Source organism: Sapajus apella, unplaced genomic scaffold (assembly GCF_009761245.1).
Source record: "Sapajus apella isolate SASKATOON/1434 unplaced genomic scaffold, GSC_monkey_1.0 scaffold25, whole genome shotgun sequence".
Lineage (NCBI taxonomy): Eukaryota > Metazoa > Chordata > Mammalia > Primates > Cebidae > Sapajus > Sapajus apella.
The window spans coordinates 3,186,379-3,258,467 of NW_022436965.1; positions in this window are offsets into that span (position 1 = coordinate 3,186,379).

Sequence of the window (72,089 nt, forward strand, 5' to 3'; positions counted from 1 at the left end):
AGATTATTCCCCAGCTTTAAGAGCTGAGGTTTGCCCTAATAGATTTCAGACTTGCTTAAGGTCTTTCACTCTTTTTTATTTGGCTTGTTTTTCCTCCTGTGGAATGAGAGTGTTTTTTTTCCCCATTATATACTCCCATTATATCTGGGAAACTGATAACTTATTTTGATTTCACAGAGTCACAGATGAGACTCTGCATTTTGAACTCTTCATTTATTGCTGGAACAAGTTGAGACTTTGGAGTTATGAGATTGGATTGAATGTATCAGCATACAAGAAGGACATGAGTTTTGAAGTCATGGGCAGAATGTCAGGTTTGAATATTTGTCTCCTCCAACCTCATGTTGAAATGTAACCCCCACTGTGGCAGCACAGAGAGGTGGGGTGTTTAAGAGGTGGTCCACTTAGGGTCTCTGCAGGCTCTACCCAGAGGCACTCCCTTTACCTGGAATTTCTCAGCCTCCATAATTGTAAAAATAAATAACTTTTCTTTATGTTACGCAGATACAACTATTTTATGAGCAACAGAAAATTAAGACACGTCTTCAACTACCGCTATGATTCCCCTTTCTGCATCTCCAATCCTCATAACTCTTTAAAATTGCAAACAAACATTTCTGACAACCCCTTGAACATATCTAATTCTTCTAAATCTGAAGTCTCTTAAGGAAAATACAGTATTTTAAATATGTAAGTAGCAAACTTTCTGCCCTGAAAGCAGTTGGCCTTTTGCCAGAGACTGGTAGAGCCGGCCTCTCTTGTTTCAAGGGAAACCTGCATATTTCAATCGTGGGTCAAGATCAGTATGCCTTTTTATGGTTTATAACCAAACACAAGAATTATGTCCCAATAAAGGGTACAAAAATTCAGTCCCTTTAAGATCTAAATTTTTTTCCAAAGATATCCTAAGAAAGCAGAGATTTCTTTATTAGCAAGGCAATGAAGTTTGAGACAATTAAGACAAATTCACTTGAGAGCTGGCACATTCAAGTGAGCAGACATTTCAAACCCAACAGCCAATTGACTGTCTGTCCTGATATAAGCCCAACTATGTCTTCTTGGGTGTCAAAAACCAGAAAATAATTTTACTGCTTATAAAACCAAGCTTCTTGAAATAGTTTGGATTTGTGTCCCCTCCAAACTCTCAAGTAGAGGTGTATTTCCCAATGTTGAAGGAGGGGCCTGGTGGGAGGTGACTGACAGGAGGCAGTTACAGGTTGGTTAGGCAGCTTGAGAGGGAGGGTCTTTGGAGTGGAAAAATACCTGTGGGACTGCACTTTCACAGCCCCTATAGCTAACAGAAAGAAATGCAGTTAAAAAGTTCCTTTTATGCCAGGACGTCTGCTCAGAAAGGACTGTCCCAACTTAGGTGGAGGTGCAATAAATCAACCTAAATGTCCTTAAGATGATCCAATTCATTATAGTGTCATTAACATGACATTAGCATTGTGGTTTTAACACCTCCCTCCATTTCACTTAGGCATTCATGGATAATAACCAAAATGGAATCACTATGGCCAACCCCAGGCATGAGCAGATCCAACACCCTAAAGAGGAAAGTTTACCCCTTCCATTTTGATGGAACTCACAGAAGCCTTCCTTGTCTTTGCCACATAAGAGACCCACAACTCAGCTCCATTTCTGGCAACATGCTTTTAGATTCTCTTACTTTACTGAGAGCTTTCCTTTTGCTTAATATATCCTACTCCATTCACTCTCCTGTGTCCACATGCCTTATTCTTCTTGGTGTGGGACAGGAACTTGGACCTAGCTGAACTTGGGACTAAGAAGACTGCAACAACTGGATCACAGGGGTAGACTCGTACTTGCTGCTCTCATGATAGTGAGTTCTCACAAGATCTGGTTGTTTAAAAGTGTGTAGCACCTCCCCCTTTGCTGCCTCTTCCTCCTGCTCTGGTCATGTAAGACATACCTGCTTTCCCTTCTGCCATGATTGAAAGCTTCCTCAGGCCTCCCCACTTATGTTTTCTGTGTAGCCTGTGAAATCATGAGCAAATTAAACCTCTTTTCTTTATACCTGAAACTACCCAGTTTCAGGTATTTCTTCATACCAGTTTAATAATAGACTAATTCACTTCTCAAGACCTAAAAACAAGCTGAAAGTAAAAGCTTATCATGATTTTGCTCCTTATGACAAACCAGACAAAAGATGGAGACGAGAAAGACAGAGATCATTTCTGGGATTCTAAAGATCAATAATCAACTGACACCTGAAACAAATCCACAACTGTCACAAATTCAAAGAAGTAATTTCTTTATAAATGTTCTCCCCCTGATAGCCTGAGACTGCAAAATAAAGGAACAAGGAAAAAGATTTACCTTTTTCTGTCAACAAGATACCACAGATAGAAATCTGGGAGAAACTGACATTGGTAGGAAATCTTACATTCTTCTGGTGGCTCCTCTTAAGCCTCTGGGAATCCCATCTTTAGGTCCTAGAGCAAGGGGAGTCCTATAATCTTCTGGCTGTCTCACCAAACTGAAGAAAAAATATATATAATATCTTTTCTCAACCCTCATATATTCTTACCTGTGGTACCTCTATACTAAAAGACAGATTAACAAGAAATAAAGGTGTACAAATTTAATGTGTATGTGGACATGGGAATCATACACAAAACATGAGGCTTAAAGGAGGGACAGATGACTCAAGTTTTTCACCACCCTCAGATAACAGAAAGAATAAGATCCCTGGGATTCTAGGAGTGGGGAACAGAGGTGATGTCAAAGGTCATGGGAGAGTGAAGGGAGGAAAACATGTCAGGCAAAAACGGCATTATTTTGCAGATGAAAGTATCTCTCACAGCTGCCCTCAGAAAGAACAGATGGTAGGTAGCCTGTGGTGAAGTTTCTCTTTCAGATCTTTAGTCTCTTTTCCTGTGAATTAATCTTACCTAGATCTGGCCAAGAGGAGCCTCAGAGTAAGCCTATTTGCTTCTCTTACTTCGTGTTACTAACGTAGATTTGTGCTACAGATGCAAAGCTCCCCCACAGAAGACAGCTTTTCAGGGCTATTCTTGTGTTTGCAGCCCTTCTGAATAGTCATTTCAAAATGTGCCAAAGAAGCATATTTAGGAGTAAAATTTTCTGGCTTCCTTCACAGCAAGAAAACATCCCTAACCTTGTATTCATAATCTCAGTTAAAGAAACCAAGATCAACATATTTGTCCAAGTGAGAAATCAAAGTTTAGTAAAAATATTTTGCATTTCATGCTTATCACACATCAAAACTTGCTCTCAATGTCTTGTTGATGTTATTTACTAAATATTCCTTGTCAGCTGTTTGTTTACATTCAGGAATTTTTTTTTTTCAAATAACTGAGATGAAAGAAAAATTTACTCAAAACTAAAGTGCCCAATTCAAGATTGATACCTATTCCTCAATCTTCAATATGAACAATGAACAATTTATTGTGTCATTTCATCATTATTGTTTACACAAACATACGAACTTATGGAATTTTTTCACTCCATCTTATTACTGTTACTAATTAGTATCTAATAATTTTTCCTTTAATCTGCAGTGTAACATTCAAGCAGAAAGTTCCCCTTTGTCCTCTGAAGGTTAGTTGATAAATTAACTCACAAAAGGCAAGTTAATTAGTGTAAAGACATACGAATTTATTTAATGTGTTTGTAATAGCCTTTAGAATAAAGACACAAAGACACAGGGGAAACTGTCTATTTTTATGCTTAGCTTCAACAAAATATGGACAGCTGTGTATAACTAAGATTGGAGTATGGTCTAATCTTAGTAGACTAAGTGGGGAAACTCAACAAAGCTCATCTAGATCTTTCGTGCCCTCTCTGAGCGTGCAGCCCCGTCCTCCCTTCTGGCTTTCAGGTAGGACTGTCTCTGGAACAGGGTTCTTATTACCTAGAGTCAAGCAAGGTAGGTTATGTTACTTTTTATGGCCAGTTTTTACACAGAGAGGCAGAGGGAAAGTTAAAACAAGTATTTTTAGTCTTGTGGCTGGCTTTAGGGAAATGGAGTTCTGGTTCCTTTGACATGACTTGAGGAAGAAGAGCTCTAGTTTCTTTGGCTAACCTCAGGGACTGAGAGACAGGAGAGCAGGCGAAGATCCAAGAAAAGCTTTGTTTCTAAGGTTGCCTCTGCCTTCATTTTCAGAGCATGGTTTTTTTTGTTTGTTTGTTTTGTTTTGTTTTTGAGACAGTCTCTTTGTTGCCCAGGCTGGAGTGCAGTGGTACAATCCTGGCTCACTGCAACCTCCACATCTTGGGTTTTAAGCAATTCTCATGCCTCAGCCTCCCAAGTAGCTGGGATTACTGGTGTACACCACTGTGTCCGGCTAATTTTTGTGTTTTTAGTAGAGACAGCGTTTTGCCATGTTGGCCAGGCTGGTCTCGAACTCCCTACTTCAAGTGATCCACCCGCCTTGGCCTCCCAAAGTGCTGGGATCACAGGCTTGAAGCATTATGCATGTCCTCCAAAAAGCTTTTAACGTTCTCCACTTACTACAGGATAAAAATGAATTTATCAGAAGACAGAAAGCTCATGGCTAAAGAAGATCTTTTACCCTCAGATACTTTATTTAGCATATATTTTTGGATGCTTGCTTCCTTGGTTTTGGGTGCAAAACCAGATATTGAGTGTTGGCTCATGTATATGGCATGCAAATTTCTAGCTTCTAGAGAAAATGGTGTATAATGAAAAATATTAGCATATAGTGTTTTTGGATGTCTTGAATTGTTTGTTTTTGGATATGTGGCAATAAACCTATATGTGTTTTCTCTCATTAGTATAGATGTTACCAATAAAAATATAATTGCTAAAATTGAATTTTATGATTTTTCTGCATCAATTTAATACACTATAACTTTATATTTGTTCTGTTATCTTTAGTAAATTTGACAAATTATGTTAGACTTTCGTCATTGTCTTTGGCTTTATTTCAGGAATAGCTAACAAAACTAAATAGCACTTTCATATATACATTTCTCATACAGATGAGATGTACACTCACTTCTTTGACCTTAGAAAAATAATGCATCATCTGTCACCTTTTATATTTTTTACTCTGAAGTTGATTTTTTTATATGTAATAGCCATCAAAATAAGATGAATGTCTTGTAATAATATTCAAAGGTTAAAAATGTAGACTAGAACATAAAAGGAAAAAAAGAATACGCAAAAATAATATAATCATAATAAATCTGGAGGTGTGGTGATGGCTGTGATATGCTACCTAGATGTGGTTTCAATGGAGGATTTGTCCTTGGTTAAAAGGTTGAGAATGTTATAGATAAATCACCTGTAGGTGTTTGCTTCCTTAGGGGCCACTGCAACTGTAGAGAGTCATCTAGCCCAAGTCACATACTGCCATATCCAATGACTGACACTTATGAGAGTATGAATGACTGGCCATCTCAGTCCAACTTAGAATAACTATGTAGAACCACTATAGTTCCAGAGTTCCTAGAATCATCGGTCTAGGCTGTTTTGGGGCTTACGTTCTATTTCAATTTCTCCTTCTACCCAGTCTTGCTTCCTGTCTCTCCCATACACAAGTATTCAATCTAAGCACACTTTTAAATAAATATGTTGCCCATTAAGTTTGTCTCAGAATTTGCTTTTTAGAACCCAATCTGTAGCAGGAGGTATAGGTGAAAGAAGGTGGCTTTGTGTGGTTTCTCTCAAAAGTAGACAGTAAGACAAATAATTGAGTAAATACTTTATTTAGGAGGTGAACTGACACAAAGCCTCAGACTTTAAACCTAGACTCACAAAATCACAGATCTTACCCATTATCAAGCTTTATGAAGAAGTTAAAGAATAAACAAGCAAAAGCCAGAAGTGAACTAGTAGGAGGTCTAGGAAACTGAGACCTGCTCCCTAGAACCTTCTTTCTCATACTGTACACATGCTATCTAGACTAAAGTAATAAAGGAGGCCTCTCTGGGGAAATATATGAATTACAGCCATAATACCCTAGACTGTTATAGAGCTTATGAGATTTTCCAGAGTCAAAGCTCACAAAATCTTTAGATTGTAGGTTCTTAGACAATAAGCAAGTTCAAACTACGAACATTCTGTTACTGGAAAGGGGTCCTGATCCAGACTGCAAGAGAGGGTTCTTGGACCTTGCTCAAGAAAGAATTCAGGCCAAGTCCACAGTGCAAAGCAAAAGCAAGGTTATTAAGGGGTGAAAGGACAGCTACTCCACAGACAGAGTAGGGCGTTCCTGAAAGCAAGAGGAGGAATGCATCCACCCTAGGTACAATGCTGTTTATACATAGGATGAAAACAATCATAGGAGATGTGCTCTGCTACAAAGATTTATAATAAAGGATTAATTTTATTAATTACTATATTTTGCAAGACTCAATATTATTAACTTTAAAGCAAAATTAGGATGCTTCTGATCTCAAGATATCAGCACACTCCTAAGTCTGGACCTCTTTAGTAAATATTATCAATCTGTTCCCTTAACCATAAACATCTAGAGGCTAGAAATATGTGTGTATGTGTATATATATATATATATATATATATATACACACACACACACTAGGAATGCAGCCCAGCAAGGCCCAGCCTTATTTTTCTTAGCCCTCACTCAAGATGGAGTCACTCTGGTTCTAACACCTCTGACAATTCTGCTTAAAGCGTTTGATACGTAAAAACTCTTCTCCCAGCAAATAGCTTTAATGTAAGTTTTCCAGGACAGGATTTCTTGCTATCATCATATTTATAAGGAGGTAGGACTGGGACAATGACCTTCCTTCTTCCCCTGGTAGCGTCTCCCCTCAAAGATCGGCTATTTTAATTTCTCCCCAGAAAAAATAACAAGAAGTATGATGAAGGGGTAGAATACTAAGCAAGAAAGTTTAGAAAGCCAATAAAGTGTTTAATAATTAGTGGAGTACTGCCGAGCATAATTAAGAATTTATTCATCTGGGAACCGCCTGAGAAACCATATAAAACAAACGTAACAATTGTTCTGAAAAGGAACTAGGAAGTTGGAGTATTCTTCCAATTCTTGTTGTCTCTCAAATGATTTTTTATTATCATTGCAGAACATCAATGTAAACCTTATTTAAATTTAAAAGTCTAATACGTTATCAGTGAAAGAAAAAAATGAAATCTTCCTAAATATTAGAAGAAGCAACTGCATAAAGCAAAACAAAGAGACTAGGATTACTAAGAAGGGAACAAATTTTAAAATCGTGTAAAAAAACTAAAAGTAAAACTGTATTTGTCATATCAATAAATAAAAAGTTTGCAGACATAACCAGAGACTGTAAATAAGAAACACAAAACCAAAGTGATTGTCAGTTTACATATAAAATATGACTAAAATTTGTAAGAAAAAATAGAGGGTCAAATTTTAATATCAGACAGGTATATTTCTGGATGAGAAGCACTAAATGAGATAAAAAGGGAACTTTATAACACTCAACAGTTAATTCCTCAAATGAAAATCTAACAATATGAATATCTGCACAAACACAAAGTACACATTTCTTACAAATGCACATGAAACATTTAACATATGTAAGCCATAAAGCAATTTTCAATTTTAAAAGAATTAGATAATTCAAAGTGTGTTCCCTGGTCACAGCAGAATTAAGTTAGAAATCAATAACAAAGAGGTAAGAGAAAAAAACCAACCTCTTTTAAGTCAACTAATACAATGTTAAATAATTCTACAGTCAAATAGAAAAATCTCAATGGACATTTTTAAGTGTTTCAAGTGTAATGATAACGAAAATATTCATATCGCAACTCAAAACTGTTGTACTTAAACTGATCTAAGGGCTTAATGTAATCCAAATAAAACTCTCAGCAGATATTTTCGTAGTTGAATTGAACATGCTTATTTTTCAAAATCAATAGATATTAAAAGGGCAGACTACTAGTCAATGCAATTTTTAAAATAAAATCAAATTTGGAGGACTTACACTTCCAGATATTAAAATTGTTGTAAAACTACAGTAGTTGACAGTCTTGTTGACAGTCTTGACAAGGACAGACAAATGAGCCAATGGAATGGAATAGAACATTATTGGAACCCATAGGTTTACAATCATTCAAAAGGCAGATTACTAGTCAAGGCAATTTTTAAAATAAAATAAAATTTGGAGGACTTACATTTCCAGATATTAAAATTGTTATAAAGCTACAGTAGTTGACAGTCTTGTATTCATATAGGACAAATGGACAAACGGAATGGAATAGAGAACAGAATATATTTGGAACCCATAGGTTTATGATCATGTAACTTACTTAGTTCTTTGAAATACAGTGATGAAATACAGTCTCTTTAATAAATTGTTAAAATAAGCATAAGAAAATATTTTTTGCTATTGTGAGATCTGTAAAGATTTTATACACAATGATATAAAATAATTACAAAGGAAGAGTTGATAAATTTAACTTATTATAATTCAGGAAACCCTATTGATAATAATACACTATGAAAAATACAGTGGAAGATAATTTTCTTATTTAGCCGTCAAATTTGTTGGGGTGTCCAGCCTCTATAATTTGATTTGTTGAATTTTTTTTTTACTGTGGGCCATAAAGAGCTATACTACAAAATACATATTTTTGTTCTGTTATTTTTAGTACAGCTGAAAACTCTTATATCTTATAGTAAAAATTCAATGTCTTAGACCCTCCTGATAAGTTACCGTATGTTGAGCTTTTAATAAAATGTGAATAATTGAGGGTTTTTATTGGTATACATGGAAAATAATTTTTAAAATTAACTACTGGAAAGACAAAGGAGGCAAAAAAGATGTTCTGAAAAAGAGGAAAAAATAAGAGGAATCTCAATCATGCATCTTGATCATAAGATTTTAGGAAAAATTCCTGCAGAACTGATGTCATCCTCCTGATTCATAAAATTTTGGAAGAAAACACCCTGTTTTTAAATACTGCTTTTAGAACCTTTTAAAAATGAGCCTCAGGGTCAGACTCCACATACCACAGTCATAATTCAACGTTCTAGAGCTCATAAAGCATATGGTTAAGGGTAACTGACTTATTCTTTATAATATGGTTTTAAGATTGATTTTCATTATTATATCATTGAATATATCTAGCTTCTCAGCTGCGTATCCAGAGATGTTCTTTTTTTCTCTTTTCCTACTTTCTTTGTTGTTTCTCTTCTTAATAGTGAGTCAGTGTTGTTATTGAGTTCATTGAAATATGGTGAATACTAAACATTCCTAATTACTGTCAATAACTTCCTAAAGATAAATAAATCTCCGTGATTATTAGAGAAAATCTAGATAACCTCAAAGATAGGTGTAATATAGGTATAATTTTGCCCTTAACTATTTCCTAAAAAATTTTTTCAAAGCAAGCAACTAAAAATCAGAAATCTGTTCTTCAAATTACAAGAAAAGAAAAAACAATGTACTTTTGCTGCTTTTGTTCTTTTCATCTCATGAAATGCATATAATAATAGGGAAAAAAGGCACACAGAAGTTTCTTAAGGATTTTGAGAAACTTTTTCTGGATAAAACTATAGCACAAAAAGATATTTAAGGTAATTTACATGAGAATAAATGCAAAACCAACCAAATGAACTGAAAAACACAGCAGGACTTAAACAGTTGATGTGTAACCAAATAGATGCAGTAAGTCTATGAATAAGTGTGATTGGATAGATGCAGTCAGATGCTTTCAAGGTTATTCAAGTCCCATGGTGTTGAAACTAAAATACTTGTAAGTACATCAGGTTCTCACTAGAAGTATCAATTCTTATGCCATATCCACAGAGATTCTGTTCCAGGAGATCTGTTGTATTTCCCCGAGAATCCGCCCTTATGATAAAGCACTCCTAAATAATTGAAACTGCAGGTGATTTGAGAAGCATACTTTAAAAAACATGTATAGACACTGGCATCTGCCTGAAATTGGTGAGGACATGTATTTGAAGCATATGCAAAGAGCTTAGCACACTGTTTGGTACAACAAATGTTATTAGAAGCCTTACATGTATTAATTTCAACATTCAAAAGTAGAAAACTGAGTGAAATTTTGACATTGCAAAGACGACTATATATCCTGTGGGTGACACGCCATGAGCAGGATCAATCCCCCACTGGTTTAGATGTTGATCTGATGGTGCCACATATGCACCAAGAGGGCACGGAAAGATTATTACTTGGGGGGAATTTTTCTGAGGAGAGTAGGCTTCACTTTCTGTGGAGGGCAGGCTCTCAAGCAGGTTTGAAAATAGTTGAGACAGAGGGAGTAGCTACTGTCTTGGTGTTTTATTGTAGTTTAAAAAAGAGGTCGGGCACAGTGGCTCATGCCTGTAATCCCAGCACTTTGGAAGACCAAGACGGGAGGATCACAAGGTCAAGAGATGGAGACCATTTTGTCAACATGGTGAAACCCCATCTCTACTAAAACTACAAAAATTAGCTAGCTGGGTGTGGTTGCATGTGCCCGTAGTCCCAGCTACTTGGGAGGCTGAGGCAGGAGAATCACTTGATCCCAAGGAGGCAGAGGTTGCAGTGAACCAAGATTGTCCCACTGAACTCCAGCCTGGGTAACAGGGTGTGACTCTGTCTCAAAAAAAAAAAAAAAAAAAAAAAAAGAAAGAAAGAAAAGAAAAGAAAAACAAAAGCACTTTTGTTATTGTTGTTCTGTTTTACCCCATGCCTAATCTATTGTTTCCATTAATGTATATAATCATATTTTTTATGGAAATGTAGTGAGGGTTTCTGCCTGCCATCTGGGGCTTAGATGGTTTGAGTTTTAACTGGAACTAAAGGAAGAAATATTTGAGAAGATATTTTTTTTTTAATCACATGTGAGTTTAGATGGGAAGAGGGAGGGGTGAGGCTTGAAAGTTGTCAGGAAACATCAAAAATGGCGTCAAACTCTTATTAAAATACCTGGCAATATTTAGTCATTAAGACATTGTAGAAAATTTTGAAATATTATTGTAGCTGCCTGCAATCAATGGAAATACCTATCTGTATATATTTTCATCTACCTGTATTTTAAAATAAAAGACTCAATAATTGCTGAACTATAATGCAGTCCACGGTATTATTGGAAACATTTTGCAAAATACAACATGTTTGTTTTTAACATAAAAACATTATTTGCCAGTGCTGCTCTATCTAAATCTACTTTAATTGTACTGTTTGAATTTTGTCAGCTTAATCAAATAAATTTAAAATAAACATTGTACAAGAGAAAGTTCATTGATTTACTAAATCAAACAACAAAATAATCAAAACTCATAACCACTGAGTATATATAAATCTGGTAGGTCTTTCTAATAAAATAATTCAAAAGCAGTTTCTACAGTAGGGATTTTATATTATGGAAATACTCTCATACAGCTGAATTCTTTCACAAAGTGGATTGCACAGCAAGATTTTAGAAACTGGCTAAAAAATAAAAAGCCAAATAGTGACTTTCACTCATATATACCTTCGTATTTTGAAAGTATTAGGATAACATGCAGAATAAGGGGGGAAATGTTGGCATATAAATATCCAGCCAAATGCTAAACTATAGCAAAATCAAAGATAACCCTTAGATGAATACATAAATTTATCTTGGAAATACTATGTGAAGATTATAATTCCAAATATGGGGAAAATCAAAGTGATTTCCTTTAAAGAATAAAAAGTTGTAACTGGCTCTGAAAAAAGCTTTACCACCTACCTATGAAAACAAGGTTTAGCTGCAGGTGAGTAAGTAAACAAGCCTTAAAAGCTTTCAGAGGAATAAAACAACAAGGAGTAGAAATGGAAAAAAATTCTCACAGGGAACAAAGAAACCAATCATTTCTACAACTCTGCAGGGATGGCTTACAACTGTGTCTGTGAATACCGCGTGCAGGAAAAAGTTAGACCTTCTCTTTAGCTCTCCATTTTTCAGGTAAGAAGAATGTTTGGATAAGTGGTCTGACCAATGCTTGCTTTTTTGTTTTCTAAAATAATGATTGTGGCATAGTATATTTTATTGGAAAATTCTAGGTGTTAATGAAGAATTTGGGTTGGTACACAACTGCATGAAATAGGCAATGAGATTTTGATATTTAAATCACATTTTGGAAAGAATAAATTTATCTACTGAGCAATGGTGAAACTATTTACCTTCGGAGCTATTAACAACTATGTCACCTGATCTGATGGTATTGGTCTGTATATGATTGTACTGATTTTAATATATAGGTGTATAGCATCGTGCCTATGAACAATGCCTACCATGTAACCTTAGCATTTATATAACAGTATTTAGTTAGCATGCTGCAAAAACTCTAGAAATGCTATAGAAACATGAGCAAAAGGTTTTTTAAAATCAAACTCAATAACAACAATGATAAGCGAAATAAAACAAACAAAACATTAACTGTAGTCCTATTCTACAAAATGTCATTCATTATTAAGGTCAAAATAATTAGCTGCACACAGTGGCATTCACCTGCAGTCCCAGATACTCAGGAGACTGAGGCAAGTGGTTACCTCAGACCCAAGATTTTGAGGCCAGACTGCATAGTATAATGAGACCCTTTCTCAAAATAGATAAACAACAACAAAAACAAAAGAATCAATTCTCAAGATAAATTAGGATTCCTATAGTAGTCTGGCCAAATGAATGGACAAAGTCTCAGAATAGCTAATATGGTTTAGCTTTGTCCCCACCCAAATCTAATCTAGAATTGCAGTTGCCATCATCCCACGTGTCAGGTAAGGGATCCAGTGGGAGGTAATTGAATCATGGGAACAGCTTTCCCTCATGCTCTTCTTGTGATAATGAAGGAGTTCTCATGAGCTCTGATGGTTTTGTAAGGTGCTTTTCCCACATTGCTCAGCACTTCTCCTTCCTGCTGTCATGTGAAGGACATGTCTCCCCTTCTGCCATGATTTTAAGTTTTCTGAGGCCTTCCTACCCATGCAGAACTGTGAGTCAATTAAACCTCTTCTCTTTATAAATTATCCAGTCTTCATAGCAGCATGAGAATGGTGCCATGAATGATAAAATATCATTTATTAAATGTATGAAATAACATACTTAAAATACTTAAAATGTATATAATAAACTAAGACTAAACCAAATCAACTATATTTAACTAATGTCTTATCTATGGATCTTTTTGTGGCCTTTGAATGCCATATAAAAACCACTGGATAATATGAATATAGTAGAAATGAAAAGATATATAAGTAGGCTAGAGATATATTTAAGCAGCAGAAATTACCAATGTTTCTGATGGAATCTATTGGGTGGAGGTGATTGAGAATGAGGAAGTAATCAAAGGGACACTAAGTTTTCAAAGTTAAATGACAGTGGGATAGATGCTCATGACCTTTCAACAAATGGTGATAACCAGCTGTTGGACTTCAATGTCTACAACGTGGTGATGATAGAGGTGGGAGAGATACAGAAGTTCCACCTGGGCCCTGTGGTTTTTGAAATGCCTTTTAGATTTTCAAACAAGACGTCAGACGGACAGCTGGAAGCATAAGTTGCATATCAGATGAGAGTGCGTTACAGAATAAATGTATACGCTAACAACGTATTAATGTGTGTTTTAAAGCAATGGACTTGAATAAGAGAGGAGGATTCAGAACTGAGTACTGCAGTAATCCATCCTTTAGGTGATGAACAGAGGAGGAACCATCAAAGGAAACAGCAGGAGACAAAAAAAAAAAACACCTGAAGAAGCACTTTATAGTGGAGTGAGGTGGATAGATATTTACTGAAATGCTTTAGGGTGAGGTGTAAATTGAAACAGAATAAGCAACTCTTTTAGGAGTTTTGGCTGTGAAAAAAATTAGAGAAGAGAATAGCTGATGTACATAAGGAAAAAGAATGTATGTTTAGGGGTAGGAGATATTAGAGGATACTTATAACCAACCCAAAATGATCCACTAGAGAGGGAAAGATTGATTGCATCATTCACTAGATAGAATTAAAGAAGGTAACATATGTCTTAAAAATATATTCAAAATAAACACATTATAGAAGCTCCAAAATGACTTAAAAGTCAGGGTAAATAATGAGATTCTTAGTTATAGCATACTTATATAGTTGTAAATGTAAAAATATTTACAACTTTTATTATTTACTACATTTATTAAGTGTTTATCACAGTCACAGAGTTAGATGTCTTATGCAGATTATCTTTAAACTTTACAGTGGCCATCAAAAAGTTATTATTTTCATTTTCCCATGAATAATATGAGGCACACAGAAGTGAAATATATATTTGTGTATATATATGTATATACATATATATGATATATATATAATTTATGTCTTGGTCCCCATAGCTGTTTTTATACAAAGACTGATAGAACCTAACTTCTTTAATGCATCTGGTGATTATGTAAATGTTTTATATTTTTGCTAAAACTTAAGGAAACCTAGTTCTGTAAGATGTAGCTATGTATAATGCATATTACACAACCCCAAACATGCACAATTACGTTGTTAAATATGTTTGAAAAATCTTATTGCTGTTGTGGTTTACAGATAAATTCTTACAAGCTTTCTTCTGATAGGCTGTCATTCTGAATTTTCATAGTGGCATCAGCAAAGATGATCGCCATGTACTGTGGTATAGATTGTGCACAAATCTAGTCTATGACGACATTCCTAGATATGTTCAATTCATAACACCAAAATAATACCTGAGTGTTCAGTTCCTAAACCTTGGTATTCAATCTTATTTTAATATGGAAAACTTTTTTTTTCCCCTTATAAATCTCAAGAGGCTGGAACTCAGCAGAGTTTACTTTGGGAATTGTCAATGTTTTACTTTATTCCTATTATAACAAACTATGTTCTAATGTATTTAAGTCAACATAAGGAATAATATATTACAGCAATACTTTTCCTGGGCCTTCCTAAGTTAGAGGAGGAATACGTGCCCCAGGTTTACCATTAGTATTGTTTATACAAGGTGTTCTGTATTATGCAAGAGGTTCAGCATATTCTGTGCTACAGGCTTTTTGTTCTAAAACTTACATCCTCACTTACGAATTACTTAACTCAAGGGCCGGGTGTGGTGGCTGACGCCTATAATCCCATCACTTTGGGAGGCCAAGGTGGGCAGATCATGAGGTCAGGAGTTAGAGATCAGCCTGGCCGATATGGTGAAACCTCCTCTCTACTAAAAATATGAAAAATTAGCCAGGCTCGGTGGTGCGCACCTGTTGTCCCAGTTACTCTGGAGGCTGAGGCAGGAGAATCGCTTGAACCCAGGAGGTGGAGGTTGCAGTGAGCAAAGATTGTGCCACTGCACTCCAGCCTGGGCAACAGACTGAGACTCCATCTTAAAAAAAAATAATTTAAGAATTACTCAACTCAATCTCTGTGCCATCTATGCTCTTAAAGCAAATTCAGAGTCTACAAGATCATTTTTTCATCAGAGTAAGAAAGCAGAGTCAGAGACAAAAGGACAAAAGTCTGAGACTAAGCTGTCACTGCAAACAAACAATATGCTTATTTCTCTATTACTAGAGTCATGGATGCAGGCATAGAGGCAAATTTACTGTAAAGCTACTGGTTATGTATTATCTAAATTTATAATTTGTGTGTATGTGAGCATATATGTGTGTGGGTTGAAAACAGTACTTCTTTATAGCTGGATTTAAACATATATGATAAAGGCAGTAGATGTTTAACACTAATCAGTTTAAAATCTGAAATGCTCGTCCTCAAAACCCATGTACGTTTGCCTGAGTCCCCACAGATCTCCACCATTCTACCACTGACCGGATACTGGAAGATGTGCAACAAAAGAGATTCCAATGGCAGTGGTTTGAAGTTGATTATTAATTATATAAAGTCACATTTTGAATAAATAGCACCAATGATCCTTGTACAAAGGAACAGCTATTATTCCCTCAACTTCCTATTAGGACAACCTGCAAAATATTTTTGATAAAGTGAAAAGAGATTTAGTAAGACACTGAAGAATACAAAGTATGGGTACAGCATCTGAGAAGGCACCTCATAATGTTTTGACCTGACTCCTAACTTTTACCTTTATAAAAAAGAGACTTTCACTTTATGACTTGTTAACTCAGTAATTGTGTAAATCACAATTTACGATCATTAAAATGTATGGCCTAAATATCAGTCAACTGTAAATGTTCAAGTGTCACTTAAAATAGTAAGTCCCTTGCTACCCTACTATAGCACGGGTAAGAAATTCACAATGTCTGAATATCCATTAGTTACAACATAACTTTTACATTTCTATTCCAATTATTTAACTGAAGTTTAAGAATTTGGCTGAATAATATAGGTTTCTCTTACTGAAAAAAATTTCAAGTTTAATTATTTGTTAATCCAACATAGAAAAGATGTCCCTCAAGAAATCTTGCTTACATTAAAATAAAAATAAATGCTAATGAAGCAACCCAATATTTGTGTGCCAAGTGTTTTTCTATTTCTCTATCGCAATGTATCTATATTCATACAAAACAACTTGGGTATGGGCTATTTTGTGCTTATAACTAGGCTGGCTTGACATAAAGCCCTATGTTAGATTTATCTCTTGTTAAAAGTTGATGGTTTTTACAACAGGACTGATTCCAGCTCAGGGTAGTCTTAGTTCTGTGCATTTTGGTTCCTGATATTTAATGAGGCAGATCATTAGTTGGTGGAAGCTTCATTCCAGATGGTAGGTGATAATAGTGCATTTAGGGAGATGTGATGAATTAAGAAAAGAGTTCATTTACTTCCTGGCCAAGACTTTCCTTTTACCAAAGAAGATATTTTTAGACTCTGAATTCCCATTTGGTATCAATTATGAGAGCAAGCCCTAAAGAAAGCCAGTGTCCTTAACAACATATGTATCATTTCTTGCTAGCCTTTGTTTTTGTTTTTAACCCTGTATTTTCCTGGTTATTATGAAGCTCCATAGTTTTATCACTGAATCAGGACTTTGGCAACAGTTGCATGCTATTTAAAAAGAACTATTTTCTATTCTGTGTAACATCAGTTTCCGGTACTCAAATACATTATCGTTGATGAGGACAGAAGTTCTCAAAATTGGATGTCTTGATTTTAGGGAGAAGTGTGATCTGAAACTGTATTTTTATGAACATAATGCTCTACTATGGCCTTTCTATCACTTTTCACATGTGTGGTGGTAGATTTACTTTCCATTCTTGTGTTGATCATTTTACACTTGAAGCAAAACTCTCTCCAGGATTAGCTGAGTATGGAAGCCAGAACAATAAAATTCCTTATCATCTGTGGCACAGAAGCCATAAATCCTTCTAAAAAATAGGTGCTTAGAGATACTATGTGAGCATCTTCAATATCCTTAAAATAAGTGGTTTTTAATGCGTGGCAAATAGTAAAATTTAAACAAGAACCTTATGTTATACTGAAGTAAGTGAATTTTCAAGTAAATTATTTATTTACCCTCACTTTCAATAATTTCTGGGTGAAAGAAGACCTAAATAAATGAAATATCAAATATTGTATTGCTTCAAATTTATAGGAAATAATGAGAACAAGAAAACATATGGAGAGATTTTAATCTTTTTGCCAAGACAAATACCTAAATTATAAACATAAGCATTATCGGGTTGCTTTTGAAAAATTGTCTTAAAAATGTTTCTGATTTTTTGAAAATGTTCCCCTATTTATTTTATTGGCTTGAACTCACAGATCAATGGTAACTTTTATAGTAATATATGCATATAAAATGCATTTATTAAAAATATTATGTACCTGTCAATGTATAATTTGTCAAACGCAGACGCATTCCAATGAATACTTAATATTTTGTTCTCATACATTAATGAAGTGATGTCCTATAAACAAATTACAATGTAAATACATTAATATTTGTTTTTAAATTACCTTGACGTACACTAATGTACATTAATCATGTCTCTTAAGCATGATTCTTAAAAAAATAAAAATTTTTAAAACAGTCCAAATTACTGCTTCTTTTGAGGAGAGTTGTCTGATAAAATGAGTACCTGTAGGTATATTTTCAACTTTTATGATTTAGATATTTTTCTTTTTTTGCCAAGTAAAATCTAATAGCAGTTTTTATAAAATTATTTCAGGTAAATTTTCAGTTTTTAAAAATCCAGGCACAAAAAAATAGAATGAATAAGAACTAATATTTTATAGCACAACAGGGAGACTATAGTGAATAATAATTGTACATTTTAAAATAACCCAAAGAATATAATTGGATTTTTTTGTAACACAAAAGATAAATGCTTGAGGGGATGGATATCCAAGTTTCCATGAAATTATTATGCATTGCATGCCTGTATCAAAACATCTCATGTACCCTCATAAATATATACTCCTAATATGTACCAATGCAAATTAAAAAAGTAAAGTTTTAGAAAATAATAAAATAAAAAATTTAGGCATTGTATTTAAATAAAAAATACTTTAAAGCAAGCTTGCCCAACCACTGGCCCAAGGGTTACATATAGCCTAGGATGGCTTTGAAGGGGCCCAATACAAATTCATAAACTTTCTTAAAACATTATGAGATTCTTGCATTTTTTTTTTTAGCTCATCGGCTATCATTTGTTTTACTGTATTGTATGTGTGGCCCAAGATAATTTTTCTTTCAGTGTGACCCACGGAAACCAAAAGATTGGACACTACTGCTTCTGCGGGAGTGTACAGGTAATGAATGTATAGGCTGTAATACCAGTTTTCCAGTAGTTTTCAAAGCCCTTAGAGGGAAAACAAATCTAGTAACATTACAATAATTAAAAGGCAATATAACATCATATAATCAATGGATACAGAAAGGTAGTATTAAAGAAATGTCTGAACTGGAAATATGAAAACTTGAGAATGATTATTTATTTAGAAAATTACTTTACTGCTAATCAAAACCATTCCAGTCCTTGATTTTTACATTTAAAAATTAAGCACTAAGATAAAAATTCAACAACTCCTTTTAGTTCTAAAATTCTAAGATTTGGTAAGTAAAAGGAAGCATTCTGATTTAAAGTTGTTAAAACACACACACACACACACAGACAGAGTTCATAATAGAGGTATGACTTCAGAGGAACCAGAGTATTGGTATACGGCTTGTTTAAGCAGAGAAGGAAAGAAGCATTTCTCCCAGAAATGCGATTAGCAGCAGAAGGCATTAAAATAGAGAGGAAATAGTGGATGGGAAGGAGCTCTGCCTCACTGGAAAAAAAAGGGCATACATTCTAGGTATCAGTGGTAGGCTTTGAGAAACTAACATATGAAAAGCCTTGTATTTTAGAATGAGATGCTTGAACTACCTGCTGTGAAACAAAAAGCTATGGAGCAGCCTGGAGCATGTGGAATGGCATACTGAAACATCTTCAGAATTTGCAATTCAGGATGAACTGGAAAGTGGAGATAAGAAAATGTCTATCGGGCGGTCACTGTCTTATCCAAGTACAAAGGAATGAGAGCTTAGGGTGTTGGCAGTTAGAAGCAATGAAGAGGGAATATTCAAGTCACTTCAAACAACATAGAAAACTGAAGAAAAACTGCTTAAAAAATGTCTTTCTACTAAGCATGATTGTCTGCCTGGTGATCTGCTGTCGAGGCCAGACTGAGGCATAAAACAACATGGAAGTAAAACCCAGGTGAGCTTGATCTGAGCCCACAAATTACTCACTGTGATTCCTTGTATTACTAACCTCCTTCCAATTTTATCCATGTTCCCTAGAAAATTTTCAAGCACCAAGTAACTACTCAATAAATACTGATTGAATGATTAAGGAACTGAATAAACTTAGCAATTTAAGCTTAAGTTTCCACATCCACAATATGGTATTAATAACTAGATATTAGAAGGTAATATAAATAAATCATAGTCTAAATAATACTTTACAAATATTAGTTATATCCTGAGATGAAAATTACAGATGCCTATTTCAAGTTTTTGATTCAGTAAGTGTTTGTTTAAATGTTTAAACATTTCTTTCAGAAATGCTCCTTGTATATATGTTTGCATTTTGTGACAGCTATATTTTATTTGCACATTTGACAGAAAAGATATTGAAGCACTCAGGTTAATAATCTGCCTAACATCACATAATTTGTTAACGAAAACCCTCTAGTTAATCTTTGTGGTTGCAATATCCATTTTACTAATCATTGATTACTATTAAGCAGCATTTTACTGAATGTGTGTTTTTATGTTTATGTCAAGCATTTTTGTAGGGCTAAACCATGAATTATAATAGGGGCAAAGAGATAAGTCTCAGATCCAATAAATTCCATGGCAAGGCGTTCAAGTTTTCTGCTATAGAAGCCAGGGAAACATTGAAGAATTTTAAACCTGGAGATCTGACCTAGGTGGATTTTATTTATAATAGCTCAATCTGGCATACATGTAAATAGGTGATGCAAGATGAATAGAACTGGAGCCTAGAATCCCCAGTGAGCACCTTCAGCAGTGATCTGAGTGAGTGATACTACCAGAGGAAGGAGAGAGAAAGAAATGAGAATAAGGAGAGACATACATAGGTTTCGCCTCTGTGTTCTGCTTCACTGTGGTTTACTCTGACATATTTGTGCGGAAATATTAGGGTTTTATATTGTATTTGAAGGTGCTTGATAGAGAATTTATTTTTATATGCTGCTCTGAAATTTTAGTATAATAATTCATAGTAGAAAAAGCATGTGGTTTTGAGTTCCAATACTAATAGCAGGCATGTGACTGGCAGAATGATTCTATAGTTGTTTAGAAGCTAAACTAAGAGAGTAGGGAAAGAAAAAAGAATCAAAGGTAATTTCGAGTTTTTTGCTTTTGTTTGAAACAGGGTCTTGCTCTGTTGCCCAGGCTGGAGTGCAGTGGTACGATATTGGCTCACTGCAACCTCCGCCTCTCGGGCTCAACTGATTCTCCTGCCTCAGCCTCCTGAGTAGCTGGAACCACAGGCACGTGTCAGCACGCCTGGGTAATTTTTGTATTTTTAGTAGAGACAGGTTTACACCATGTTGGCCAGGCTGGTCTTGAGCTCCTGGTCTCAAGTGATTTACCCATCTCAGTGTCGTAAAGTGCTGGGATGACAGGTGTGAGCCCGGCTGATAATTCCTAGGTTTCTGAAATGAGTTCATAGGTATGTGGGGATTCAAAACATAAAGAAAGATAATAAGAAAATTGGGTTTAGAGAGTGAGGGGATTATTATATATAAGAGAAAATCGCATTTTCTAAATTCAGGACTCAGAGAATATAAGAGACATTGTATTAATATCAAGGGAAAGATGAGTCAGTGTCAGTACACAGAGGAATAACATCTCTGTCCCAACAGTACAGAAAAGGAAGGAAAAGAGGTGTGAGATTAGGAACACCTCTCCCTGAAATCATAAACTCCAAGGCAGCCCAGGGATTTCTTAAAACATTTTGTCACTTTCACCCATTCTTCCCTGCTTCTCAGATTTTGTGCCTAGAAATATTTTGCTCTTGTTCCCATCCCCATGTAGACTCTGGAAAATTAAACTATCACCAAACCAAGTAAAAAACTTGTCATATATTCTACTTTTAATCTAATAGAACATCTTAAAGATTACTAATTAGCTAAAATATGACTTTTTAATCTACCTTCCTCTCAGTCAGTTTTATAACTTTCACTATCCTAAGGCAATTACATAGTTTGGAAAGAATAAATTAATGGTAAGAGAAAGGTATATATTATAAAGTAACATTTCTTTTTATAAGTAGAAGTATTGATGGAAGCTACTATTTCAGTCCGAGTTTCATCTGTGAAAGGAAACCCATAACAGACATTGTAATAGAGGTGAGACAAAAAAAAAAAAAAGCAACTTTTTAATCTGACAGCCGGGATTTGATGGCTATTTGTTTCTACTGAACATGAAAAATTTCAAGTAATGCCTATACAAAATGAATTGAGAGAGACAAAAACAAAATCATTTGCAAACCTGTCTTAATTCAGACAAAACCAAAAACACTGTGCAAGGAAATGACCACCAAACCTCTGTCCCAGCAAGCACGACTAGCTGCTACTTTTTCAGCAAATACAACTTTACATCTGCTCTGTTCTGTCTACATCCTAAATAAAGAAAAATACTAAGGTAGCAAAGAATATAACTAACCCACACTTTTTATAGCACTCATTCCAGAGCAAAAACAAAGAAACAAACAAAAACTATTTTTTTGAATTCTTCCCCAAATCACAGAACACAAGTTCAGATCTTAGGAAGAATACATTGCGTTCATAAGATCTGTTCTATTCCAATTCACCATCTTTCTGAGATATCTAATGCTTCCTTTCGTGTGTGTTCTCCCTGGTTGTGGTAAAGAACCCAAATTTGACTAAAGGTATATTCCTGGTAGTTGTCTGATAAGAATCAACAGAAGAACTTTAAAAATAGTGTAATGAAATAATAGAAAGAGAAAACTGAAGTGGTAAGGCGACCCTAAGATTAGCCTTAGGAAGCAGATGCTACCACTTCTGGGACTAGGACAACAGAGAAAGGGGCTGATGGTAAGAAGACAAGAGCCTGGTGAGAACTGAAAACACTGAAGTTTAGTTTGCCAGCAGGAACTGGAACCATGGAGGGAGCGGCTGCTTAGTGGAAACTGAGACCAGAGGAAGACATACACACTGCTGGAGAATGTGGTGTCAACCAGAGAAAAAGGGGAGACATATTTTATTTTCTTATTGCCTGAGGATAGGGTGAATTGTCTTTGAGGATTGATGGTATCATTCAAAACTGCTATACTTTTCAAACATGAGATCCCATATTAAACAAACAAAAAAAAAAAAATGAAAGGGAATATCAAGAAACAGCACTATTAAAAAATAATTAAAACTCTAGTGACCTATATATTAGAATTATCTAAATTGGATTTTAAAATAATTCTAATTACTATTTTGAAAAGAATAAAGAATGGAGCATTTAATCTGAAAATTGAAATTATGAAAAGAGAAAAGCTGTAAATCTAAAACTGAAAAAATATGCAATTGTAACATATAACTTCATAAGTGAGCTTAACAGGACATCAGATACAAATGAAAAGAAAATAACAGAGCTTGAAGATAAATCAGTAGTAAATTCCACCAAAGTACAGACATCAAAAGGGATGGAAGGCACAGCAAATATTATAAAACATATATAGACAAAGAGAGCTACCATCTAACAAAAAATTGACTTGTAATTTTAGATTGACTTATGAATAAATTTATACAAGTTGAAAACCATATGCTTTTTTTAAAGTTAGGTTAAGTTGGTCAATTTCCCCTTATAATATTTAAAGAGAAGCTATTTTTATATTCATGGCTTGTTTAAAATTCACCATTAAGCAAACTAAATTCACAAGCACATAAAAACCTAATCTACCACAATAAAATAGGCTTTGTTCCTAGAATGCAAGTTTGGTCCAACATATTCAATTTAATAAAGGTGATTCATCCCATAAACAGAAATAAAAACAAAAACCATATAATCATTTCAACGGATGCAGAAAAGGCTTTTGATATAATTCAACATCCTTTTGTGTTAAGAACCCTCAACAACCTAGGCATCTAAGGTACATACATCAAAATAATAAGAGCCATCTAAAATAAACCTTCAGTCAACAACATACTGAATGGTCAAACTGGGAAGCATTCCCCTTAAGCACTGAAATAAGACAGTGATGCCCACTCTTACCACTTCTATTTAACGTGGTTCTGGAAGTCCTAACCAGAGCATTTAGGCACATGAAAGAAATAGAAAGCATCTAAATAGGACAAGAGTGAATATGTCATCACTTCACAGATGACACGATAGTAAACCTAGAAAAGCCTGTAATTTCTGTCAAAGGGCTTCTTGAGCTGATAAGCAAAATTAGCAAGTTTCAGGACCCAATTTAGTATACAAAAATCAGTAGCATTTCTATATACCAATAACATCCAAGCTGAAAGCCAAATCAAAAATGCAATACCATTCACAATAGCCACGAAAAGAATAAAATACTAGAAATGAAAGATCTCTGCTGAAAGAAATCAGTGACAATAAAAATAAATGAAAAAATATAGGCTTATTGATAGGAAGAATCAATATTCTTGAAATGGCCATAGTACCCCACAAAATTTGTAGATTCAATGCTGTTCCTATTAAACTACTAACAGTACTTTTTCACAGAATTACAAAATATTATAAAATTCATTTGGAAGCAAAAAAAAAAAAAAATAGCCAATGCAATCCTAAGCAATAAGAACAAAGCTGAAGGCATCACATTACTCAACTTCAAACTATACAACAAAGCAACAGTAACAAAAACAGCATAGTACTAGTACAAAAGCAGACACATACACCAATGAAACAGGTGAGAGAATGTAGATATAAAGTTGTACACCTCCAACCATCTAATCTTCAACAAAGTGAGCAAAGGCAAGCAATGCTAAAAGGACTGCTCATTCACTAAACAATGCTGGGATAATTGGTTACCTATATGCAGAATACTGAAATTGGGCCCCTACCTTTTACCATACACATAAATCAATTCAAGTTGGATTAAAGACTTAAAGGTAAAACCTAAAACTAAAAACCCTTGAAGAAAACCTATAAAATACCAAATACTATTCTGGACATCGGCCTGGGCAAAGACTTCATGACAAAGACTCCAAAGGCAATTCCAACAAAAAGAAAAAGTAACAAATGGCACCTAGTTAAACTAAAGAGCTTCTGCACAACCAAAAAACAAAGAAAGAAAAAACGCAGAGTACAGACAACCTACAGAACAGGAGAAAATACTCACAAACTATACATCTGACATAGGTCTAATATCCAGAATTTGTAAAGAACTTAAACACATTAACAAGAAAAAAACAACTTCAATTACAAGTGGGCAAGGGACATAGGCACATTTTAAAAGAAGCCATACATGTGGCAAACAAGCATATGAAAAAAAATACCCAATATCCCTAATCACTAGGGAAATGCAAGTCAAAACCACAGTGAGATATCATTTTATACTAGTCAGAATGGCTATTATTAAAAAGTCAAAAACAGATTCTGGCAAGGATGCAGAGAAAAGGAAATGCGTATACACTGCTGGTAGGATTGTACTTAGTTCAGCCATTGTGGAAAACAGTGTGGATATTTCTGAAATAACTTAAAATGGAACTGCCATTTTGCCTAGCAATCCCATAATTGGGTGTAGACCCAAGGAAATATAACTTGTTCTACCGTAAAGACACATGCACACATATGTTCATCTCAACACTCTCCATAGTAGTGAAGACACGGAATCAACCCGTATGCCCATTAGCAGTGGACTAGATAAAGAGAATGTCGTACATATACACCATGAAATACTATGCAGTCACAAAAAATGAGATGATACCCTTTGAAGCAACATAGATGGAGTTGGAGGACAATATCCTACGTGAATTAACACGGGCATAGAAAACCAGATACTTGCCATGTTATCACTTATAAGTGGGAGCTAAACATTGAGTACACATGAACACAAAGAAGGGAACAATAGGCACTGGGGCTTATATGAGTGTGGACGGTGGAGGGTGGGAGGAGGGTAAAGACTGAGAAACTACCTATCGAGTATTATGCTAATTACCTGGGTCACAGTATTCTCTCTACACCAAGCCCATATGACATGCAATTTACCCATCTAACAATCCTGCACGTGTAGCCCTTGAACCTAAAAGTTGGAAAGAACGAGTGAACAAATAAACACTATAATCAGCTGGAATGCAAAATAAAATTTACTATTAACGATGAAATTTTATCATTGAACAATTTTAACAACAAATATTAGTGAAATCAGAGAGATCCTTAATAAATTTTACATCTTATCATTACATTTTAGTTCACTACATTTTTCTCTCAGGTATTTTAGTGTCACTCAGATTGCAATTTTAGTCATATATAAAAGCAAATGTTCTCAGCTAAATGAATGTATTTATCAAGAAAGAACATCTTGGTCTTGGTGTATAATTTAGGGTTCTACTACTCAGGAATGGAAAAATGTTTTCTGTAGAGAGCCAGACAGTGACTATTTTAGGCCTTGCTGTCAATCAAAATCAAAATTGGCAGCAGCCATTCAGCATTGCTGTTTTGGAATGAAATCAGCCCTAAACAAGATGTAAGTGAACAGACCTGGCTGTGTTCCAAAATAAACCTCATTTACAAAAAACAGTCTGCTGGCAAGAGTTTACCAATTCCTGTATTAGCTCAAACATTGATGAAGATAGCTTTGTTGACTAATATGTTATTAGACCTGAGATATTTTCATGTTCGTTTATTTGTTGTTTAATATTCTGATGGTAATTAAAGATGAGTTTGCTTATTTACCTAAATCCAATTAGCAGCCCAAATTGAAGCTATATTTTGTTAAAATTCTCTCAAATACATTGAGAAGATCTTCCTTGAAAACAGGTTAATTGGGCAATTTAATCTTTAATTCTTTATTTAAAAATTTGTATGATTTATGTAAAACATTATTATAAATGATAGGAAACGTTGAGGTTCATGTTTTAAAAAGCAAATATGGGAGACTTGGGTTCAATATGGCTGATGAGATGCAACCAGTGAATTCCTACTCCACAGAGCAAAAGTTTAACACCAAGTAGATAGTCACAATTTGAATAAATCATCTAAGAGCAAACACTAAGAATAAACAGAGAAGTGACAGAAAGCACCAAAAACAAGTAGGGAGACAGAAGCAAGTCAACCTGCTTGGTTGAGATTGGCTGGGACCCTGAAGAAGCTCACACATGTGGAGAAAAGGTAAGACAGTGATCCTCAGAGTTCCATACCTTCACAGTAGTCTTTGACAATCCTAGCTATGGGAGAACCCGTCGACCCACATTGGCCTTGATACTGACATAGGGAGCCGCTTAGAGACTGTACAGAGGCATTGTTGCAGAGAAGAAGCTCACGCAGACTCCCACAGGCCGGTGACCCTAGAGAAGCTGCAGCTTGGCACCATTCAGAGAGCTAAACTCCCAAGAACTGTGTCCTGCACTGGCCGATGCTGCCAAAGTCATTGCTGAACTAAGGAGGGAGAAGGAAGGCCAGGTACCTTTATGCACTCTGAGGACAAATCCCACTGCTGCTGCTGTGGGACTGAGGCACAACCAAATTTCACTCTTCACGGCCACCTGCCTATGCAGCCACTTGAGAGTAGCCCCATCCTCTCAAGTGCAGGCCTGCAGCTGGTGCCATTCTGAGAACCTAACCTCCAAAGGTCTGTGTCCTGCCTTGGGGACACGGCTAACACTGTGGACTCCTCTGCTGAGCCAAGAAAGGAGATGGGAGACAGCACTTTCACACAGTTTGATAACACATGCTACCACCTGCTGGAGGCTGCTGTGAAACTAAGATACTAAGAAACCATCTGTCCCACAGCTACCTTACACTCCGCTGGCTGACGGTGGCCTCATCCGTCCCGGTGGCAGTCCTGCAGTGCAGCTGCTGCTGAACACACCTGAAAACTCTGCTAGCAGCCTGAGAACTACCCACTGCTTCCTATCATAGCCAGCATCTGAACACTTTAGCAAGGGGCCTGAGAAGAAGTGAGCTGGCTCAATCGCATCCTCCTAGTAGTGAGCATGCTGTCTGTTGCCTAGAATCACACAGCCCAGACTATCGCTGTTGGCACCTGAAACTCCTCTCAGGGGTGGAAACCACCTGCCAGTCCCAATGCAGCTGCACACACTCACGAATACTACCACCTGTGACAGCCACCGCCAACATCGGCACGAACTGCTTGGGTTCCAGTGGTTTGCTCCACCACTGACAGTGCCATTGCCAACATCACACAAGCTGTCCAGGGGTTCGAGAACCGGCCCACAGACCCAGCCCACTGCTGCCAACACCAACATCTGGGCAAACCATATGAAGACTCAACAGAGAATTGCCTGGGCCCACAGACACCAGTACCAGGATAAGCCACTGTGAGGCCCAGGACAAACTCAGCTCACTGCTGACACTACTGGAACACAAAGTCCAGCCCAGATAGCATTTTAGTTCCAGGCAAAACTTCACCGCAGCCTTCACTGGTAATTGCACTCTAAGTGACTGAGGAAATCACAGGTAACACTTATGCAATTTACAACCAAAGAAATCCTACAGAGATCACACTGCTGCAACCACCCAAAATCAAAGCCAGAATGCCCTACCCAACCATAAACATGTATCTCTTCAGGAAAAAGTCCCCCCATACAAAAGCTATCTCAAAAAATTGGAAGAAGCAATGATTACACCAGATGTGTAGATATCAATGTAAGGATACAGGTAACATGGGAAAGCAAGAGAATCTGACACTTCCAATGGAACACAATAATTCTACAGCAACAGATCTCAATTCAAATAATTTTAACAAAATCACTAAATAAAGAATTCAAAATATGGATTTTGAAGACGCTCAATGCAACACAAGAAAAAGAATTCTAAAAAACAATACAACCAATTCAGAAAAGTAATTCTGAATATAAATGAGAAATTTGCCAAACAGTTAGATATTCTTTAAAATGAACCAAACAAAAATCAGGAAATAAAGAATGAATAAAATATGAAACACATTTGAAAGCTTCAACAATAGATATACTACATTAATTTAATCAAGTAGCAGAAAAAATCTTAGAACTTGAAAACAAGCCTTTTGAATTAATCCAGACAGGCAAAAGTAAAGAAAAAAATAAAGAAAAGCCAAGTCCTGTGTCATTTAGGACAATATAAAGTAACCAAATATTCAAATTATTGGTATCCCCAAAAGTGAAGAGAAAATGAAAGAGTTAGAAAATTTATTTAATAAAATATTAGCTTAAAACTTCCCAAGTTGAGTAAGACACCTAGACTTCCACATACAGAATGCCCCAGCATCCCCAAACAGACATAATGCAAAAAGGTCATCTTCATGACACAACGTGATTAAACTAAGACAAAGTGAAAGACAAGATAGTAAAAGACGCAAGAAAAAAGCATCCAGTTACCTACAGAAGAACCCTCATCAAACTGACAGAAAATTTCTCAGCAGAAGCCTTAGAGGAAAGGAGAGAATGAAATGAAACATTCAAAATGCTGACAGGAAAAAACAAATGTCACCCAAGGATGTATTTTTAAAAATTATCTTTCATAAATGAACAAAAAACAGTCTTTCTAGATAAGCAAATCCTGAAGAAATTTATCACCACTGGATCTGTCCTACAAGAAATGCTCAAGAGAGTCCTAAGCTCAGAAGCAAAAGGATGACATTTATAATCAAGAGTGTACATAAAAGTATAAAATTCAGTAGTAAACCAAACACACAATGAAAGAGAATGGCCTCAAACACTGCCACTACAGTACACCACCAAATCACAACCACAGCAAAGAAAATACTACAAGCCAGTATCACTGATGAACAGAGACACAAACATTCTCAAGAAATACTAGCAAACTATATTCACCAGCACATCAAATAAAAGAAAACAAACCCAGCAAAACCAAGTGGGATTTGTACCACGGATACAGATATTTGAATGTACACAAATCAATGGGGTACATCACATCAGAAGAATGAAGGACAAAACCATATGACCATATGCATAAATACAGAAAACAAATTTGATAAAGTTCAACATTTATTCATGATGAAAGCTCAACAAACTCATAATAGAAGAAACTTAACTCAAAGCAATAAATACCATGTATGCTGTATCCATTGTTCCTTATCGTCGGCTCTAGGAGGCACAGGTGACTCTGCCACAATTTCTGTCACCCTGTGGAATGCACAGACTGCTGACATTCAGGGAAGGGGCCACAGAATTCTCTCCGGAGGAGTAGGAATGACTGAACTCTGCAGAATTTGCTTAAGAATGTGAAGTTTGATAGCTATAGAAACCTGATTTCCTCAGGTCTCAAAATCTCAAAGTCAGACCTGATCACCTATCTAGAGCAAATAAAAGAGCCATGTAATGTGAAGAGACCTGAGATATAGAGCCAAAAACCCAGGAATTTTCTTTGTGATCACTTTAGTAATCCAGAGTACCCGAAACATCATAAGTTACAACATATATATTTTAATCACATAACAACTTCAACTGAAATACTGAGCACTCCGCCCCTGTACCACCACCACCGGGACAAACATGCATGAAGAAACCTGTGGTCCCACAACCACCTCCCTGCCAAGCTGCCACCACCACTCCTGTGAATGTTCTTTCAGAGGCCAGCAGTCTCATGCCCACCAGAACCACACCTTCCCAATAAGCATGCACCTTGCCATGCTATCACTGCTGCTGGCATGTGCAAACAAGCACAGATCCTACAGCTGCCCTCTTAGAAAAACCTTTGGCTGCCATCACCCATTAGAGTGTTGTGGCCTTGTCATCAGTGGTCTGCTAACACCTCAGCTTTAGGAACATAGCAAGTTCCTAAACACAAGGGGCCGGAGAACAAAGCTGAGAGCCCAATACCTGCCACCCACAGATAGAGCACACAACACTGGAGTGCTAAGCTAAGCTTCAGGCCCTTGAAATCTTTCAGAAATGAAGCCAGTAGACTGAACCCACCTTATACCACAATCAAACCCTTAAGGTCATAAAAGAAGATAAACGCAAAACAAAATGCATCCAAAGACTTCAAAGATTAAAAAAAAATCAGCCCACAAAGATGAAAGAGAACCAGGACAAAAACTTTGGCAACTCAAAAGCCAGAGGGTCTTGTTACCTCCAGATCATTGTACTAACTAGCTTCCCAGCCATGGTTCTTTATCAGGCTAAAATGGCTGAAATGCTAGAAAAAGAATTCAGAATATGGAGAGGAAGGAAAATGATTGACATCCAGGAGGAAGTAAAAAATCCAATCCAAGGATTCTAAGGAATACAGTAAAATGATATAGTAGATGACAAATGAAGTAGTACTTTAACAAAGAACAAAATCAGAGCTGAAAAGCTCATTACAAGAATTTTAGAATACAATCACAAATATTAACAGCAGAATTGACCAAGTTGCTGTCAGAGAGCAATGATATAACTTAGACCAAAAGAAACAATAAAGAAGAATAAACAAAACCTCCATGAAATATGGGATTATGTAAAGAGACTAAATCTGTGACTCATTGGCATTGCTGAGAGAACAAGAGAAAAGCAGCAACCTGAAATACATATTGAAGGATACCACTCATGAAAACTTTCCGAGCTTCACTAGAGAGTTGAACATTTAATTTCAGGAAATGCATAGAACCCCTGAAAAATACTACATAAGACAACCATTCCCAAGATTCATCTTCATCAGATCATCCCCAAGAAACAGTCTCTAAGGCTAAAATAAAAGAAAAAATGTTAAAGGCAGACACAGAAAACTGGCAGTCACCTGCAAAGGGGTGCAGGTTAATAGCAGAACTTTCAGGTAAAAACCTACAAGCCAGAAGAGATTGGGGGCTGCATTAGTCTGTTCTCACACTGCTATAAAGACATAGCCAAGACTAGGTAATTTATGAAGGAAAGAGGTTTAAGTGACTCACAGTTCTGCATGGCTGAGGGAGCCTCAGGAAATACACAATCATCGCAGAAGGCAAGAGAGAAGCAAAGACATGTGTTGCATCGTGGCAAGCAAGAAAGAGACCAATAAGTGAAGGAGAAAGAACCCCTTAAATAACCATCAAATCCTGTGAGAACTGATGGTCTCACAAGAACAGCATGGGAAAAACCACTCCCATGATTCAATCACCTCCTACCAAGTCCTGCCTTTGACACATGGGAATTGTGAGGATTACACTTCAAGATAATATTTTGGTTGAGACAGAGCCAAATCATATTAGGGGCCTATTTCAACATTCTTCAAGACAGTAATTTCCAAAGAAGAATTTTATATTCAGCCAAACTAAACTTCATAAGCAAAGGAGAAATAAGATCTTTTTCAGACAAGCAAATGCTAAGGGACTTGATTACCACCAGACCTGCCTTACAAGAGGTTCTGAAGGGATTGCTAAATATGGAAAGGTAAGACCATTACCAGCCACTAAAAACAAAAAGAAAAACAAAAAACCCACTTACCACTTATATGCATAGACCATTCACAGTAAAAACAACAACACAAACAAGTCTGCATAATAACCAGCTAACAACTCAATGACAGGATCCAACCCACAATTATCGGCCAGGCATGGTGGTTCATGCCTGTAATCCCAGCACTTTGGGAGGCCGAGGTGGGCAGATCACCTGAGGTCGGGAGTTAGAGATCAGCCTTTCCAACATGGAGAAACCCCATCTCTACTAAAAATACAAAATTAGCCGGTGTGGTGGTGCATGCCTGTAATCCCATCTACTGGGGAGGCTGAGGCAGGAGAATCGCTTAAGCCCAGTAGGTGGAGGTTGTGGTGAGCGGAGATCACGCCATTGCACTCCAGCCTGGGTAACAAGAGCAAAACTCTGTCTCAAAAAAAAAAAAAAAAAAAAAAAAAACTCCTCACTTATCAATGCTGACCTTAAATGTAAATAGGCTAAACACCTAAATTAAAAGGCACAGAGTGTCAAGTTAGATAAAGAAGCAAGATACAATGATATGTTGTCTTCAAGTTGATATGCTGCCTTAAGTGCAATGAAATCCATAGGCTCAAAGTAACAAGACAGAAAAAAAATCTAAGAAGAAATTGAAATTAGAAAAAAAGCAGTGATTACTTTGCTAATTTCAGACAAAACAGATATTAAACCAAAATAGATCAAAGAATATGATGAAGAACATTACATAACGGCAAATGATTCAATTCAACAAGATCTAAGTATCCTAAACATATACAAACCCGAAGCAGGAGCACACAGATTCATAAGCAAGCTGTTAGAAACCTATGAAAGAGACTTAGATAACCATACAATAATACTTAGAGACTCAATATCCCTCTGGCAGTATTAGACAGATCATTGAGGCAAACAACTAACAAAGATATTGTTTGACTCAATGTTTGACCAAATAGACCTAGCAGACACCTAAAGAACTCCATCCCCAAATCAACAAAATATACATTCTTCTCATCTTCACATGGCACATACTGTAAAATCAACCACACTATAGGACATAAAACGATCCTCAGCAATTTCAAAACAACCAAAATTACACCAACCACGCTTTTGTACCAGAGCAACAAAAATCAAAATCAATACTAAGCAAATTGCTCAAAACTAGACAATTACACAGAAATTAAACAATCTGCTCCTGAATTATTTATGTATAAACAATAAAATTAAGACAGAAATAAAGAAACTCTTTGAAACTAATGAGAGCAAAGATACAATATACTAGACTCTCTGGGATATAGCTAAAGCAGTTTTAAGAGAGAAACACTCAAATTGAAAAGTTAGAAAGATCTCAAATTAACAACCTAACATCACAACTGGAAGAATAATAGAAACAAGACCAAACTAACCCCAAAGCAAGTGGAAGACAAGAAGGAACAAAAATCAGATCTAAAGTAAAGGAAGATATGAAAAATCAAGAATTGTTTTTTGTTTTTGTTTTTTGAAAATTTAATAAGATTGATGGACCACTAGCTAGACAAATAAAGAGAGACAATCCAAATACACACAACCAGAAATGACAAAGAAGACATTATCATTGACCCCACAGAAATACAAAAAACCCTCAGAGACTACTTCTATGCACACAATCTAGAAAACCTAGAAGAAATGAATAAATTCTAGAAGCATACAATCTCCCAAGCTGAATTGCAAGAAAATTGAATCCCTAAACAGATCAAAAATGAGTTCTAAAATTGAATCAGTAATAAAAAGCCTACCAACCAGAAAAAGCCCAAAACAAGACAGATGAACAGCCAAATTTTAACAGATATATGAATAAGAGCTAGTATCATTCCTATAGAAACTATTCCAAAAAATTGAGAAGGGACTCCACTCTCAATCATTCTATAAGGCCAGGATCATCCTGATACCAAAATATATCAGAGACACAAGAAAACAAAAAAAAAAAAAAACTAAGGCCAACCAGTTTGATGAATATCGATGCAAAATTCCTCAATAATATTTGCAAACTAAATCTAGCAGCATGACCAAGTAGGCTCTATCCTTTGGATGCAAGTTTGGCTCAATGTACCTAAGTCAATAAATGTGATTCACCTCAAAAACAGAACTTTTAAAAAGGCACATAATTATCTCAACAGATGCAGAAAAGGCTTTTGATAAATTTCAACATTGCTTCATGTCAAAAACTATCAAAAAACTAGGCATTAAAGTAATATACTTCAAAAGAATAAGAGCTGTCTATGACAAACACAGCCAACATCATACTGAATGGGCAAAAGCTGGAAGCATTCCACTAGAAAACCACAACCAAACAAGGACTCTCTCTGTCACCACTCCTATTCAATATAGTACTAAAAGTCCTGGCCAGAGGAATCAGGCAAAATACATAAATAAAGGGCATCCAAATAGGATGAGAGGAAGTCAAACTATCCCTGTTTGCAGATGAAATTATTCTAATACCTAGAAAACCACAAAGTCTCTGCTAAAAATAAACAAATTCAACAAAGTTGCAGATATAATTTCAATGTGCAAAAATCAGAAGCATTCCCATATAACAACAACATCCAGGCTGACAGCCAAATCAAGAATGCAATCCCATTCACAACCACAAAAAGAAAATACAGGAATGCAGCTAATGAGGGATGTGAAAAATCTCTACAGTGAAAATTACCAAACACTACTCAAAGAAATCAGAGATGACACAGATGGAAAAACATCCCATGCTCATTGAAAGGATAAATTAATCTTCTTAAAATGGTCATACTTCCCAAAACAAAAGCACCTGAATAACAAAGGCCACCTTAAGCCAATGAACCAAGCTGGAAGCATTCCATTACATCACTTTAAACTACTACAAGGCGACAGTAACCAAAACAGCATGATACTGTTACAAAAACAGGCACAGAGTCCAATGGAACATAACAGAGAGACTAGAAATAATGCTACACACACCTACAACCATCTGATCTCCAACAAAGTCAACAAAAACAAGTACTGCTCATTTAATGAATGGTGCTGTGATAACTAGACACCTATATGCAGAAGATTGAAACTGGAGCCCTTCCTTATGCCAAAACAAACATTGACTCAAGATGGATTAAAGACAAATGTAAAACCTAAAACTATAAAAACCCGGAAGATAACCTAAAAGATACCATTCTGGATGTAGAACCTGGCAAAGGCTCCATGACAAAGACTCCAAAAGCAATTGGAACAAACACAAAAATTGACAAATGGCACTTTACTAAACTAAAGAACTTCTGCACAGAAAAAAACAGAGTAAACAGACAACCTACAGAATGGGGGAAATATTTGTAAACTATGCATTTGACAAAGGTCTAATATCCAGAATATAGTAGAACTTAAATCAAAAAGGAAAAAACAAACAACTCGATTTAAATGTGAGCAAAGAACAGGAACAGACACTTTTCAAGAAAGGACATATATGCATTCAACAAGCATATGAAAAAGTACTCAACATCACTAATCATTAAATAATGTTAATCAAAACCACAGTGAAACACTATCTCACACCAGTCAGAATTGCTATTATTAAAAAGTCAAAAAATAACAGATGTTGGCACAGAAGCAGAGAACGGGAAATGCTTATATACTGCTGGTGGGAATAAAATTAATTCAACCAGGTGATTTTCCAGAGAACTCAAAGCTGAATTACCATTCAACCCAGCAATCCCATATTTGAGTATATACCCAAATGAATATAAATTATTCTACCATAAAGACACATATACATATAAGTTCATCGCAGCACTATTCACAATAACAAAGACATGAAATCAACCTATATGCCCGTCAACAGTAGACTGGGTACAGAAAATGTGTTACACATGCACCATGGAAAACTATGCATCCATTTAAAAGAATGAGATCATGTCCTTTACAGCAACACAGATGGAACTGGCAGCCATTATTCTAAGCAAACTAATACAAGAACAGAAAACCAAACATTGCCATGTTCTCACTTACAAGTTGGAGCTCAGTATCAAGCACATAATGAAAGCAAATAAGGAAACAACAGACACTGGGGCCTATTTGAGTGTAGAGAGACGGAAGAGGGCAAGGATCAAAAACTACCTATCAAATACTATGCTCATTTCCTGAGTGATGAAATCATCTGTACACTGATCCCCCATGACTTGCAACTTATCTATATAACAAACCTGCATATGTACTCCTGAACCTTAAATAAAAGTTAAGAGAATAAAGGCGATATATAACAAACTCACAGGTAACATTATACTGAATGGAGAAAAGCTGAAAGCCTGCCATCTAATATCTGAACAATACAAGGATGCCCACTTTCACCTCTACTATTCAATAGTGGAAATGCTAGCCAGAGCAATTAAGAAAGAGACAGAATTTTAAAACAACCACATTGGAAAAGAATAAATCAAATTCTCCCCTTTTGCTGACAATATGATTTTATATCTATAAGAAACTAAGACTCCTCCAAAAGTCTCCTAAATATTATAAATAAATTGAATAAAGTTGCAGGACACAAAACCAGCATTCAAAAATCAGGAGCATTTCTATTCACTATAATGAGCTAGCTAAAGAAATCAAGGCAATCTCATTTACAACAGATTGTAATCTTAACCAAGGAAGTGGTTAGAAGATTTCTACCAGGAAAACCACAAAATACCGATGAAAGAAATTAAAGAAGACACAAATAGACATCCCATACTCAAGGATCAAAAGAATTAATATCATTGAAAATGACCATACTCCTCAAGGAAACCTATAAATGCAATAAAATCCTTAACAATACAGTAACATCATTTTTCACAGAATAAGAGAAAGTAATTCTAAAACTTACCTGAAGCCTAAAAAGAGCTCAAATAGCCAAAGCAAGCCTGAGCAAGAAGGAAGAAACTGGAGGTATCACATTACCTGACTTCAAAATATATTACAGAGTTACAATACTCCAAACAGCATGGTATTGGTTAAGGAACAGACACATAGATCAATGAACAGCATAGAGTTCAGAAATGAATCCATATGCTTACATCTAACTGATATTTTTAAAAAGCACCAAGAACCTACCCTTGGAAAAGAACACCATCTTCAATCAATGTACTAGGAAACATTGAATATGTGCATGCAGAGGAATTAAACTAGATGCCTATCTCTTCCCACATACAAAAATCAACTCATGATGGGTTAAAGACTTAAACATAAGACCTGAAAGCACTAAACTAGGTGGAAAAAAAAATAACAGAAAAAAGACCTTAAATGTGTTTTAGGTCTAGGCAAAGATCTCATGTTTAAGACCTCAAAAGCACAGGCAACTCTAAGAAAAACAAGTGACTGAAACTATATTAAACTAAAATGCTTCTGCACAGCAAAGGAAACTATCAACATAGTGAAGAGATAACATGTTAAATGGATGAAATATTTGCAGATTATTCATCTAATAATAGACTAATATGCAGAACATTCAAGGAATTCAAACAACTGAAAAACAAAAAAAATTAAAATTGGGCTAAAGACATGAACAGACATTGCACAAAAGAAGACCAACATATGGCCAATAAGTATATGGAATAATATCCAACATCACTAAGCATCAGGGAAATACAAATCAAAAACACAATGAGATATTATCTTACTCCAGTTATAATGGCTGTCAGGACAAAAAAAACATGGGAAAGATAAAGAGAAAAGGGAACTCTTACATGCCGGTGAATATATAAATTGGTACTACAATGGAAAACAGTATGGATATTTCTGTAAAAATTAAAACTAGAACTACCCTATGATTTAACAATCCTACTTGCAGAAAAATAAATTTGTACATCAAAGGTATACCTGCACTCACATGTTTATCACAGCCACAGTGGCATATTATTCAGCTATAAAAAAGAATGAAACCATGTCATTTCCAGCAATAACTGTATGTTATTATGTTAAGTGAAGTAAAGCCAGGCACAAAAACATAGATGCCACATGTTCTCACTCATATGTAGGAGCTCAAAAACCTGATCCAATGGAGACAGAAGAGAATAATAGATATCAGAGCCTGGAAAGAGTGTGTGGGTGGGAGGAGGGGATAAAGAGATTGATTATGGGCACAAACATACAGTTAGAACAAGCAAGTCACAATATTAGATGTCAGAGTAGGGTGAATATAGTTAGCAACAATGTATTGTATATTTCAAAGTAGCTACAAAAGAGGACTTAAAATTTTGTCAGCACACAAAAATGATATATATTTGAAGTGATGGATACCCCTAATACCCTGATCTAACCATTCTACATTCTATGCATGTAATAAATACTCACATGTAACCTCATAATGTGTATTTTGTATCAATAAAAAATGCAAATATGTACTTTTGTGTGTGTGTGTGTGTGTGTGTATATACACACACACCTTTACACTATGTATTGCTAAACATATCCCTGTACTTTTATGTTATTTATTGAAAAACCAATAATAGTATATTTAACTTTATACCAATGGTTATTATGAAAATGATGCAGTGAATAGGAGCAATTATTAATTTTCAGGCATTGTATTTTGCTATTAATAAATATTCAACCCAAATATCAAATAGAGCCATCCTATTCTTGGAGATAAAAATAAATTTTGGTGTTAAACCAACATGTAACACACAGTAGGAAAACTATTATGTGTTGGTATCCCTGGGGATAGAAATTTAGGAGTCCCTGGAGATAGAAACAAGGTATGGGTAGGTCCTTATAGTTTCCCTAGTAACCTCAGGTTTCAGGTTTCTTCATTGATAAAATTCTAGAATGTCCCATGGTTTCCTGATTCTGTGTTATTTTACTCTGTCACTTTCAACAAATGGATATTTCGCTACTTAGAAAAAGTATCTAAACTATGGAAATAAGGACAAAAAGATAACTTTTTTCAATGTCGTACTGAAACATTTTCTAATAGGTCTACCAAGAGATTATTTTACTCTGTCACTTTAAACAAATGGATACTTCACTACTTAGAAAAATTATCTAAAATGTGGAAATAAGGACAAAAAGATAACTGTGCTTACTCAATGTCATACTGAGACATTTTCTAATAGGTCCACCAAAGGATTTCTCATCAGTGGAAAAGATTATCTTAAAAGTTATATTTTTATTGACCTGTGGGATATTTCACATATATGTATAGATATATAAATAAATATGGAATATATATCCAAATATATATCCTATACATATGTGATATTCTATATATATTTATAACATATAATGTATATAATATATCCCATAGATAATATCCCATATATGTATGTGTGTGTGTGTGTGTGTGTGTGTGTGTGTGTGAGAGAGAGAGAGAGAGATATGGTTTGGATGTATCCCCACTAAAATCTCATCTTGAATTGTCGCTCCCATAATTCCCATGAGCCATGGGAGAGACCCAGTGCAAGGTAATTGAATCATGGGGGCGGGTTTTTCCTTGCTGTTCTTGTGACAGTGAGTAAGTCTCATGAGATTTGATGGTTTTATAACAAGGAGTTCCCCTGTACATGCTCTCTCTCTTGCCTGCTGCCATGTAAGATGTGACTTTGCTCCCCCTTTGCCTTCCATCATGATTGTGAGGCTTCCCCAGCCACACAAAACTATGAGTCCATTAAACCTGTTCTTCCTTATAAATTACCCAGTCTCAGGTATGTCTATTAGTGGCATGAAAACAGACTAATACAATGTGCAAATTTATTTAAGTATTCTTTTGAGTAAATAATTATAGAAATCTATTTTCCTCAATTTTTATCTGAACCAACTTAACTATCCTAGAAGTTCTCTCATTAACAAGTTAGTCATTGAATGTTATCAACTATAAACTTACATAAGAGTAAACTTTTAAAAATAATACAATTCCAAGTCTACTTCTTATACTCTATGTTATCACTATTTGATATTGCATGTGTAACTAATTTTACCAAAGTTCGGAAGCAGAGAAATAGTTATAGCATATACACACATACAACGAAGGCTGATTCTGAGATTTGACTGCTGTCAGGTTTCCTTTTGCTATCTCTATAAAAGGGGGTTGACTTTTTTTTTGTGCTTCAACATCTGCTATATCTCTTTCCTCTGACATCCTTCCCTCACTTTTCTAATTAATTATATCTTCTCTTTCTCCCAAACAAAAATTTGTATTAAATTACCCACAGACTAGTTTAGCTATGATTTTAAAAATTATATCTTCATCCATTAGGGCTATTCCCCAATACCTTCCCCTACATAACTAAACACAACTGCTGAAAGAAGTATCTAATGTAGAGTTATTTTTCTCCTAAGATTAGATTGTTAAAGAGACTGAAGTTCTATGTGAAAACAAAAAATTGATCTGTAGAATAAAAGTACAAAAGTGTGAAAAGGTTTGAGAAATGGAAGGTGGGGAAGACCTTTCACTCAAGAAGGCAGCAAGAGGAATCAATAGCCTTAAAAGAAAGTTCTAATTCAGTTGGGCTGTATTAGTTAGCAGAAGCATTTAAAGAAGAGTTTAATATCAAAGGGTACTATTGAAGACTCTTTCAGGAAGAGCAGAGAAAAGACAATAAAACATCTGAACAACATGAAAATAATTTTACGAGGAAGAATATACAACCAGAAGAGTTTAAATTTGGCCAAGTACTAAGGATGAAAAGGATAAAAAATGTGCGATAACATGTCTGGAACAAGAAAATCCTTATCAAGACTGAGCTTCCACATTGCAAACATAGAAAACTCATCAATCAGAATGCAAGAGCCAATAATGAAAGAAATTATCTATGCTAACAGTAGGGCATCCTGCCTCAGGAGAGGCGGTGTGACAGAAGATGAAAAGATCTCTCAGCATCTAACAAAGATAAACTTAATCTCGATGACATATTTGGTTATAAATTATATTTGAAAAAGAAAAGAAGCCACTGACATCTGGGATCCAGCCTGGCACTGTCAGCTTTTGGTGTTGTAACGAGCTGTCCAGGCACTTACAAACAAGCTGTGCATTTCTTCTGTTAAACATTTTCACAGAGGACCAACATTGGACAAGAATAATCTGTGATTGTGATGAATCAAGGCAAAAACAAGTCTATTCTGTCACAATCACAACTGAACACAGACAAAAAGGACAGCTGTCCAAGCCTCCCAAAATGACCAAACATGTGCCCTATTCTGGCCATTATAAATGACTGTTTCTTAAAAATATTACTAACTTCACTCTATTTTACCATCTTCTAAAGAAGAATTATGGAAAAGACTCAGTTATAGAATCATCACTGTTTCCTGGCAATATCCAATTCAGAGAAAAATCCCACCTCCCTGTACCCATCCCAAAATCACTTCTCACAAGCCCAAATTCTAAAATACATGATGCTAACCTCCTTTTACTGACACATCTTTCAGTTCCCTAGGGTTTGCATTATTGCTTTTCCTAGTGAGTCAGTTATCCTAACTTTAACAGTGCTCCTCATAGTCTTTGACTATCGGGCACTGACATATGTAAACAGTCATTTATTCATAAGCGTATGCACTTAGATGATATTAACATGACGTTCAGTCTAGGATTTGCACAGTAAGTTCAGCTTTCTTTTATTTTAGTGGAAATCGTCAGTGAAATAATTTGAAAGATGGCCCAGGCCCAGGATCCTGACCAACAAAATGCTGCTGCATATAGATGGTCTCATGAGACTACAAAGGAATGGAAAAGTACAAAATACATGTTACAGCAAAGACACACATAGTAGTTACTTGCTGAGGTTTGGTTGAAAACATTTTAGCCTTGACAATCTTGGTTAGACCATGCTAAGCTACACAAATTTGTCTTGCTAAGGCATAGGTAGAACTAAGAATTTCATTTCTGCCTCTTCCCCTAAACTGAAACCTACTTATTATTTTTGTATATTATTACATGAACTTCAAGAAAAACAGCAAAAGCAAGAGGGCAGGGTTTTTCCAAAGTCTATTAATAAGATGGTCTAATATATTAATTCTAGGGGTTAAAAAGAACATTGACAATTATGCTCAATACTAGAACCTAAGAAATAACCTGGATCTTAATCTACCATTATCAATACTCCTGTAACCATTTGTGTGTGTGTGGAAGTGAGAGGTCCTTGGAGGCACTTGTTCATTTATCTAACACAATTTATCTTGATATTAGCGGCTTTTACAATGTAAGAATAACAGCGTCAACTTTCAACCAGAGACAAAGTGTATTATAATATCTTCTACTGGGGTGTGGGCACTGTTCTTTGTAAAGAGCTCGCCTGTGAGGGAACATTGATAATAACTGAAAACACAATAAACATAATTCAAATTAATCAGCAGAGTTGTTATCTTCCTTGAAGGATGAGAGCAGAGAAACATTAATCAGAAAAGACGCTACCTATGTGGGGCCACTTCACAATCCGTACCACTGCAGTACGACTGTCAAGGACCAATGAAATTAGGAGCTAAATCTCTCAGTGAATATAAGAATAAGTATTGGCTACAATTCCTAAACCCCTGCAAGAGTCAAAGCATTATTTCATTAAGTCTATTCAAAAGTTATACCAAATTCAAAGCCAAAATGTTCTCACTATCTTACATCATATTTCAATATTTGTCTAATTAGCTGTTGTCCACCCAAACTTACCAGCCCACAATAACTCAAATAAGTAAATATCAATGACATAAAATTCACCAGATTTGCTTTTACTCTACAAATAAATAACTGTTTAAAACACTTAATAAGATGTCAGCAACAATGGCAGAATAAGGACCTCCAAACATTATTTCCTCCATGAAAGCAATGCAAAACAAAACGGTCAAAACCAACTTTTTACAGTTATGAAAATTAACCAAAATTTACAAGAATCCGGGGAACATTTATTCAAGAAAAATGTTCAAATCTTGTTAGCAAAACCATGCTTTGTGGTGTTTGAACATATTCAATCACTCCAGCTCTGTAACAGTTTTGAAAACCAATAGTCCACAATCAAGATGAAAACCAGCAACCTGACAGACACCAAAGTGGGCAGAACAGGGTTGTGCTCCGCCTAAGCCCCATTTCCAGAGAATTATCATTATTTCACTCGTCTAATGGTTCCCTGGAATAACCCTGATGGAAAGTAGTGTCAATTTGGCCCGACTCAATGCTCAATCATTATGGAAAACCTTTTATAAACAGCACAAGTAAAGGTAAAAAGGTACATTTAAAAAATTGTGTGTGTATGTGTGTGTCTGTGTGTGTGTATGAGTTGTGTGTGTTTCTAAGTCTTATTTCTTATTTTTTCTTCTATCAGATTTAAAAGAAAAATGCATAACCCAATAGTTAAAAATTTGTATTGATGGGGACCCAATGGATAATGATGTAATTTGCATAGACAAAACAGAACAAAGAAGGGGCAATAAAATAGAGCTATATAACAGCAACATTTTTGCATACAATTAAAAGTAAATTGATATTGACTCAAGCTAGATTCTTATAAATTAAGACAGTGATTGTAATCTGCAGGGTAACACTGAAAAAAAAATTCATAACCACCATACAAAAATTATAGAGTTTAAAATGATACATTAGCAAATAACTATTTAACATAGAAGATAGTCATTGAGGAGAAGAACAAAACAGACCTAATATATACGGTAAACAAATAGCAAAACGGCAGATATAATCTTATCTAATAAGAAATCTCATTAAATGTAAATGGTTTACATAGAAACAGAGAATGGAATGGTTGTTACAATGGACTGGGGAAGATGGGAGAGAGTGGAGGATGGGGAGGTTGGTCAGCAGGTAGGAAGTTACAATTATATAAAAGGAGTAAGTTCTGGGGTTCTATCACATGGTGGGTAAGGGTGGTTAACAGTTAACATATATTTACAAAGCAGCTAGAAAAGAGGCTTTTCTGCATTCTCACCACAAAGAAATGATAAATTCGTGTGATGGTCACACTAAGAGAATACAAGAAACAATTGTGTGCCATAAAAATTAGATAACCTAAGTGAAATGGACAAATTCCTAGAAAAAACTACCAATTCAGACTCAAGAAGAAATAGAAAATCTGAATAGATTAATACAAAGTAAAGATATTGAGTTAGTAATAGAAAAAACTTACAAGTTCAGAATCATATGTGCTCACTCATAAATTTTATCAGACATTTAAAGAATTAACACAAAACATTGAGAAATCCTTACAAAAAATAGAGAAAGAGAAGACATTTCCCACTTCTTCCTATGATACCAATCCAGACAAAAACAGTAAATTATTTTATCAAAATTCCAAACTGTTGTTTAATCCAAGGTCACAGAATTTGTGCTTATGTTTTCTCCTAAGACTTTTATACTTTTAGTATGAAAGACAACAAATTTGGAGGGCTTACATTTCCTGATTTCAAAACTTACTGTAAAGCTATAAGAATCCACATTCTGTGGTATTGACATAAAAAGACATATTTTTCATCAAGGGTACCTAGATAAATCAAGAGTGAAAAAGTCTTTTCAACAACAGTCATGAGATATTCACAGCCAAAAACGTGAAGTTGTATTCCTACCTTGCCCTGTTTCAAAATTTAATTAAATGTGGATCAGTGAACTAAATGTTTCCACTAAAAGTATTACTTTCTTGGGAGAAAACATAAGTGCAAATTCTGATTCTGTAACCTTAGATTTGGCAGCAGTTCATTAAATATGACATATAAAGCAAAAGCTACCAAAGAAGAAAAAAATAGTTAAATGGGACCATATCAAAATTTTTCAAAATGTGCCTCAAAGTGTGCTACAAGAAAGTAAAAAGATAACTCATATAATGAAAGAATATTTGCAATATATCCAGTAAGGATATAGTACTAAAATACATAACAAACACATCTCAATATAAAACAACCCAATTACAAATTAGCTATAATTTTGAATAGACATTTTTGAAAAAAGATAAGCAAATGGCCAATAAACACATAAAAAGGTGCCCAAAATTATCGGTCATTGGGAAAATGTAAAGTAAATCCACAGTGAGATGCCACTTCACACTCTCTACAATAGCTGAAATGATTTTTTAAAACGGAAAGTAAAAGTGTTTGGCAAGAGTGTAGAAGAACTGAAACCCTCATTAACTGCTGCTGGGAATGTACAATAAAGTGGTCACTTTGAAAAAGAGTTTTATTCCTCCTTAAAAATGTAGTGTATAACCAAGCAATTTCACTTCTAGGCATATGTCTAAGAGAATGAACAAACACATTCACACAAAAATGTCTCCTGGATGCCCCCAGCAGCATCATTCACAATAGTCAAATACTACAAACAAACCAAATGTCTGTCAACCAATAAATGGGTAAATAATATGTGGTATATTCATAACATAGAATAGTATTCAGCCATAAAAATGAACAGTGTGCTGATCTATGCTAAAACATGCACGACCTGTGAAAACATAGTAAGTAAAAAGTCAAACACAAAAGATCACATAATGACAATTTGAAGAAAATGTCAAGAATAAGAAAACTCAGATAGAAATAGATTAGCAGTTGGCAAGGGCTTTAGGAAGTGGGAAGCAGGAAGTATGAGTTTCTTTCTCTTGGGGTAAATAAAACCGTTCTGGAATTATGGAGTTGTGATGATTGCACCGTTCTATGAATATACTAAAACCCACCTACACTTTACAAGGGTGAATTTTGTGGTAAGTGTATTATATCTTAAAAATAAAAACAAAACCCTTCAATTATCAAATTAAATCTTTCACTGACAAAAGCATTAAGGCCCTCAAATGGATGTCTCTGTTTTCCACTAGAGATAAGAAAAGTTTCAAAATTATCATAAGGTGTCTTCCTCTCTCCTGAATTTATTCTTTTAGAAAAGAATACCAAAACATGGTCTTTGTTTTCATGACTTCACCAACTCTATCTATATGGGCAATCTTTCACTAAATCTACAGTGACTCACTCCACAACTACTAAAAGATATAAACTCAGCCAGGCGCAGTGGCTCATACCTGTAATCCCAGCACTTTGGGAGGCCAAGGTGGGTGGATCACAAGGTCAGGAGATCGAGGCCATCCTGGCTAACATGGTGAAAACCTTTCTTTACTAAAAATACAAAAAAATTAGCCAGGCATGGTGCCATGTGCCTGTACTCCCAGCTACTTGGGAGACTGAGGCAGGAGAATTGATTGAACCCAGGACATGGAGATTGCAGTGAGCCAAGATCACCACTGTACTCCAGCCTGGGCAACAGAGGGAGACTCTGTCTAAAAATTAAAAATAAATAATTTTTAAAAATGAACTCAAGCCTCTGTCTCCACTGTGCCCCATTTTTTCAAACTTTCAGAGGGTTAGTAGGAATTTACACTGATAAAATAAATTACCAGTTACAATCTTAATAGCTTTTCTTCATTCAATTCCTAATAATTTTAATGCTCCCAAAATGAGATATATATTTCAGCCTGAACCTATATTGTTATTACAAAATATTAAGGAGGCTGAGATGAAAAGGTAAAATAAAAGCAAAGCACAATAACTGACTTAGCTTTCCTGAGGTGCTAGTCAATTCCTTGTCAGTGACGTGATGTACACCATTCACCAGTTCACCAGCCTAAGGCATTGCTGGGGCAGAGGTGGTGGGGGGGAACTATCAAAGGGTTAATTAGGACATCATGCTTCTTGTATCTCAGGGAGAATAATACTTTAAGATATGAACAGCCTCTCCTAGAATATGGCTTCAAAAATCAATTTTAGATCTTTTAGAAATTTGTGATTATGGTAACTGTCATGTACAAGTTTTCTCTGAGGTTAGCTTTGTCTTCAAAGTGTCATTTCTGCATGAGTTTTATTTCTCTGGAATGTGAAAGCTAAATTATGCGAGTACAGTCTACACACACAACCTCCAACCTTTTTGGATAAAGGCAGATGGCATTTTAAAAATTCAATGTGTAGGGAATTATAAAATCACAATTCTTTGCCTTGTAGTGTGTAAAATTTCTTTCTCTGGGTAGAAGGTTTCCACAGCACTTTCTCCCTCTGCTACACTTTTATATGCTTCCTAAGACAATTGTTGAAAGCAAAACAGGAAGACATAGCTTTAACATAATTTCTCCTCAAAACTTTCCTTTCTTCATCTGAATATGTGAAGTCGTTTCTAATCTTTGTTATTCTGATGAATGCACTAACATTTCTTCCCATCACCTACTTGTGTCCTAGAAAGGACCTAATTTTGTTTATCCTGAAGTCACCAGTCACAGCCTCAGCTATGGCTGAGAAATCAGAAAACAGGAACAGAGTCTGAGTCACCGAGGGTCATTTCTTAGCTCCATCCAGTTCATATCTTTCCCTCCCCTCCACGAATAATCCTGGAGATATTATTCACCAGGCCTTTGGTATTCAAATGGCTTTACGGCCCTCTGTGCCTTCCTTTCCACTAACTAAGCTATTCTCAATTACATGTGATGATGATAATTCCATGTGGGAACCTGCACCAGAGTATCTCTACAATTCATTCGTTGTTTCTAAAAAGGAATTTAGCTGGTAAACCCTAGTGCCCCAGCCTTACCTCACTGCCAAACCCATGTCGAAAACAGCCATCAGCTGACTTTAAAGAGACGCAAACAACAGGAGAAACCACTTAAACGTGGGCCAAAGGCTATGGTTCTTTCTGTGGCCCCATAGGCTTGATGTGGGCACAGTGTAATCTCTAATCTTCACATCAATTGTGAAAAACAAAGAGGTGAGATTGATGTAAGAAACCTGTGCTCCCTTCAGGGGTCTACAAGCACCATAGGGTGCAGAGCATGCTGGAGAATTGCATCTCATCAGCAGGGCTCTGCTCTTTCAGAGACGTCATTACAGTCCTCATGGCGCTGCCATCAGCCACGTGCAGCTCTTTAAGCCTCATCATTTCTGTTGGCAACAGGTGTGGAATCCTTTGGTGACGATTTTGTAATGTTCATAGACACATAAATCAAGGGTTAGCCTGCTTAGTGTAGGTATGGTGTTCGTCGTCCATAGAACAAGACATTACTGACTTTTTAATATGCATGTGTGCTGAACCACTTTGTAACCACCTTTAACTGAAAAGGTAAAGCTAATAATCAAAGAAACGTGAAATCCTATATTTGCCCTGAAGAAATTTTTCTCTTTTACAGAAACACAGAAGTCCGGAGGTATAAGAAACATAAAAATGTTAAAGGCCTTCTTGTGGATTATATAAAACTTAAGTAGGAAAAACAGCACTATATCCTAAGTTCTCTGAAGTGCAATTAAGTTTTCTTATCTCTAGCTAATGAAGAAAGACCAATAAAAGCACCACACAATTACTAAATATGAATCGCTATTCTACTTTTTTCATTATCTGAAAAAATATCTCTGCCTAGTAGAAATACTAAGAAAAAAAATGCAAAGATATTAAGTATAGCACTTCTACCAGAGATTTTTTTTTATTAATAGAATAAAAATATATTGAATTCCTACTAGGTGTCTAGTTCTGTAATTGGCACTGGGGCAGCCTCTGTAACTAAGGGATTGGCTCTGTCATTACTCAAACAAGTAACTATTAGCTCGGTGGAAAAATGAATTCATAACATAATGCAATACATGTACCGTAGAGGCATCTTGAACAGAACAAATGAAGCTTTTCCATTTGGTTTACATGTATCACTTAAAACAACTGGTGCATGAATTTTTATGTTGGTATTTTTTTTATTTTTGTATTTGGAGAATACAAAAACATGGTCTTTGTTTTCATAACTTCTCCAACTCTATCTGTATGGGCAATCTTCCACTAAATCTCAAGCGACTCACTCACAACATCCACTTCTGCCAATTTACGATTCTGATGCTGGCTACAGTAGCATTTTTCTTTGCTAGCATCATTGTTCCTTATAATTTCTTTATATTTTTTTATCACATGTTCTTTCGTGTTCTACATCCTGCTCTTTATTCCCCCTTTTCCAATTCTAACTTTTTAAAATGTCTCTATTGAAAATGTATTCCTTTTGGTTCACGTTTCCCTTTGATATGTCCTATTTATTATTTTTGATGGCTCTATTATACTGTGTGCTATGTAAAATATAAAAGGGATTAAGTATGAAGATGACTTATTGGATTTAGGTGTACCTGCAACAAGCAGTAAGAATAAAGGCCGGGTTACCGAATTGAGCACGTCTTTTACTTCTGTAGGTTCAATTAGGACATCACAGGCTGGACACTGTATTTTCAGCTCTTCAGGAGCTGCTTTGCTTCTCAACATTCAAGATGTCCAGGGGCAAAAATATCTAAAAGTTCTTTATAAATTTTTCTCAGTTTAGTTTCTACTCTTAGTAAGCTCAAAATCATTAAGGGAACTCAATGAAATGTTAGTTCAGTCCATTTCTTTCTGAAAGCAAGAAGAAAATCTAATAAGGAGTTCTAAAATGAGTTCTATTAAACTTTATGTACAAAAAAAACATCTTTTGAAAAATGTTCTGGGACATGTCAGAATTTTTGACAGATACAATCACATTTAACAAACTACTGACGCTCATGGACATATACAGAAAATGAAGTGAAGCACTGATTGAAAAAATGAAGCTATACTTTCCATGCTGGCAGTAACTGATAACTAATCAAAGATACTAGTATTAAATTTTACTTGGTAAACATTCTTATTTTTATAGAAATAACATGATAAATTTAATATTAGATATTTTTCTTCTTTCACAAAAAAGCTATGCTTTCTAGTTTTACGACAAAACGTGGTAAAAGCTGTTCTTTTTGTTAACTGCATCTCTTTGAGATTTAAGGTTTCTGTATTTTATATAAATACAAGAATGGAAATACTTTCGTAGAACACAATATTCTAAATACTCTTTATGTATTTATGTATTTTTTCTGGTATTTTCATGGGCAATGCAATTATAAAAATGACTGTTTTCCTGTTCGTGCAAAGAATACAAGCTTGTTCTTAGGTTCATGATAAAAATTGATCACTAAACATTTTTGTCAATATGTGAGGTCATATTATCTGTAAGCATGATTTTTCACATAAACACAATTCTAGCAAAGGTACATTAAGAAAATGATTTTTAAATGTAATTTCTGAAAGCAATTTTCTAGTAACAGAAGTATTAAGTGCTGGGAGGAAAATGACTCAAATGGGCATCTTGAAATATTACTTTAAGGTGCCAATTCTGGTTCATTACTTCAAAAGCATCAGATGTGCCTGAAATGTATTTTCCCAAATTCTTTAATATACTTGAAATAACTCTAAGCATTAAAATATGTTATTAACACTTAGAGCGTTCAGAATCCCTCCACGTACCACATTTTACTTTTTTTCTTGCTACAGTTTTCTAGAGAGTAGACATAATATTATAAACTGGAGGATTTCTGAAACCAATGCTTTACATCACTAAAATATTTTAAATAGTCTGCCTAGAATGCATATTTTTATTAACATTGTGTCTGTATTATATCTTTCTTAACATCTTACACGTATATTCTTGTATTTTTTTAAAGTTGTTTGTTCCAGAAACCCTAAATTTTAAAAATGTATGGCTATTAAGCAAATAGTTGAGAATTGGAATAATCATGGATGGAAATATAAGCTTTTTCTTACAAGTATGTATTATGTATTTTTCTGAAACCTATCTGTATAAATGAAGAAAGTTTGGATAAATTAATATGGATTATATAAATTCAAGAGTTTGTTATAGTTTGTGTACATTGCAATAGTAGTTAACAGTGAATTAAAATGCGTTTTTAAAAGATGTAGATTTTTGGCATTTGAGAATTGTGTTAGCATAGTGTGTTGCTTTTTCAAATGCAAATACAACATAAATTTTAAATTCATACGTAATTACGCTACTAAAAATAAAAACACATGCAATTTATTTTATTATTAACATCTGCAAATTTTGCATAAGTGATAAGATTTAGAAATGGTTGCCATTCTTGCATTCAAGATAGGTTATTAGACTGACATATTAAAGGCACTCTTAAATTTGACAGGGAAGCAATGGCAATTCAGACATTCACTGCTAGTGTTGCTATCAGCAAAGGGATGAAATACTAGGAAACTGTATTTTAGATGTGTTGCATTTTTGTAAAATGAGTTAATATATGCCAATATTGTTTTCATTTATTTCTCCAAATTCAAACTGAATAGTCATGTCATTGGTTACCTCAGTAACACTGGAATTTCATCATGATGGGGCTGTGTGTGTGAAGTCATACACGTCACACATAAGAATCACAAAGCTCTGTTCCTTTTTATCTGGGTCTCAGATAAACTACTTACCCTCTTTGGGTATACATGTCCTTTCTATAAAGAATAAATATGCCTATTATTCAGAGGTGTTTTGAATGTTAGTTGAGATATTATATGCAAAGTGTCAAAAGTTGTGACTCACACATTATAAACACTAAGTAAGCAGCAGTTATGTGAATTATAAGAGAACAGGAGGAGGACTAAAAGCAGTATTTTAGTAGGTTGATTCAATATATTATTTATTGCTTTTTCCATTCTATTAGGTAATTAATTTTGTCAGTCTCTAAGATGAATGTGAAAGGGGTGAAACATATTCACCCATTCAAGCATTTTAAACTCTCAGTTGTGTGCTAAACTCTATAGGAAATAAGAAAACACATTTCTGTCTTTAAGACTACTGCCTGCTCATAAGGAAGCAGTCACGTAGTTGAGAATCCAACAATAACATCTCAAAAATAGTGAGTGGTAATTTGTGTGGTGTTTTCAGGAGATACAATAGGAGCTCAGAGAAAGAAGAATTTTGAGTATACTCCAAGAACTCAAAAACACTTGCTGAGCTAGGACATAGAGAATGAGTGGAAACTAAGTAGGTGGAATGGAAAATGAAGTTATTCTGAAAGGAAATTGCAGGAAAGAAAGGTTATATAGATTTTGAAAGCAGACTGGAACTAGGTGTGCCTTCTGTCCTATTCATTTAATAGCTGCAGTATCTGGAGTACTGCTTAAAATCAAGTTTTATTAAAATGGCATGTGGATAATAACACTGTGGAACAGTATCCAATGGTGTTTCCACTACGGGGCAAGGATTCAGAAACACTGAGAACACAGAAGCAAACAATTTGACCACAGCAGAAACTGTTATCATTGAGGGCTAATGTGGCCCTTTGTCCTGCTTACTGGTGTAAGACGCAATGAGCCCACGGTTGATTTTCTGTTACTTTCAAGATGCGTTTGTCACTGTATAGGTTAGGGAGAGCCTCGGTGCGGAGCTACAAAGAGAGGCAGGGCAGGTCGGGGTGAGGGGTATTCTGTTCCTTTTCATTTGTATCTTTATTAAAAAAATCTTTTACATTGCTTGAGTTGTTGGTTTGTTGGGAAATCCAGGAGAAAGCAATTTAAGCTAAATCTGAGTCAATTATTAAGAATCTTCTTGGCCTGGTTTAGCTAGCTTATGTCAGCAAAAGGCAAGAGAGAGTTCTTGTTTTATGTGGGGAACTTACAAAAAATTAAGATGAGAACTAATGCACGCACGTGCACACACACAGACACACACACACACACATATACATACACTACACTACACTCAAACAAAATCTTCCAGGCTACCTAAATTGAGTCAGAATAAGCAAAAACGGTGCAACACTGAAACAGTGGGAAATTACGTTGTCTCTCTTTGGTTGACTGGGGAAGGACATATATTGGAACCTGCCTGAGCTGTCAGCCGAATGACCCCAAGAGGTGGCAGCTGCAAAAGAAATAAATGAGAAGCCCACCGCAGCCAGCTCCCCTCCCCACTCCAACACAACAAAAACAAGGTAGACACCCATTCAGAGAGGAGAGAGCATGCCACCACGGGTCTCTGATAACAAAGTGCTGATAAAGTGCTCTCAAGGCAACTTGCCGGCCTTACCTGTGTTACTTGAGCCTGAAGCCACCGAAAGACGTCCTTCCACAGCCTGCTGTTCTGGTTGAGTGCGCTGGCTTCCTGGTCTTCCAGGTCTCAGGTCGAGGGGCTAATTGCAGAAGGAAAACAGCTGAGTCAGTGAATAGCCCCAATCACATTCTACAAAATGAACGTGTGCCTAACTACCCAGTGAAATTAGTGAAACAGTCTTTATCTGTGCAGCTTCATTTGTTTTTAAATTTTATAAAACTTATTAATAAAAAGCAAAGAAATTAATGTAATAGCTTACTGAATTATTATAAAGTGAAGATCGTTATTACCACTGGCCAGGTCAAAGAGTAGAACTTCGCTCTTCTGTGTGCTCCATTCCAATCACAAATTCCTGTCTTTCTCCAAAAGTAGACACCATTCTATTCCTTTTGTTTCTTACTAGTAACACCTGCGTGTACACAGGCAACAAAACTTTGTCTTGCTCATTTAAAAACCTTGACATACATGTTAAACTGCTTTCACTCATAGACTTTCCATCTGACTATTTCTTCTTACAACTTTGCTGTTGAAGAACCTGAGAGGTTCGGCCTGTATACTGCCACTCAGTCAATTGCACAATCTTGGAGTACCCTGGTATGTTCCTGTGTCTACTGAATTTCCTACGATTTCTCAACTGGATTCAGAGGCTAGATCATATGATCAGAGGCTCAATCAAATCAAACTTAGGTTTTATCCCTTTGGCAGCAGTATAAATGGCATTTTCTTCTATCAAGAGATTTGTAACATCTGGTTTTCCCATTTTTTTGTGAGTAATAAGTTGTGGCTGTGTAGTGCCTAGATTCATTAATTCACTGGAGATGATTGCAAAATGATCACATTCTAAATTTTTAAATTTATTTTTCATACTTAGCTAGAATTTTTTAAAATACAACAGATTTTTATTGAATTTATGCAAATAACCATATTGCTATAAATTAAAAATATAGTTTTCAGATTCCGGAGAAATTAGAGAGAAATATGAAAGTTTCAGGTTTTGCTCACAAAATATACTTTACCCAATTTGTTGTAAACTATAAATAGCTCAAAAGGAAAAACAAAGCTCTCTTGACTCTGAAGGATAAAACATTTTTTAAAAAAACAGCGTTGTAAAATAAATAAAAAACATCATTTTAATCCTTTATTAGTTTAGTCCCACATAATTAATTCTTGTTTTCCTTGATGTTGGGCTAGCAATTCTCATGAATGCTAGAAGATTTTATTTATTCCAATGGTATAATCTCTAAAGCTATCAGAAACCTGTAAAGAGTACTTGTCAGAGTCTTTTCCACAAATTTCCTTAAAGAAGCAAATTTTATAGTGTAGCTGATTATAAACCACTTTTTTTTTTTTTTTTTTTGAAACGGAGTTTCGCTCTTGTTACCCAGGCTGGAGTGCAATGGCGCGATCTCGGCTCACCGCAGCCTCCGCCTCCTGGGTTCAGGCAATTCTCCTGCCTCAGCCTCCCGAGTAGCTGGGATTACAGGCACGCGCCACCATGCCCAGCTGATTTTTTGTATTTTTAGTAGAGACGGGGTTTCACCATGTTGACCAGGATGGTCTCGATCTCCCGACCTCGTGATCCACCCGCCTCGGCCTCCCAAAGTGCTGGGATTACAGGCTTGAGCCACCGCGCCCGGCCTATAAACCACTTTTTGAGAAGAATCACAGTAAAACAATAATTGTCTCTGGAAGACAAATGTGTTAGAATTTCTACGGCTAATGACATTTGACAAGGACATTTGGTTATTTCTATGACATGCAATAATTTAACATAATATTCATAAGTATTATTGATAACGTACTAAAATATATCAGAATTTTATGAATCTCACATAATTTTGGAATATATATTAATAATACATTTACACAAATGTAATACAAAGAAAGTTAAACACTATTTCATATTTGACAATGCTTTCTGTATGATTTTAACATACTAAATAAACCTAATATAGCTCAGTTGAACTTCCAGGGGGTCTAATACACAAAGTTAGTCTGAGGTTAAAAAAACTGAATTTAGAATTCGAAATGTTGATTTAGGAAAGTTTGTCAAATATCAAATGTTTAAAACACTTGCTCAAAATAGGATCACAGATCATTATAAAAGAATAGTCATTCATTTAGCCAAGTAATAATGTAAATGTTTTACTCTTTGACAGGATACTCAGTTTCCCAATTATAAAATCGAACAAAGACACCATAAGGCAAACAAAGATTTGTCTCTCCCTCTCTCTCCTCTTTTTTTTCTTTCAGTGTACTCAAAAGTTGAACAAAACTGTTTTACTATCTCTTATTAATACTACACAAAAGTATTGTTCAAAAAGAAATCCAAATTCTACCTTGTGTTAGTGTTTAATTAATGTTCAAGCTAATTTTAATAAAACCTTATAAGCAAATCTCTCTAATCTGTTTTAAGCACAAGATTTTTATGAACGTTTCATAACCTATTACAATTTTTCTCATTTTCTCCAACTTTTTATATTCATTTAGTTTTATCGATTTTTAAATTTCTTTAATATAAACCAACTTTTAAAAGCTAAAATAGGGAAAAATCACTTTCCCTGTGACAAAAACCGCATTCTCATGCCTTTCTATAGCTTTTCTTTTTAACCAAAAGTCCTTTCTACTTTCTTTATATACTTTGCAAATGGAATTGTTTCTCTTATATATCTAATAGTTTTAATTACATATATTAATTAAATGTTTCTCCTTTTTTGATTGCCTATTTTTTTAAATTATACTTTAAGTTCAGTACATGTGCAGAACGTGCAGGTTTGTTACATAGGCATACACGTGCCGCGGTGGTTTGCGGCACCCACGCCCCCTTCATCTACATTAAGTATTTCTCCTAATGCTCTCTCTCTCCAAACCCCCGCCCCCTGCTATCCCTTCATTTTACTTCTTGTTTTTTTGTATTAAGAGTTTATATTGGAAAGACAAAAAGATGAGTGATTCATGATTTTACTTACCAGTTTTTATTGTAATTAATACGTTTATTGTTCATTACAATAACTTTCCAAAAATCAACAATAAGTTTTAACATTATTCTAAACTCACGAATGTATTTCTTGGGTTTCATTCACTGCTTATACCATTCTTACTGTAGCTCAAATTATCTCATTTTAGCCCATAATAGCTTCTTCAAGTAGGTTTTTGGGTACTTTTATTATAAAATATTTTTACTTTATAATTTTCTTGCTGGATTTTGTACAAAGATGTTCTAGGTTTCTCTGATGCTGGTCTAAACCTGGAATCGGCCATTCATTCAAGAAACCCTGGATGCCATTGGACGTGAATTGTAAGGCAAGACAATAATTTGAATAACAGGAATGCTCATCACTCCTGGATTAGTCAGGCCGCTTCTTTCAAAAGAGATAGGAAATATGCATTTATAATTTTTAAGACAACAAACTTCAGGTATTCATACTGGTATTTTACATTCAAATCAGGCCTAAGGGTTTTGTTGCTTAATCTCTTCTCTGTTGCGTCTGTATCTCATTTCTTCCACACTGAGAGAATCTTAATTCTCCAAGACCCAGAGGATGGTAGAATTAGAATATCTCCTAATAATTAATTTGCATTTTAGCACATTACACAAACAGCAGTCTCAAGATGTAGCATTACCAATATAAATTTAATTACCAAACTCATTTTTACACATGCTCCTCCCATGCTGTCCACATTGTTTATAGCTGTACTACATCTCCATTGTCATTTATATTTACTCTACAAATAATCTTATGTGTCACGTTTACTATCATCCTTGTGTCAATGTCCTTTTAGTCATTTTAATTATGTAAATATTATTATCCAATTGAGTTACTACATTTCTGCATATTGATAATAGTTTGTTTCTGAGTTTTATAAATTGAAAGTTATTTTATGATTTTGAACTTGAAAGTCTTTGGCCCATGTATACTTTTCTGACATATATTAAATGCGAGTTCACTTTTTGCTAATAAAAGAGCTGTTTTTAAAACCTATAATATTCTCTTTTACATCTATTTTTTTCTTTTTTGCCTAGATGCTCAAATAATGCTTTTTTATTTAAAGTCAGTAATTTGATAAGAATATGTTTTAATAATGGTAATTCTGGTTCAGTTATCTCTCACACAATGTGTTCCTTAATATGCAGTTTCAGTATTTCACTATTTTAAAAATTTCAGAATAGTATTTTTTACTTAAATTGTTAGAGTTAGTTGTGTTTCCCTGACTTGGTTCTCTGCTTAGTGACTCCTATTTTCTGTATGCTAGATTTTATTAATCTTTTAAAACTCTACTCAAATCATTTTAAGATTTTTTTAATCATTTAATTTTAAATTAAAATTTTAATTTTAATTTCATCTATTTAGATGAAAGGAATTATAATTTTCTTGCTGTATTTTATACAAAGATGTTCTATTAGGAAGTCTATTTAGTTTGAGATGCTATGGGTTGTGTTTATTTGCTGTTATAATTTCTCTAATTTGATTCTTATTTCTAAACTAATTTATTTCTTTTTTTTTTTGAGACGGAGTTTCGCTCTTGTTGCCCAGGCTGGAGTGCAATGGCGCGATCTCGGCTCATCGCAATCTCCGCTTCCTGGGTTCAGGCAATTCTCCTGCCTCAGCCTCCCGAGTAGCTGGGACTACAGGCACGCGCCACCATGCCCAGCCAATTTTCTGTAGTTTTAGTAGAGACGGGGTTTCACCATGTTGACCAGGATGGTCTCAATCTCTTGACCTCGTGATCCACCCGCCTCGGCCTCCCAAAGTGCTGGGATTACAGGCTTGAGCCACCGCGCCCGGCCTAATTTATTTCTTATATTTTATAAGACATTATAGCTCTTTTCTGAGCTATAACGTCATTTCTGAGTTTTCCTTTTCTAATTTATTATTTTATTTATTATACAAATTTGCTAATGTCTTTTAGTTTTCTGCGAAGTGATAAGTTATATTGTTATGTTTTGGAAGCATGTTGTCTGGAAACCTAGCCCCCTCTGTATGTCTGGATGCCATTTTTCTCTTTATTCTCTCTTTTTTTCCCCCTTTTCATAATTTTATATAATCTGGTTTATTTTTGGTTAATCATTTTGATTAAATGTTTGTTTTATTCAGGTTTTGGAAGAAGCTATCGTTAAAGAGTTTTTCTAACTTTACAGTGTTATAGTGACACAAATTACTATAAAAACTTCTGCCAAGAATTATAAATCATTCTATTATAAAGACACACACACATGTATGTTTATTGCAGTACTGTACACATTAGCAAAGACTAGGAACCAACCTGAATGCCCATCAATGATAGACTGGATAAAGAAAATGTGGCATATATACACCATGGAATACTATGCAGCCATAAAAAAGGATGAGTTCATGTCCTTTGCAGGGACATGGATAAAACTAGAAACCATCATTCTCAGCAGACTAACACAGGAACAGAAAAGCAAACACCACATGTTCTCACTTATAAGTGGGAGTTAAACAATGAGAACACATGGACAGAGTGAGGGGAACACCACACACCAGCAACTGTGGTGGATGGAGGCTAGGGGAGGGATAGCATTAGGAAAAATACCTAATGTAGATGATGGGCTGATGGATGCAGCCAACCACCATGGCACGTGTATACTTAAGTAACAAACCTGCATGTTCTGTACATATACCCTAGAACTTAAAGTACAATAATAATAATAAGAAAACACTTCCACCTGGAATAATATACCAGTAATACAAATCTTCAGGTGATTAGTATAGGTATTAAGGATGTCAGATTTTTCTTACTATACGTTCTTTACATTGTTTGGCTAATTCTTCCTTCAGTGAGTGGTTATATCATGCATCTCAGTACAGCAACAAATTGTAGACAGCATCAAACTATTTTAGCCTAGAATGGTTAATCCTGGGAAATATGTGGAAGATGTAAGTAAAAATTATTTTCATCACAAGTTCATACAGGGGAAGCCTCTCATATTAACCTCACCTTGTCTCTCTGTCTCTTACTTTGTATTAAACTGTACAATCACCTCCAATAAACTGTTGTTCTCAACAAAAGCCTCTACCATAAACAACAAGGAATGTATACAGTATGTATTTAATTACACAGGTCAGACAGAAGAACTACTCTATTTCTCCCTCCCATATGGAGACTATATCCCCCTCATTATATACCAATACCATTATCTTTCCTGAGCATCCATATTAATGACCTTCTCAACACACACACACACACACACACACACACACACACACACACACACTCACTCTCAAACACACACATCTTAGCTATTAAGGCTAGAAGGAATAAGGAACCAGCACTGCAAACAGACACACGTGCACACACAATTAGTTAGGCAAGGCTATGAAAAAGGATTTTCAAAATGCATCCAGAGACGAGGGTGAATCCTACTTGAATGGGAAGTTTTCTACCTACAATGAAGATTGGGCATTAGGGTTCCATCCTCTATATGTGACCTAAAGTGGGAGCCACTAGAATGCAAGAAGAGTGATGGTTTTTGAAACCTCTCATTACGGTTGACATACATTCCCATTTTCACTTCTTCACTTGGGTGGCAGCTATTTCTAATATTTCTATCAGTAATCACGAAGGCTTTAAAGGTTCATTTGTCTTTATTTAGCGTTATGCCAGCACCACGTCTCATTCTCAAAGCCAACAAACACTTTAAGATCCTGGCTTTTCAGTTCTCAGAACAGAATGCAACAAAGGTGATTCTGGACAAAAGAAGATAAAATGGAAAAACATATGGAGCAGCTAACTACATGTGCATCAGAACTAGGTATTACGGTGCCTTCGTGAGCCTCATCTTTACCACAGGTGAAGATGAAACACTAACATGCTATTTTGCATGTCGTCAGCAATGATATAGAAAGAAGCTGTATTGGTCCATTTTCATGCTGCTAATAAAGACATACCTGAGACTGAGCAATTTACCAAAAAAAAAAGGTTTAATGGACTTTTAATGGGCTCACAGTTCCATGTGACTGGGGAGCCCTCACAATCATGGCAGAAGGTGAAAGGCATGTCTCACATGGTGGCAGACGAGAACATCTGCAGGGAAACTTCCCTTTATAAAACCATCAGCTCTCATGAGACTTGCTCACTATCACTAGAGTAGCATGGGAAAGACCTGACCCCATGAATCAATTCTCTCCCACTGGGTCCTCCCACATGGGAATTATGGGAGCTGCAATTCAAGATGATTTGGGTGTGGTTACAGCCAAACCATATCATTCTGCTCCTGGTCCCTCCAAAATCTCATGTCCTCACATTTCAAAACCAATCATGCCTTCCCAAGTGTCCCCCAAAGTCTTAACTCACTTCAGCATTAACTCAAAAGTCCAGAGTCCAAAGTCTCATCTGAGCCAAGGCAAGTCCCTTCCACCATGAGCCTGTAAAAGTAAAAGCAAGTTAGTTACTTTCTAGATACAGCGTGGCTACAGGCATTGGGTAAATGTAGCCATTCCAAAGGGGAGAAATTGGCCAAAATGAAAGGGCTAAAGGCCCTATGCAAGTCCAACATCCACCTGGGCAGTCATCTTAAAGCTCCAAAATGGGCCAGGCACGGTGGATCAAGCCTGTATTCCCAGCACTTTGGGAGGCCGAGTTGGACAGATCACGAGGTCAAGAGATCGAGACCATCCTGGCCAACATGGTGAAACTCCGTCTCTACTAAAAATACCAAAAAAAAATTAGCTGGGCTTGGTGGCATGCGCCTGTAGTCCCAGCTACCCAGGAGGCTGAGGCAGGAGAATCGCTTGAACCTGGGAGGTGGAGGGTGCAGTGAGCCAAGATTGCACCACTGTCCTCCAGCCTGGCACCTGGCGACAGAACGAGACTCTGTCTCAAGAAAAGAAAGAAAAAAGCTCCAAAATGATCCCCTTTGACTCCATGTCTCACACCCAGGTTATGCTGATGCAAGAAGTGAGTTCTTATGGTCTTGGGCAGCTCTGCCCCTATGGATTTTCAGAGTACGGCTGCCCTCCTGGCTGCTTTCTTGGGTGGGTGTTGAGTGCCTGCAGCTTTTCCAAGTGCTCAGTGCAAGCTGTTGGCAGATCAAACATTCTGGGCTCTGGAGAATGGTGACCCTATTCTTACATCCCCACTAGGCAGCACCCCAGTGGGGACACTTTGTGGGGGCATCAGTCCCACATTTCCCTCCTACAATTCCCTGGCAGAGGTTCTCCATGAGAGCCCTGCCCCTGCAGCAAATTTCTGGGCATCCAGGTGTTTCCATACATATTCTGAAATCTAGGTGGAGGCTCCCAAACCTCAATTATTGACATCTGTGCACCTGCAGCCTCAACTCCACATGGAAGCTGCCAAGGCTTGGGGCTTCCACCCTCTGAATCCACAGCCCGAGCTCTATGGTAGCCCCTATCAGCCATGGCTAGAGTGGCTGGGATGCAGGGCACCAAGTCCCTAGGCTGCACACAACACTGGGACCCTAGGCCCAGCCCACAAAACCATTTTGCCTTCCTAGGCCTTCAGGCCTGTGATGAAAGGGGCTGTTAAGAAGACCTCTGACATCTCCTGGAGACATTTTCCCTATTGTCTTGGGGATTAACATTCAGCTCCTGATTACTTATGCAAAGTTCTATAGCTGGCTTGAATTTCTCTTCAGAAAATGTGATTTTCTTTTCTATTGCATTGTCAAGCTGCAAATTTTCCAAACTTTTATGATCTGCTTTCCTTATAAAGCCTAACACCAGCCAGACATGGTGGCTCACACCGGTACTCCCTGCACTTTGGGAGGCTGAGGTGGGAAGATCACTTGACGTCAGGAGTTCAATACCAGCCTGGTCAACATGATAAAACCCCATCTCTACTATAAATACGAAAAATGAGCCAGGCATGGTGGCAGGTGCCTGCAATCCCAACTACTCTGGAGGTTGAGGCAGGAGAATCTCTTGAACCCAGGAGGTAGAGGTTGCAGTGAGCCAAGACTGTGCTGCTGCACTCCATCCTGGGCAACAGAGTGAGACTCCATTTCAAAAAGAAAGAAAGAAAGAAAGAAAACCCTGAATGCCTTTAACAGCATCTAAACCAGCTCTTGAATGATTGACTGCTTAGAAATTTCTTCTCTAGATAACCTAAATCATCTCCCACAAGTTCAAAGTTCCATAAATCTCTAGGGCAGGGACAAAACGCCACCAGTCTCTTTGTTAAAACATAACAAATATCACCTTTTTGCCAGTTCCCAGCAAGTTCCCTATTTCCATCTGAGACCACCTCAGCCTGGGCTTTATTGTCCATATTGCTATTAGCATCTTGGGCAAAACCATTCAACAGGTCCTAGGAAGTTCCAAACTTTCCCACATTTTCCCATTTTCTGAGCCCTCAAACTGTTCCAGCCTCTGCTTGTTACCCAGTTCCAGGTTTGCTGAATGTGTAAGGCTCATGCAAAAAGTGGTCCATGGATATATGTGCCTGTAATACCGTAAGGTACTGATTTACATGGTAAAGATGTTTAATTATTTGTCACTTCCCGCAGTCTAATGGTATAAAAGGAACAAAGCTGTGAGTTTTCTGGCTCATTCAACCTTGAGTGAGTGGAATTAACTAAAGTAACTAGAGAAATACTGGGAGCTGTTTGTATAATTTTAATTGACTTCTTATATCACAAGGCTTTTGAATTTGGTTTGAAGGTTGGATAGTAAAACAAAATGAAAGCTATTTAAGCTGACTCTGTGTTACCGTTCTTGACAGGCTCTGAGCTCTTAACAAGCTTCTACAGTGTAGCCTATTTTAATTGGTATTAACTGCTTGCTTTCGTATGCATCCTGCAAATAATATAAATTCTACTTAGGGGGCACTTTTGTTTTATTTATTGTTGCATCTTAACAGCCTAGTATCATCCTCAAGAAGTGTAGAATGAAAGAATGAATGTGTTTCTCAGATATACATGGAATTGGTTTGCAGATGAAGAAACCAAAGTCTTCAAAATTCTGTAGTAGTATATTTCAGTAAGATAGTAAGCAAAAGGCACATAGAATAAGATTGTTGTAATAGGAAATTTAAGAGATTTTTCAAAAAAGACAAGTCATTCTATAAATAGTGCAGACAGTATAGAAAGGCAAGATACCATGAAATGCGTGAATGGGAAAAGACCTTCCAAATAGGGAACCAAAATCAGTGTATTCCTCAATACTACACAGATAGTACACATGAGAAGAGCAAAAAATATGTTTCTAGCTTTTTAATTTAGCAAACTGACACAAGAACAGAAAATCAAACACCACATGTTCTCACTCATAGGTAGGTGTTGAACAATGAGAACACATGGACACAGTGAGGGGAGTACCACACACTGGGATCTGTCAGGGAAATAGGGGAGGGACAGCAGGGGGTGGGGAGTTGGGGAGAGATAGCATGGGGAGAAATGCCAGATACAGGTGAAGGGGAGGAAGGCAGCACATCACACTGCCGTGTGTGTACACATGCAACAATCTTGCATGTTCTTCACATGTACCCCAAAACCTAAAATGCAATTAAAAAAAAAGAATTCACGGAGTCACTTAACATTAAAATGCTGAGAATTTACTGAAGAGATGAACTCAGTGTGAAACATTTATAGGTTGAGTAGACGATACATATTAATCCGAAGATGTCTTCGTAATTATTATTATAGAGCTGCAGTAGAAGAAACAAAGTGAACTGCAGCAGCTCTAATTATTTTACCAATGAGTTTAAAGCTTTTGAATAATGAGAGCTGTTGAATGATGCAAGAATGGTATTGATTTTTTTATTTCTAGAAGTGTTCAAATATAGTATTTGTCAGATTTATTTATAGAGCGTCTCTATTTCAGAAATTACGTTTTCCTCTATTTTGTATCTGTATGCATTTTATGCAACCCTTGCCTGTTTTTCTTTAATTTTTAGTCCTTTCCTGATAGTTTAACAGAAGTAAAAATCCTCAATCCCTAAAATTTTTTTGCATTTTCTTTTTAGTTTAATAGAGGACTTCATCAAATTTCAGTATAGGTAAATAAAATATTTAAAAATCATTCAGTGCAATTCTGTAATACTCTAATGATTTTCATACACACAACAAAAATAGCAACGATAAGTCAAAATTCATACAAGGCCAAATGCTTTTAATTATCTTCCAGATATAATTATGCATATACACAGATGGCAGGTAGAACAGCTTAGTTATACAAAAGAAGGTGCATGAATAATTGCTATAGCTTGAACAACAAAAGTAGTTGTTTTACATATAAAATTATAGGATAAAAGATGTAGTGAATTTGAATCTTGTTTAAAAAGAAGAAATCTGATTGACATTGTAGTCTCAATAACACAAAATTTTGATAAACAATAGGGAATACCTAGTAAAGAACACACATCAATGGCTGCTTAGAATTTGAGAGGGATGCAACCTCGTCCATTGAAGGTCTTCGGGCACCACTTAAGCATTCGGATAAATAACGTTTAGATGATGGAGAAGCTGGTCAACAAACTTTCCTGAACACCTGAAATATATGTAAGCAAGCCGTTCGGAAGTGGCTGCTATGTTTCTAATGAGAAGCAACCATCAAAACCAATAGTTAAAGCTAAGAATAACATTTGGCATCCATTTTATCAGGACACAGAGGAACATAAAATATAATCAGTAATGCTTTATATTAACTTAATGAGTATAGTGCTTTATTATACCACGTCATCATTTCCACTTATCTCAGATTATTGCTAAGATGTGAAAATAAAAATAATTTTAGCTTATTATTAGAAAGAATAGGAAAAACTGAGTAAACTATAATGCATTTTATATGCTGACTCTATGCCCTCATTTTTTAAAAAGTTTAAAAATTAAAAAGTTATTTTCAAAACAAAACCTTTTCTTAATAACTTTTTTAAGGGCTAAATATGTACATTCTACTTCTGATGAGCAGCAATATTCTCCATGGTTTACAAATGTTTCAAAGTTTCATACATGTGTCTGAATTTGAATTACATGGGTCAAACAGACTACCTTAAGCAAGCTCTATATGAATATGAATCAAATATAAAAAAATCTTTGTAATTTTATTTAATGTACTATCATATATACATATATTTAATTAATGAACAAAATACAAATTTCAAAATAAATATTTAGTGACATTGGTAAAATATTTCTACTTACATCATTAGGACTGCCTGATTCAAAAAATATTAAATCCAAATGCAAGCTTTATGATTTTATTTTTATTTTTAAACCTGTCCACTATATGGAAAAAGTTGCCTCCATCAATGAGATTCCTAATTATGTCATCTCAGTTATACAGAGCATTGAATGCCTTATAGTTTTGATGATTTTTGGAATTAAATAAATAAGTACATTTATTGGCATACCCACTTGTAATTCCTGGGTCGATTGTTCCAAATGAGTACTTTGCCAAATTGGAACATGAGACTATGGTATAGAAAATAGAGAAGCCATTTTTCAATTATTTTGATTGATAATTAGTGATTATATCTTCTTTATAACAGGTGACATATGTATGCAAAAAAATTCCAATATGTTATGTTAAAAAGCATAGTGACCTTTCATTTAAAAAATTATTTTATTGAAGCAAGAGCACATAACATGAATTCTACCTTGTTCACAAAATTTTTAGTATACAATACATTATTACTATAGGTATCGTATTGGACAGCAAATCTCCATAGCTTATTCATCTTGCTTAACTAAACCTTTATGCTTGTCAATTAGTAACTCCCAAATTCCCTCTCCCCCATCCCCTGGCAATCACCATTCCACTCTTTAATTCTATGAATTTGAGTATTTTCGATGCTTATATAAGTGGACTCATGCAGAATTTGTCTTTGTGTAACCGGTTTAATATCACTTAGCAAACTGTCCTCAAGGTTCATCCATGTTGTTCCGTATTGCAGGATTTTCTTCTTTTGTGATGCTGAATAGTATTCCTTTGTGTATACATGCCAAACTTTATTTACCCATTCATGGATAAATAAAGCTGACAGACACTTAAGTTCATTTTACATCCTGTTTATTGTGAATAGTTTTGCAATTAAAATAGGAGTGCTAATATCTCTTTGATGCTCAGCGTCAGTAATCATCAGGAAAATGCAAACAAAAATCACCTATAAGGATGGCTATCATCAAAAAGAAAAAACACAAGTGTTAATGAGGATTTAGAGAAGTTGGAACCCTTGCAAACTGTTGGTGGGAATCCAAAGTCGTGCAGCAACGATGAAAAACAGAAGGAGGTTCCCCCAAAAAAGAAAATAAAACTATCGTATGATCCAGGAATCCCACTTCTGGGTATTTATCAAAGAGAACTGAAATCAGGACCTCAGAGAAGTATCAGCACTCCTATAATGACTTCCACATTAACTCAGCACAGTTTTCTTGAGCAACCTCACACTCCCTCTGCCATTTTCCAAATCTGTTGCTTTTTCAGTTATTCCAGGTTGGAAAATATTTTTTTTCTAAAAAAGGGCAAATAGTCAACATTTTAGGATTTGCGGGCTGTACGGCTTCTGTTTTACTAAGATTTGCCAATTATTTGTAAAAGTAATTTAAAAGGTAAGCAATTGTAAAGGCCATTTGTCACAAAATTTCATTCTATTCACATAACTCATGAAAGTCAGTACGGTTTCATTATAGAATTGTTCTATCAGTGATATAAAAACACTTTCATGTTGTCAACAAAATAATTGTTGCATGAGAAGTTATTACCCAGCATACCTATCTATTAACTGAGGTGTACACCTAAAAATCATTAAGAAATGAAGGAAATATAACAAAGTCTCACTGAACCGATTTTTAATATGGTTTGGTTCTTAGGTTATGCTTCACAATTGCAGTTACCATATTGTACATTCCAATAATTGTTTATTGTTTTATTCAAAACATACTATGCATACAAATATTGATTAAACAGATCTAGCAAATATATATACAATTTCCATTAAATGAAATATACTTAAAAATAATGAATCCCCTCAGATTTCTTTTGGTAATTTAATATAGATATATTTTTATATAGTGAAATTGAAACAAGGAAAAGGACCTATTCTATTAGATGTGACCAGAGAATTATTTTTATATTCTACTTGAGTAAAATATAATAAAATCATATGACCAGATCAAAATTTTGTTGTTTTTTTTTAGGTTTAATGTCATCCTTAGTTGGGGAGGTAGAGAGAGTAGAGCCAGTTCTGAGTATTCTTAGGGCATATCCTTGTAAACATATTTCCTCTGCTAATGACTACCTGTTGAGGTATCCTCATCCTGAGCAATATGTTCTTTCAGATAAATGCATTAGTGCTCTCTCATACAGTATTACGCTACATTGTGTGCAAAGATTTGCGCTAACCAACATAGAATATCAGGAATGTCTTCAGTTTCAAACAACTGTAAGTGTAGTGAAGAATGTGGCTCAAATCTAAGTGGGAATTAATGAGGTGTGCAGGCAAAGCCATATGTTTGAGACAGAGGAACAATGTGAATGATGACATGGCATCATCAGCAAACATTTACTGAGAGTTTTTTGTGAGCAAGGAGTGTTCTAAGAACTGTGATATGGTAGTGAGTAACAGAACAAATCACTGCATTCACAAAGTTTCCATTCTTGCAGAAGGAGACAAACAATAAACAAATAAGCAAGATTATCTGTAATATGAGAAGCTACATCACACAGCAGGCAACAGCATAGATGCCTGAGACAAACTGCAAGGGCTTGAATCTCAGCTCTACCACTCCACAACTCTGTATTCCTGGGCTAATTCTTAACATTAGCTTGCCTAAAGTATCTCATGGGTAAAATGGATATAATAAAACTATCTCTTGATGCTGTTATGAGAATTGAATGAGTTAATATAGATAAAATACTTAGAATGGTGTATGGAACATAGTATCATAGAAATACTTGCTTTTATTTTCAAGGGCTATGAGGGGAATAAGCAGTTTAAGGGAAATAGGGAAGAGTGTGTTTTGTGGTGATTTGACAGAGGATCATCAGGGAAGACCACTCTAATTAGGTGACATTTGAACAGAGGTCTAAAAAAGAGTGATGAATCACACCATGCTGACAGCTGGGAGAACATTGTTCAGGCAGCAGGGACAGCAAGTGCAAAGGTTTATAGATCATTCTAAGAAGTTTAGCTTTTACTGTCATTCACATGAAAACACATTGTGACAACAAATGACATGTTTTGACTTACATTTTAAACAGATTGCACTGACTGCTCTATGGATAATAGACTCTCAAGGTTGAAAAGAGGAAGGTCTGTTAGGAGGCCATTGCAGTGGCCTGGGAGAGAGGGATGACAGCTTGGACTAGGGCAGGGCCAGTGATCACATAAAAAATAAATAAAGGCCAGGCACGGTGGGTCATGCCTGTAATCCCACCACTTTGGGAGGCCGAGGCAGGTGAATCACCTGAGGTCAGGAGTCCAAGATCAGCCTGGCCAACATGGTGAAACTCTGTCTCTACTAAACTACAAAAATTATATGGGCACGGTGGCGTGCACCTGTAATCCCAACTACTAGGGAGGCTGAGGCAGGAGAATTGCTTGAACCCAGGAGGTGGAGGTTGCAGTAAGCAGAGATGGCACCACTGCACTACAACCTAGGTGACAGAGCCAGACTCTGTCTCAAAAAAATATATAAAAAATAAAAAATTGAATTTCAAAATTTTAGGTAGATTTAGGTAGTGTTTAGGAAGATGTAAATTTTCATTTTCTGACAGGGTCTGTGTTAAAAAGGAGAAAAGTCAAGATGCAACCTAGGTACTTATCCTAAGAAACTTGAGAAAATGTAAAAATACAACTTTCTTTCATTAAGAAAGATATTTCAGGGCCTGGCGCGGTGGCTTAAGCCTGTAATCCCAGCACTTTGGGAGGCCAAGGTGGGCGGATCACGAGGTCAAGAGAAACCGTCATGGGCAACATGGTGAAACCCCGTCTCTACTAAAAATACAAAAATTAGCTGGGCTTGGTGGTGCACGCCTGTAGTCCCAGCTACTTGGGAGGCTGAGGCAGGAGAATTGCTTGAACTCAGGAGGCAGAGGTTGCAGTGAGCCGAGATCGTGCCACTGCACTCCAGCCTGGCGCCTGGCAACACGGTCAGACTCTGTCTCAAAAAACAAAACAAAACAAAAGAAAGATATTTCATTATCTTTCTTAATGAAGACAAGGTTTCAGATAAGGTTTCTTCCTGGATAAGGTTTAGTTTAGCAAAATATATGGATTGAAAAAGGAAAGCAAAAGATACAACTTTTATGTGTGGACAATTTTGAGGTGAAGCCAAGTATTTTAATTTGTAGAAGTCTTCAAATAATTTTTCTTGCTTGCTTACTTGTTTTCCTTCTTTCTATTTAAGACAACTTCTGTTAACTCTTCTTTCAGCACTTTATAGGTCAGATGCATTTACGTAATTGTAAAAACAAGTATGACGTTCCATATAAAGGAAAACTTACCTGAATAAAACCAAAGCTATTTTAAAAAGATAGTCTTTATAGGAACCCTCTCGGGTTTTTTCCTTTGTACTCCTTTAGAGAAACTACATGAAACACAGTGAAGCGGCCTCTCTGTTGCCACTTGTATCATTTTTCCACATGGAACACCTACTTCTGATGTTTTAGAATATCACAGACAGCACCGTAAAAATGTGTAAAGTATGTTGTCTCACATTCTCTATAAACTCTCTGCTCAGAAACATGTTATTCTTGAGTTTCAAGATTTTGATTTCCATTTAACCATTCATTAAAATAATTTCAAAACATTTCTGTAGAACTTCTTTTTATTGTAACATAGAAAATCAAGTTTCCTTGTGACTTTCTTCCTGGAAATAACTCTGAAAGCTATTGCTGAAAACCAGAGTTTAAAAAGTTCTATGTTTAAAAGTTTAATAGTAATCTCTGAAAGATCAAGATAATTTGGTCAAATATGATTTGTCACCAAATAAGAGGACAGATGTTATACTTTGTTGAGGTATTTTTAGAAAATGTGCATTTTGTTATTTATTTTAGAGCAAAAACAACCTGAGGAATACGGGTAAAATTCTTTATAAAAATAGTAGTATTAATACAAAAGTAATGTAAAGGTTATTACAATCCCATCTCTACTAAAAACACAAAAACTAGCTGGATGTAGTGGCACATGCCTGTAGTTTCAACTATCTGGGAAGCCGAGGCAGGAGAATCACTTGAATCTGGGAGGTGGAGGTTGCAGTGAGCTGAGATTGTGCCACTGCACTCCCGCCTGGGTGACAGAGCAACACTCCATCTCTCAAAGAAAAAAATAAATAAATAAAATAAAAATGAAATGGAGTAGAGTGGCTACAGGAAATTACAAATGGTGGCTCATGTGTTTGTGCAATGATATGACCTGGAACAGAAATTTGCCTGCTTCCCAATCCAGTGACTGGTGTAGATAATTTAAGAAAGGTAGATATTTCCATGAGTCCTTGAGGGGCAGAAGTAAAGGAGTCTGTAATCCAGGGTCAGTTTGCCTTTCAGAGATGCATATTAACGAGGGACAAGAACCATGTATCAGAAGTGACGGGATGAATAGCCCCAAGGGACACATGGCTGATTTTCTGTAGGACAAAAGCACAGAAAAATCTCAGGAGGGGTCTGCGGCCAGCAGAAGAGCTTTGCTGATCTTCCTATATGGCAACCAGCGAGTACTGGCTTTGCATAGAGAACAGATTGTATGTTAGTTGGGCAGTGGAAGCAACAGGGATAAGTGTCTACCATTAAAAAGGGGCAACAGAATCTATAAGGAACTTCAACAACAACAAAAAGACAAGCCCATTAAATAGTGAGCAAAGCACATGAACAGACACTTCTCAAAAGAAGATATTTAAGCAGCCAACAAACATATGAGAAAATTCTCAATATTGCTAATCACCAGAAAGAATGGCTATTGTTTAAAAGACAAAAAGAAATAACAGATGAGGGCGAGGTTGCAGAGAAAAGGGATTGCTTATGCACTGTTGGTGGAAAGTAAACTACTAGTTCAGCCACTCTGGTAAGCAGTGTGAAGATACTTGAAAGAATTAAAAACAGAATTACCATTTGACCCAGAAATCCCATTATTGGATAACTCCCACCAAATAAATCATTTTACCAAATGAGCATTCATATGTTTACTGTAGCACTAGTCACAATAGCAAAACTCTGGAACCCACCTAGATGCCCATCAACTGGTGGACTGGATAAAGAAAATGGTACGTAGACACCACGGAAGAGTGTGCAGCCATAAAATGGAATGAAATCACGTCTTTGCTGCAACATGGATGCAGCTGAAGGACATTTTCCTAAGTGAGTTAACACAGAAACAGAAAAACCAAATACCGTATATTCTCACTTATAAGTAGGAGCTAAACATTAGATATACATGGACATAAAAGCGGAAACAATGGTAGAGATTTCAAAAGGGCAGAGGGAAAGAGGGGCAAGGGCTGAAAAACTTCCTATTGAGTACTGCATTCGCTATTTGGATGATGGGATCAATAGAAGCCCAAACCTCAGCATTATCCAGCATATCTATGTAGCAAACCTGAACATGTGCTCCCTGAATCTTAAATAAAAATGAATAAATAAATAAAGAACAGGGAGCAAGAGGTAAGCAGGAGTCAGAAAAGAAGGTGCCAGAAAGCTAAGTACTAGGATCACCATGAAATTTCCTTTGAAAAAATTTGCAACTTGAGGAAGGATAATGTGTTAAGAAGAAATTCTGAAGGATGGAGAAGTTATGAAATGAAACTGAATTTACAGAGAGAGAGAGAGAGAGAAACCGTCTCAAGAGGGGTCTGTGGCCAGCAGAAGAGGTTTGCTGATCTTCCTACATGGCAACCAATGACTGCTGGCTTTGCATAGAGAACAGATTGTATGTTAGTTGGCCAGAGGAAGCAACAGGGATAAGTAGCTCTGTCACCCAGGCTGGAGTGCAGTGGCGCAATCTTGGCTCACTGCAACCTCCACCTCCTGAGTTCAAGTGATTCTCCTGCCTCGGCTTCCCAAGTAGTTGGGACTACAGGCTTGTGCCACTATGCCCAGGTAATTTTTGTGTTTTTAGTAGAGACGGGGTTTCACACAAACAGCATCCCTCTCCAAGTCCCAACTCCATCAGTGATAAAAGGGGCTGTGGTTTCAGATGAAATCAATTTTAAAAAAAAAAAAAAAATTGGTTTTTTTTTTTTTTTTTTTTTTTTTTTTTTTTTTTTTTTTTTTTTTTGCGAGGGAGGTTGGGGTTGTTTTGTTTGTTTTTTAGCATACCTGATCTGCTTACAATTCAGCAAACTCCTGTATGTAGCAAATTCTGTTTTGGAAAATTGAAGTCAAATG